The sequence below is a fragment of the Lathyrus oleraceus genome, chromosome 4, assembly GCF_024323335.1.
Source record: "Lathyrus oleraceus cultivar Zhongwan6 chromosome 4, CAAS_Psat_ZW6_1.0, whole genome shotgun sequence".
NCBI classification, from domain to species: Eukaryota; Viridiplantae; Streptophyta; class Magnoliopsida; order Fabales; family Fabaceae; genus Lathyrus; species Lathyrus oleraceus.
The window spans coordinates 85,730,773-85,802,861 of NC_066582.1; the positions used below are offsets into that span (position 1 = coordinate 85,730,773).

At 36.8% G+C, this 72,089-nt stretch overlaps 3 protein-coding genes across 3 annotated transcripts; 1 reads left to right on the forward strand and 2 right to left on the reverse strand.

Moving 5' to 3' along the window:
* Positions 1–5,405: 5,405 nt before the first annotated feature.
* LOC127073562 (eukaryotic translation initiation factor 3 subunit C) lies at positions 5,406–10,765 on the reverse strand. Its single transcript, XM_051014737.1, has 4 exons — positions 10,601–10,765; positions 10,450–10,505; positions 8,537–10,342; positions 5,406–6,579 (listed from the first exon to the last, which is right to left on the reverse strand). The coding sequence occupies exons 2-4, from the start codon at positions 10,471–10,473 to the stop codon at positions 5,602–5,604; spliced, it is 2,808 nt and encodes a 935-aa protein (XP_050870694.1). The 5' UTR covers positions 10,474–10,505; positions 10,601–10,765; the 3' UTR covers positions 5,406–5,601.
* A 21,732-nt stretch (positions 10,766–32,497) lies between these two features.
* LOC127136128 (uncharacterized mitochondrial protein AtMg00810-like) lies at positions 32,498–35,779 on the reverse strand. The gene is made up of 2 exons (XM_051062725.1): positions 34,945–35,779; positions 32,498–32,751 (listed from the first exon to the last, which is right to left on the reverse strand). Exons 1-2 carry the CDS (start codon positions 35,777–35,779, stop codon positions 32,498–32,500), a joined length of 1,089 nt encoding a protein of 362 aa, XP_050918682.1.
* A 13,317-nt stretch (positions 35,780–49,096) lies between these two features.
* LOC127073564 (probable sugar phosphate/phosphate translocator At5g25400) lies at positions 49,097–50,614 on the forward strand. Its single transcript, XM_051014738.1, has one exon. The coding sequence runs from the start codon at positions 49,317–49,319 to the stop codon at positions 50,352–50,354; it is 1,038 nt and encodes a 345-aa protein (XP_050870695.1). The 5' UTR covers positions 49,097–49,316; the 3' UTR covers positions 50,355–50,614.
* The last annotated feature ends 21,475 nt before the right edge of the window (positions 50,615–72,089 follow it).

The following is a 72,089-nucleotide window of genomic DNA, read 5'->3' on the forward strand; positions in this document are numbered from 1 at the left end:
AAGAAATTGCTCCTCCATCTAGTGTAAATATCCATCCAGTTGTAGATTTATAATCTCCAACGTTAGATATCCAACTCGCATCAATATATCCTTCTAGTTTGGTGGGGAACTTACCATAATGAAGGCCAAGGTTTTTGGTTTTCAGTAGATAGCCAAAAATCCTCGTTATTGCCTTCCAGTGTTCATTACTTGGCTTACTAGCAAATCTACTCATTTTACTAACTGCAAATGATATATCAAGCCTGGTACATTGCATTAAGTACATAAGACACCTTATTGCACTTGCATATTCCAATTGAGCTACTTCTCTTCCATCGTTCTTTTGAAGTTTGACAACATGATCAAATTGAGTGGTTACTTCCTTAAATTTTAGGTGTTTGAACTTATCAAGCATTTTCTCAATATAGTGTGTTTGACTAAGTTCATAACCCCCACTATTTCGCTTAACTTTGATCCCTATAATTGTGTAAAACAAGTCCAAGATCTTTCATTTTGAAAGTGGAAGTTAGAAACCTCTTTGTCTCTAGAATTCCATTCAAATCGTTGCTAATTATTAGCATGTCATCAACATAGAGGCAAAGAAATATCATTGTGGTTTTGCACACTTTTGTGTATAAACACTTGTCACAATAATTAGGAATAAATCCATTTGAAAGTATCATGGAATCAAATTTTTGATGTCATTGTTTTGGTGCTTGTTTTAAGCCATATAAGGATTTGACAAGCTTGCACACCTTTAGTTCATTTCCAGGAAGCACGTAGCCTTCTGGTTGTTCCATGTAGATTTCCTCATCAATATATCCATTTAGGAATGTTGTTTTAACATCCATCTGATGAACTATAAGGTCATTTAAAGAGGCTAAGGCAAACAACAATCTAATTGTGGTTGTCCTTGCTACTGGTGCATATGTGTCAAAGTAATTTATACCTTACTTTTGTCTAAATCCTTTTGTCATTAATCTGGCCTTATAAGTGTTTAAGGTACCATCAATATGATATTTCTTTTTAAACACCCACTTGCATCCAATGGCCATTGATCCCTTTGGTAAGTCAACAAGTTCCCAAGTGTGGTTTAAAACAATTGAATCCATTTCATCTTGGATAGAGTCCTTCCAAAAAGAGGAGTCCCTTGAAGTTATTGCTTTCTTGTAAGTTTTAGGATCATCTCCTAATTGAAGAATGATCGGAATACTTTGCACGAAATTCTTGCAATTTCCTTCAATTAGATAAAAGGAAATAAATTGAGGATCAATTTCGTCTGGTCCTAGATTCTTTGTTTTTCGGACTCTTTTGCTTATCCTAGGCTCGGGTTGTGACTCAATGGTTTGAGAGGTGCCTTCAGGTTGTATTTCTACATTCTAAGATGAATCTTTTCCACAAGATTCTTTAGTTGCGACCGACTCTGATTCTTTATCCTTGGTGATAAGATTTTCAAAGAATTCTACATCCCGGGATTCTACAATTACATTAGCCTCTAGATTTAAGAGTTTATATGCTTTACTATTTTGTGCATATCCTACAAAATCACATCTTATCCCTCGAGGACCCAACTTGGTTCTTTTAGGATCCATGTTTTTGTAGTAAGCCACACACACCCACACTTTAAAGTAACCGATATTTGATGTCTTCCTTTCCATGTCTCATATGGAGAAATACCGGTTTTCTTTAAGGGAATTCTATTGATTATATGGCAAACGGATAATAAGGCCTCACCCCATAAATTGAGGGGCAGTTCAGAATGCATCAATATGGCATTCATCATCTCTTGATATGTTCGATTCTTTCTTCCGTTCATGCCATCTTGTTGCGGTGCGAGGTTCCGAATATTCATGTATTATGTCATGTTCTTCACAAAATGCATCGAATTCAGTAGAAAAGTAGTCATTGCCCCTATCACTCCTAAGGACTTTAATACTTCTACTTAATTGATTTTCCACTTCTGCTTTATAAATCTTAAAGGCATTAAAAGCATCATCTTTATGCTTTAAGAGATATACATGTGTTATCTAGAAGAATCGTCGATGAATGTAATAAAATATCTATTTCCCCCACGGGTTAACATGCCATTGAATTCGCACAAATCTGAGTGTACAAGATCAAGTAGATTTGTATTTCTTTCAACACTTTTGAAAGTTTTCTTAATCATCTTTGATTTGACACATAATTCACATTTTTTGAAATCCTTTATATTACATGAAATTAATCCAGATTTAATTAGTCTTTTCATAGAACTAATACCGGAATGTGCTAGTCTATTATGCCATAGAGAAACAGATTCAAGCATGTAAGCGGAAGTAGAAATTTCATTGATAATATTGTTGGCAGTACATAGTTTGATCATTCCTTCAGCAGAATATCCTTTTCCAAGAAATACACCATTACGGGTCAATATAAGTTTGTCTGATTCATAAACATATTTAATACCCAGTTTTCCCAATAAGTCCCCACTAACAAGATTCCTATTCATGTCCAGGACATGAAGCACATTGACGAGAGTGACTTTCTTTCCCGAGGTGAAGTTGAGTTCGACTGATCTGGTTCCAACAACTTTAGATCGTACTTCATTTTCCATCTGCACTTTTTATCCATCATTTTTCTCAGAATAGGTTTTGAAAGCAGCCTTGTCATACGAGACATGCACCGTAGCGCATGTATCATACCACCAACCTTGAACTTTGCCTTTGATTGCCATAATTTCGCTCACTGTAGCAATTATGTCATCATTTGCATGGACTGCATTGATCTCGTTTTTTGACTTGTTGTGTCTGCAATCTCTAGCATAGTGTCCAGGTTTTCCACAAACAAAACATCCTCTTTTCAGACCCTTATGACCGCCAGAATTCTTGAACTTGTTATGTTCCTTTTTTGGTCCAAGATGACTCTTTATGCCATCATGTTTCTTCTTTCCTTTGGTGGTCATAGCATTGGCTTTAGAAAGACCCGTAGATTCTGATTTCTCCCTCTCCTTCGATTCCTCCTCGATTCGAAGATGTTTCTAGATTTTCTCCAAAGAGAAGTCCTTAGAACCGTACAACAATTTCTTTTTGTAGCCTTTCCACGAAGGTGGCAATTTTGCAATGATTGTACCGACTTGAAAGGTCTCAAGGATGTATATTTTCACCGTTTTTATTTTATTCACGAGGACTTGCAACTCATGCACTTGGGGAAGAATGGGCTTGCAGTCTATAAATTTAAAAATATATATTTAGAAATTAAAAACTTCTTCGTACCTTCCTCTTCGGCCTTGAACTTGAATTCGAGCGCTTTCCAGATTTCTGTTGCAGATGGATTATCCATATAGAGGTCGTAGAGATGATCAGAAGGTGTATTCAGAATATGTCCACGACATAACAGTTCGTCATCCTTACGTTTCTTGCGCTCTTTCTTGACTTCTTCAGATTCATTTTTTGATGGTTCAGGAATTGGTGCTAAGTCAGGATCTAAGACATAGTGACCTTTAGGGAAATCAGTAGGAATGTCATCTTGTTTTCCATCTGGTGTAGTTGGTTCCATCAAAGCGATCCAACTTGACAAGATCCTGATTCATAACCTTGATGCTTGAAACTGCAGGGTCGGAAGCCATTGTGTAAATACTTTCAAGACTGTTAGAAATTTCGAGAAAATTAAATGGATTCAGGTTAAATCGTGAACAAAGTCACTTTCCTTAAAAGTATTTCAAGCATTCTTTTTGATGTCTTAGAGTCGGAAAACAAGAATACCCAAGATAATTTAGCCTTTTGGTCGAGTCTGCACAAGACAGATGAAGAACTCGAATGCAAGGAAGTGTGTTTGGAATGTTTAAGAGGGTGTGCAGATTTTTTAGTGAGTTATTTTCGAATTCAGAATCATGTATTTATAGGTCATGCATGTGTTGTTTCATAAGTTTGTATCTCTTGATGAAACAACACTTTTTCACCATATGTTGCAATGGTTCACCTATGATCATACAATGCACCACTTCATGAAGTGTTGTATATTTTGAATTCGAAATTCAAACTTAAGCAACGACCAAAATCCTGGAAGTGCTCAAGTGTCGCCTATAAGCCGCCACTAGCGCCTTCACGCCCTCGGACCCGATCCCGGAGCCGCCACTAGGTTTCCATATGTATAGTTAGACTATACAATCTTATAATTATCATGATAATAGGGAACCAAAGGCGGGACTTTTTGAGTGATGAAGGAAAAACACACGAGCCATGATACAGGGAAAGACCAAATATCGTCCTGCATGAAATCTTGTTCGACAATATGAGAATGAATGGTCTATAAAGGGGGAAAGGCTGAATAGACCAATCCCCTTTAACCATTTTTTAAATAAAAAAATCTCAAGTAAAATAAGAGTTCAAAATGCAGAAGTAAACGTGATAAGCGGAAACAAAATAGAGTTGATGGACTCAAGAATAATGAGATTCATCGTCTTCGTAATACGTATGATTCAATCAAAATTGAAACCAACCGAGATAGACGAAGTTGCCTTAACAAGCAATTAATCTAAGTATAGAGTTAATACAATCTTAATCAGAGTATAGAATGGTCGATGAATTAGATATATTGCAGATCTAAATTTATACAATGAAACACACACTGAGTAAGATCTAAATCTAGATGAATTATAATGAAAAACAAATGCAAAAAACATATTATATGATTCAGAGTACTTTTTTTTAGAATATGGAGCCATATCATTCTATTTAAATTTTTGAGGTGAATTTCCTGAAGTAAATATGCATATTAAAGATTAGAAGTTGAAGAATAATGTATTACCTAAATTGAAGATTCACACTTTTGTTTAAATAAACTAAATGCTAGAGATAGCAATTCCATTAATCCATTCGATCCATCCCCTCATAATTAGTAATTTTAAAATTAAAATTATTTTTCAAACCCATTAATAAATTAATCTTTATAAATATATTATAGAAAAACAACTATCTATATCATTCTAATTGTTTGCACTTATCTCTAATATTAAAAATGTGATTGGATTAAAAAAATCTTATATAAATATTGCTCTCAATGTATATTTATATATTTATGTACAATTATGCTAGAGTACAAAATAATTTTAATATGGGCGGACACAGATTTTTAGCTAGTTATCAACATAAAGATCAAGCTGAGGAGCCTCTCGAGAAAGGTTCAACAAAACCGTCCAATGTGACCAATTCTTGTCGGAAGATCTGACAGCTTCAAACCTTCTTCGAATAAGGTACTATGATGAAAAGATGATTAAATCTCCTCATTAACCATGTTGACTTTGGTTTGTTAAACCTTAGACAAAATATAAATGAGGGCTGGGAATGGAATGGAGCGCATGTCATAGTACATGAAACCCCAACAATGCTTATAATAAGAAACATAAAACCCCAATAATGCTTATAAAAAGAAACATAAAACACCAACAATGGTTATAAAAAGAAACATAAAACCCCCAAGAAATATCTCATTGGAACTTTAGATGAAATGCATCAAAAAATAAAACAGGACAATAATGAAAACAATAATGCTTTTAGTGCTATAGTCAATTTATCAAAACTGACATGCATGAGCAAATTTAAGATGCAGAAAACTTGTATCACATGCCATCTCTAGTAAACTTCTTTAAGCACGAACTCCCTTAAGGCTAACCATTCGAGTAGATACATCGCCCTGGGATCCCCTCAGTCCTGAACCCCCTTGAGTAGCCCTCCCTGAACTCTGATAACCACCACCTGTTCCACGACCCGTTCGATCCCTTGAATAGCCACTCCTAGCTGTTTGACCATATGCCAATGGCCTTCCACCAGCATTACCATACCCTGCACGTCCACTCCCTTGCCGTGGCTGAGAATGGGACAAGTCTTGCCACCTACCACCTGACCCTGTTCCACTGCCGCCTCCAGTAGCAGCAGCAGCATAGTCCTGGCCATCCCTCCGTCTTGGGGGCAGATCCAATCCACCACCTATCCTTGCCTCTGTGGCTCTCTCATTACTCTCTGCAAGAATAGATAATTTATCTGTCAACTGAAATGCCAATGCTTGCAGCCTAGAGTGCTCAACATTTTGGAAAACAATGCACCCAGTTGGCTGGTCCCAGCTTGCATGAAGCTCCTCATTGATCATCATCCTACTCACAATGCTATGAGTGCGAGGAACAGAGAGGTCAAAAAAATTTGTGACTTGATCCACACTCAAAGACTCATAGGATGAAGAGAAGGTTAGGAGATATGTCCTAAGGGCCTCCTCCTTGATTTTGTCCTTCAGCATTTCAAGTACAGCTTCTCGATTTTTCACAAATTTCCATACATCGAGAGAGGTAATAATGTCAAAAGCCTTATTGAAGTCTCCTTTAATAAGAACCCTTGTGGCAGCCATAATGTGATCTCTGACACTCTCGGGAGGACCAGTGAACGTTTGTTTATCACTGATCTCAAGCAAGCGGCGGAAATTCTTACTGATGACCCTATGCTTGGCATCATGAACATTGGCTGCCATATTGGGAACCTCCAGCAGCATAGCAGATATAAGATGCACTGCTTCCAGGAGCTCAAGATTTATGTGCATATGATATGGCATCTGTCTTCTTCTTTCCAACCTTTCCTGAAGGAACAATAGAGAGTAAAATGTATTCTCACAATTCCAAAACAAATGAAAGAAAATGATCACAATATAAATATGTATCAGAGGAAGGGAAGACTATATAAGTTTGTCTGAAAGAAATTATAGTAATTTAGCAATATATGGCAAAGGCCAATGCATAGTAACATGTTAGGGACCTTTCTTTCTGATATATATGGAAAGAATTGCCAAAACTGGGAGGAAATGAAAAAACAAGAGAACGATCATAACAAGAATAAAGATTGACCAAAATTGAGAAATGAAGGATTCTTTGAATAGGAGGGCTCAAGGGAGGCTACCCCAAAGGAGCATTCTCCTTTCACGCTAGAGCATTCTCCTTTCACTAAATTTAATTATTCAAAGCTAACTTCCCCTCTACAGTCGAGAGTTATTTAAAGACTTTCTAAAAATAACCACCTAACAAACTTATCATCTTACTAACTTCTAATTAACATAACTCCAATCCTAACAAACTCCACTTTATTCTAAGTCCTAACATATCATCAGCTTTAATAAAATTATATATTTCTACTTTTAAGCTAACTTACAGAAAAAAATAACATGCACGCATGGGCACTCTCACAACAACCAATTCTCTAATTGGCAATGAGTTGATTCAATAGAGTCGACCTCAAACATTTGAAAAACCAAACATATTTCACAACTGATAGACCCACAAGCCACAAATGAGACCAAGAAAGAAAAATCCTACCATACTTTCCCAGTATATTCAAACTTATTTGTAAGTTCTGAACTTCTTGCACCGAGAAATCACATGGCCTAAACTGATAGCTCTCTACACCCAGCAACATTTTAAAATACATTGGAAATTTTATTATGCCTCAAAACTGAATTTATCTTTTCTACATTAATTTATTTATGTGAGATTAAAATGAATAATTTTGGACTATTAAATAAAAAACAAGCAAGCATGTAAGCATAGCAGCTTGAAGATTAAAAACCCAACAAAAGGATTCTCAATCTGTCTCTTCTCCTGAGTATCAGTATGGCAAAGGGATGGATTAGAGAAATGCTGGCCTAGTTCCTTTTGCTCAACAAAATATCACTCAGGATTCTTGACATGGATGAAGTCTTTATCAGAAAAAGGTCTACCTCTTCGGTGTTGCTTGCTTATAGCTCCTAAGAACTACATGTCCCTATATATAAACTTTTTTGACCAATGCATAAGAATTAACAAAAAGTACTTTTCATATTAATTTTGTCACCAATGTACATTCTCTTTCCAAAGTTATCCCTCACTTATTAAGAGAAATGGTATTCCTTTTGCTCAACAAAATGTCACTCAGGATTCTTGACATGGATGAAGTCTTTATTAGAAAGAGGTCTACCTCTTCGGTGTTGCTTGCTTATAGCTCCTAAGAACTACATGTCCCTATATATAAACTTTTTTGACCAAGCATAAGAATTAACAAAAAGTACTTTTTATATTAATTTTGTCACCAATGTACATTCTCTTTCCAAAGTTATCCCTCACTTATTAAGAGAAATGGTAGATCTCATAATTCTCTCCATTTAATTAGGGATGTTTTTGTGATGGGGGAGGGGTATACTGCATCTTGTAATTTAGAAAGATCTAAAAAAATGGGACAACAAAATTTTACAAAATGGTCTTACATATACAAATGGAGGTATCTACGTATCGAATGAAAAATAGAGGGCCGCCAAACAATGCATGTACTATAATATGTAAATATATGTCCACCAAACAAATGACAGGTAGCGTATAATACCTTGCTGCGGTCATGACAGCTAGGGTGAGTGACAAACAAATACGGAATCTTGGTATTTTGAGATGCTTTTCATTAAACCATAATATATGGTAAGCAGTAAGCACATACATAGACATGACCATAATAAAAACTGCATTTCCTACACCATGTCATTAAACAACCATTTGGGAAGAGGGATCTGTAAGTACCTGTTCTGCAGTCTTCTCATGATAACGACTTTGTGACACACCTTGTGCAAGCAACTCTTTCACCCTTCCACCTGAATAAAGTTCAGATAGACAGCCATGCGCTTCAGAAATCAATCCAACCCGAAAAGCACATAGACCTAACTGTGACATAGCCCTGTTAAAAAGTATCTGTGTTGAAATGTCCATGTGCTGAACATTTTCTTGCAAATGACTCATAAGCAGCAGATCACGAGCTATTGAGAATTCATTAAGAAGAGCGTGGTGATATATATCACAAAGCATTGCCCGTGCTTTAGTGCGCTCATCACCATGTTTGTATATATGTGAAACTAAAACATCCATCAGAGTCCTGCTATTCTCCGGGAAGGTGGGTTTCCGAGCCACAAGCTCTGGAGTAACAACAAATGCAGTAGGAATTCTTGTATCCTCAAACCCTTTTGACTCCTCGCTCGCCTCCCCTTCATTCTCTCCATCTTCGGTCAGATCAGCCAATTTTCTCATGGCATCATAAACCTCTTGTGGTTTGTAGTAAATGAGTTCAACCCTCCTCAAGGCTACCTTAGAAGATGCTTTGAAATCCCCACTACTTTCAAGATATTCCTGGACATTTTGAGCAAGAACCAAAAACAAGGGCTCATCCTTGAGTCTCGCAGCATACTCCCCTGTATGAGGATCTATGCACTGCAAGCTCTTGAAAAACTCGGTATCTATTTTTTCTAAGAAAGCAACTAAGTTACCCCAAACCCTAATTGGTCCATTATAGTCAGTCCCTTTCTGAGTTTCATTTTCATCTGGCTCTACCGAATCATCAACCTTTATGTTTGGAAACTGAACTAGAATATCAAGGATGAGCAGCATATTCTGAACACACTTTTTCCACACAGTTATTGGCATATGGCCACTGAGGCCAGGATTAACATCAAACTGAGCAGAAACCACACTGAAAAGAATCTCAAGCTTCTGCGCAGGTGTTTTAGCCACTTTTGTTAAGAAGGTAAGCTGCTCAACCTGTTCAAACCTCCCAGTTCCCTTCCTGCCCCTAGCCGCCACAATCTCCTTGAACTTCTTGTTAACGATATCCCATGTGACCTCCCTTGGATCTTTCATGAGCTGTCTATCCAAAAGTCTATCTTTCTTACTAAGCTTCTGGTCCCAAGGTCCTTCACCAGCATCTTCCTTTCCATCCTCGTATTCAACTTCCGAATCCGATTTAAGTTCCCGCTTACGAAGCTGTTCCGGCTCAATAATCTCACCATCACTTTCATCTTCCTCCTCGCTCTCCTCCTCCTCCTCCTTTTCCTCCTCACTCTCAGGACTCTCCCTACACTTATTAATCAACTCCTCATATTGCTTATTATTCTTCTTCAACTTCTGCTTCATCGAGTTCAAAGCTTTGGCATTACTACTACTCATCTTCTTCTTAGCATCCTTATTCGCCAAAGCCTGAGCCAAGAAATCTTCCAACATGACAAGAGCCTTAACATAAAGACTAGGAATCTTATCAGTCTCCGCCACACGCATAACTTTCTCGAGCTGTTTATTAATCTTGTCAAAACTCTCTTGCAAACTCACCCAATCATTAATCTTCATTGCATTCTTCATCTGGTCAACAGTTGAAGCCATCTCTTCAAATCGTTTATCTTTTGCCGATCTAACAACACGCTTTTGGCCATCAGAGTCATCACTGTCACTAGCATTACCCTGAAGGTAGTAATTGGTTTTAGTCGGATCAGGGCCAGATTCACCTGCTACTTCATCAACCTCCTCATCATAATCACTCTCTTCATCTTCAGAATCACTACCAGCCTATGATTCATAAACAAAGACAACAAGAAAAACAATAACAATAATAATATTAATAATTTATTCAATAAAATGGTAGAAATGATCCAGAATTGCGAAATGTTGAATACCTGGGTCCAGAATCTCGAAGCCATTTTCGTCAATAGTTGCAAGTGGTGTTAAAGGTCTTGAATGAAAATAACAAAATCAAATCACGGTTCAATTAATATCACGTATTTATAACAATAAGATCAAAAAATGAGATTTAGGATATTGGCGTACCGTTTGGGAAGCTAGGGTTTCGTCGCGAGAATCTCTTGTCGGGAAGTTTGTAATAGCACCGGAGGAAGAACAAAATCGACAGTGTTAGAACTCTGGCAAAACATTGATAGAGCTAACTTGGGCCATTTCAATTCTCAATTAACTTAATGGGCCAAACCTAACTAAACACAGTGATAAATGAGTTTTTACGTCTTTTATTTTTTATTACTTTTAATTGGATATTTCATTTAATTTATTACATTTCACTATACAAAAAAAAATGTATACTATAACTAAATATTTTTTATAAATAAGACTAGAATGAGTTTTTCTGTAGTGTAGTGTATGATATTGCTTCTATTGTAGTTAAGTTATTTGTATTACAAGACTTAATTAATTTTTTAATTAAAAGTTTAAATAATATTATAAATATTATAATAAATTATAAACAGAATAGTTTAAATAAAACTCATAATTGAAACAAATTACAACAAAACTAAGTATACATTTTATATATAGATATATATTATTAGTATTTGCCCTAAATAAAATACTATTAAAAATTAAAGATTGAAGTTATAGATGAATTGAATCGTCCTTTTATAGATGTTGACTCGCGCGAAGCTCAAGTCTGATTCGAAATGTATTTATTTGATTGGAACTAGCATAAAAGGATATAAAGTACAAATGCTTTTATAATATTGACATTATTGGTTTTTTTACAAAAATAACCCAGTTTTTCAAGGAAATTTCCAAAATACCTCTGGTTTCAAAAGAAATCCCAAAATACCCCACTTTTAGGAGGAGTCTCCAATTGAATTGGCGACTCCTCTTAAAACTTGAATGGAGGCTCCAATTAGATTGGCTAGGGCAGGTGCCCTAGCCAATCCAATTGGCGCCTATGTGTAGGTTTTAAGAGGAGTCGCCAATTCAATTGGAGACTCCTCCTAAAATGCATTTTTTGTCTTATAAATAGATGCGTTGTGTGACCAATTGTTCCACATCTCATATAATCATTTGGCTATCATGTTTGGTGTTCGTCGCTGATACGGAAAGGTGATTTATGCGAGAGACAAACCTCAAATGCTGATGCTGTTTTGGAACATCACCACGTTCGATCAACTGAAGAGGGAGTTGGTTCGTTGGTTAGATGGGAAAATACCAGAAGAGGAAAAAATCAGAAGTATTGAGAGACTTGACAGTATCTTTGGTTGGGTGCGAATGAAGACTGATAAGGATGCTAGGGAAATGATGTTCGGTCGAGACGACATCAATTTGATTGTTGTAATCAGTTAGAAATATTTATGTTTTCAGATGTTTTGTACTGATGTTTGTTGTGAACCTCGTTGTAACAAGAACTTAATGATATATAATGATTGAATGTTACAGAAATACAATGTTACAAAAAGCTTAAGACCTAGATGATGCTCCTCGATTGGGACAGTTGTTCTTGTTGTGTCCTGGTTGACGATAGATACTACATAATCTTATCATTTTATCTGTGAAATCCATCTCTGTTATGATACGTGTGCTGTTTGGCCTTCCTTTCTTCTTTCTACGCATCTCGTCATTGTGCCAAACAATATCTCCTTCATATGGAGGCCAGTAATCCTCCATTGGTAGTACTGAGAAGCTTTGAGTATATACATTCATGATGGTGTTGGCCTTGTACACATCAGATAAATGGTTGTAAGCGTCTTGACGAGTATAAGCGCATGCTGCTATGACATGGGAGCAAGGTATGCGGAAGGCCTGGAATTTTCCACAATCGCACCAACTTCTGTTTAGTCTAACTGCGTAGGCTAAATTTGGTCTCCCCTCGTTGTTGCCCATTGTTTCTTGGACGCTGAAATTTTGTCTATGACGGTCAAAGACTGTTACAGCGTGTGTGCTAGCTTTGATGCTCTCCTCTTTCATGACCTTCATGCAACACTCACTGAATACTTGCCCGGACATTAACACTGCACTCCATCTTTCACCTCTGGTTGCGAACATAGAAGCCAACCTATAATAGGTTGATCTTACCAAGGCGGTTATCGGCAGATTTCGAATTCCTTTGAAAACCTCGTTCAGGCATTCCACAATGTTTGTCGTCATGTGGCCCCATCGACAACCTCTGTCAAATGCCCTTGTCCACTGCTCTACTGGTATGTTATTTATCCATCTCCCTGCGTCTTCATTAGACAGTCTAATTTCATCACGATAATATTGAAATGATGGTTGAGTTAAAGCATACCCAGCATTCACCACCTTCTTGCGAAGATTCTTATCTTTTATAGCACGCATGAAGTTTTGTGCAATGTGTCTGATACAGTAGACATGTGTAGAAGGAGGATCATGGCATCCGTTGTCATGGTTGTTGTAGGCACTCTCAATGGCAGCATGTCTATCAGAAATCAAACAGAGATTGGCTTGTGGAGCCACATGCGTTCTGAGATGTCGAAGAAAGAAACCCCATCCACCAGCCGTTTCACCTTCAATAAGAGCAAAGGCAATGGGAAAGACATTGTTGTTGCCGTCTTGTGCAACCGCCATGAGCAAAGTACCCTTGTATTTTCCGTATAACCAAGTGCCATCAATTTGAATAATAGGTTTGCAGAATGCGAAACCTTTGATGCACGGGTCAAATGCCCAAAAGAAACGGTGAAATATTCTATTACCTGTAGCACAGGTTCCGTCTGGCATCATTGTTGGAACTGTCTCCATAATTGCCATAGTTCCTGGGACATATGTTTTTAGTGCCCATAAAAACCGTGGCAATTCCTTGAATGAATCCTCCCAGTTGCTGAAAACCTGTTCAACAGCCTTTGTCCTTGCAATTCAGGCTTTCTTGTAAGATGGAGTATAATTATATGTTGTTCTGATATGGGATATAATTATACTCACCTTCACTGATGGGTCTTTATTAACCAACGGCAGAATGTCTTGACATATCAAAGCTGCGCTTAATTTACGGTGATCTTGTTCAACGTTAGTTGCAATGCAACTGTGCGGTGGGTCTATTGAAGCGATCTCCCAAGAGTCATTTTTCTTCTTGTAAGACGCAGCCAAACGAAACTTACAAAGCATGTTACGACATTCGATAACATACCTTCTAGAATCAGTGCGTTTCACTGTAAAGTCAGCAGAGTTGTTCATGTGGAATTTTTTGATTGCCAGAACACATTTTTCTTTGATACGAAACATGTCTCCCACCTTTAATCCGCCTTCTAATCTTGGATACAGATTATAGAAAACACTGTTGGATGTTTCATCGTCGTGAAGATCCATATTTGTCATATGTTGAGGCGGATTGTAGACATGACTAGGAGGTATTGGTGGTGGTTGATCATCATCTTCATCGTCGTTGTTCAGCATGTGATCAACCTGTATCTCGGTCTCCTCTTCTTCTTCATCAACAACGTCCACTTTTGCTTCTGCTTCTGGGTTGATTTCATCTGACCATTGTGGATCATCTTCACCAGCTTCATCCTGATCGGTTAGTTGAGACTGTTGAGATGGTATACATGGTTGAAGAGTAATGTACAACTCGATACAGTTGCAGCCTGAATGTTCATGACTAACAAACATGTATTCAACATCTTCATCGTCTCGTACCTTAAGGGGGAAATACTTGCATTGACCATTCTCAAAAAATATTGGATTTTGATATGTGATCTTTGACACAATACCTGATCCTATAAAAGATTGTATTCTTTTTTTCAAATGCAAGAAGGTTGCATTTCTCTTGATCGTGATTCTAATGGTATCAGTGTTTCGAAAACAAAAACCATGTAGCTCAGACTCGGATGTTTCACCGTTATAATGAACGCTGACACTGTATAATGATGAAGATGACATTGTGCATATGAAAACTATTTTCTTACTATAGACGAATGTGAGTGAAGTGTCTTGGATATTGATAGTAAGACACTTAAATAGATGAGTGAAGTGTCTCACATGCTAGCTAGTTCGGAGTGACGTGTCGGACATGCAAGATAGTCTGAGATGACGTGTCTGACATGCAAGCTAGTATAAGATGATGTGTCAGACATGCAAAATAGTCTGAGATGATGTGTCAACCATGCAAGCTATCAAGAAGTGACTTGTTCAGCATGCAGGAGACAAGACAGCCACGTGTCAGACATGCAGACACACACTCCAAATGGATTGGCGCCTCCACTTATTCCTTGTACATGGTCGCCAATTCAAGTGGAGACACCATGCATTCAGACCTCGAAACCAAGCATTCAGACCTAGGTCTTGCATGCATGTCCCTATGGAGGCGCCAATTTGAATGGCGACCCCTCTTAAAGGTTGTATGTAACACCCTTTTTTCTATCCCAAAATACTTAACATATAATCAGAGTAAATAAGCACGCATATAAACGAAAGGGCGTCACATCGACGTTTTCAAAAACTAAAAGCTTTCAAAAACCAACATCGTTCATCATCAATATACAATACACCTGGTCATTTAAAATAACATATTTCACTTATCATGAATATTCAAGAATATGCGTTCGCGGCGGAAAATAATGAATACTCATGTATTTCATAAAATGATCCATGTCCCATACCATGATCATCTCTCAATAATCTCCTAAATTATAGCTAAAACCATATCCAGAATATTTGGCACTATGGCCTCTCAAACCGCAAATTTCAAATAAACATGTTCACAAGTAATAACATAATACGTATCCAAATTAGATATGAGTTCAATACTATCAATCTACCCCGTGTTACATTACCAGAGCATTGACTCACTACTTAATCTCTAAAACAAAGCACCGGAACTCTCCAGCTAATCTCGAGTGAGTTACCGTCCACTTACTTCCGCAATACTACTCTGGAGTATCTGCACGATGCCATGTAAAGCAACATTCAAACAGAGGGGTGAGAATTCAAATCATTATGAAGAAGTATAATAAAGCACAATGATTAAATCGACAATGAACGGAATTCATCACACCTTGTATAACCATGTCAATAATATTAACCAACATTTATTTCACATGTTTCAAGCACACATAAAAACTCAGGGAGTATAATATTACAATCCAATGCTATATTCCCAATTATACACATAACTACAATTATCACATAATCACATATTTTGCCAAATTATGTATCCAAACATCACCAAATTCAATTACTATATCTCATACACACCTCACAATCACATCAATGCAAACATTCAATTATCACATAACTCTAATGTGACTCAATGCAAGACATGTGACTCTATGCATGTGGTACCGCAATGTGAACCCAACGTTTCACCGCTTTCCGATTCAATATCTAGAATCCAAGCCACGCTTCCAATCCGGACAAGATCAAATCCACTACGTCTATTTCCAATTAAGGATCAACGTCTGCTACGCCTATTTCCATTCAAGGATCAACGTCTAATACTATGTGAACCCACAGTTTCACCGCTTCCACCATGAAATCGACCATGCCACGAATGAATGTACAAATACCAACACATATGCAATTAAGATCATCTCTACCATCTTAACATTCCACATATCACCATAATTCAACTCTATGAATTATCCACCAATGGTACATATACACATTCATAACAATATATCATTCACAAATATAGGCTAATTATCAACTACGCACACTTAGATTGCATTTCAAAATGAATACAACTTTTAAAATCTCAATTTTTTTTTATTTTTTTTTCAACAGTGTTAACCGGTTAACGCTCTGAGGGTAACCGGTTAACACAAAACAGAATCACTTTTGGGCAGGTTTTTAGCAAGTAACCGGTTAACGCTCCTAGGGTAACCGGTTAACATAAAACAAAATCAATTTCCTGCGGGATTTTTAAGCAAGTAACCGGTTAACGCTCTCAGAGTAACCGGTTAACGCTCTCAGAGTAACCGGTTAACATAAAACAGAATCAATTTCTTGCGCAAATTTTTAAGCAAGTAACCGGTTAACGCTCTCAGGGTAACCGGTTAACATAAAACAGAATGCAGAATTTTCTGCGTTTTTCATCGTTGGAGGCCTTTCGGACCTCCGATTTCGATTCCGTAAAAAGCCAAACGTTCAGAAAATTATAATTCATACAATACTCTAAGTATATAACATTAATTTGCAATTTTAACACAATCAAATCACCACAAATCAAGAATACTCATCAAAACCTAACAATTCCAAAACCATGAAATTTAGGGATTTCAACGTAAACATATTCCTACCCATTGGCCCAATCATACTAACCCATAATAATAAGGATTCTCCCCCTTACCTCTTCAATTTTCTGGAAACCTTAGCTTCTCTCTTGTTCTTCCCCTCTTCTCCTTACTTTTCCTCTTTTCTTTCTCTGTTGCTGTCAAATGATTAAATGAATCCTATTTCTCACTCTCCTCACCTCTTATATCCTAGTATTATATTTGGGCTTAAAGAATTATACCTCTAATTTAATTATTAGGCCCAATAATACCTAGTATTTGTAAGACCCCAATTTTGTCCCTAAGATCCCTCAGGGCATCATATCATATCATTCATTGCCTCAAGGATCATTGCGCATCTTTGCTTCCCTCCTAGTGGGTAGGTTACCTTGTGAGTGTGGTTCTTGATCACCAAGCATGTATTGCATTTGTATATCATTGCTTTTCATTTGTTTACTAACCAAAAGTACAAAAATATTGTCATCTAACCTTGTTACTTGCAGCTGAAGCAATCATCAGTCAAACAGTCAAATCATTCATTGAGCAATGGATGGTGGCCATTCTTGAAGAATTTGGACACCATGATCATTCATCAAGAGTTCATATGAGTTGTGATATCATTTGGAGTCAAGATCTCAAGAGAAAGAGGCTTGAAATTCATCAAAGCATGGCTCAGTCAACCAAAACCCTAGCAAAGTCAACTGTAGTCAATTGTGCATTTAATCAGGATTTGGAAGGTGTGAGATGGTTGGAAAGGTCTCATTCATGTTCATACAAGCTTCAATTAACATTTCAAACATCCACAGTGAAGGATTTGAGGTCAGACAAAAAGTTTCCCAAAATAGTAATGACCTGTAATTTTCAGCTGCCAAAAATGGAAAGTCATTCTCCTCAAAATTACATGTCCAAGCAAGCTTCAAATCGAAATTTTGTCCAACATGAAAGTTGAAGATCTTGATCTTACCTTTCCAAAAAGTCCAAGAACACTCATTTCCCATTTATGGTTGGCAAGTTATGATCAAATCATTTTCAGAAAAAATTGAAATTCAAAGTGCCATAACTTTTGAATGGAAAGGCCAAATTGGTCGATTCTTTTTTGAGCAAACCACATTTGATGTGTACTATTCAAATCCATCAGCACATTTTATTAAAAACCTTCACATAAAAAGGTCATTTTTCAAGTGAACCAATTAAATTTTGGTGGGAAAAAAGGTGATTTTCAAAAATACATGGGATTTTCACTCCAAGCCAATTCAATTCACTTATAAACATGATTTGTGACTTGCTTCAAAGGAGAATTTACTGTTCCATTGGCTACAAGTGCAAAAGGGCAATTTGGCCAAAATGCATAACATGTGCAACTTGCTAATCACTTCCAATTTGTGCTAATCATGATTAAGGCATTGGATTAACAGGACTATATAGTCCTAATCATAACAGAAATTCCAGATCCACATTCACATTTTCAGATCAAATCACAAAATTCTCAAATTCTCTCAATTCTCTCAAATTCTCTTCACACTTTTTTCACCTTTTGGATCGAATTTCTTGATTCTTTCTGCTTCTTGTTGTACTGATCTTCATCTGCAGGTGGATTGGAAGAACTGTTTGAAGTTAGCACTGGAAGAATCTTGAAGAAATCCAACTGTTGCAACCTTGAGCTCGCATGGCAGTTTGAGAATTCACCATTATCCAAGCGTTTCTGAGCTGAACAACCACCTCCATACACCTCCTGCATCACTCTAGGCGATCTGTTTTCACCATTGAAGTCCTGAAACGCTCGATTTCATCACTGCATCATCAAGAAGGTAAAAATTCAAAACCTCTAATTCATGAAATTGACATGTGGCTTAGGTAGAGCGTGCAACATAGAGTATTCTGAAATTCGAATCGTGCTAAATCATTGAGTATTCATAGAGAAATCTTGATTTGAAGTTTGGACATCAAAACTTTCTTGGATCGAATCTTTTTCTGTGTTGGATGTTAGATGAAATTGAATTGATATTGTTGATGTACGTTGCACGCTGATTCGATCCATATATAGTTTGTGCATTTCCATGAAGATTTGGTCATGAGCATGATTTCTGTTCAAGAACACGATGAACACTCCAATTTTCCTTTCCAAAACGCGTATTTGATCCATTTTGCCTGGCCTGCGTTTGAATTCGCTGTTTCCCGCGCCTGTTGGCCACTCACGCGTTGCCAAGTCACTTAATGAAACTCAGCGTTTCATTAAGTGATCTCCATATTTACAAAATTGCCATCCGCGCCAATTAATTCATTTTAGGTTTTAAATATTTATTTCATTTCATCAATTAACTTCAAAAATTCACAAATGATTCATCCTTGATCCAAATTGAGTGAGGATTTTTGCATTCATCTCCAATTTCTCTCTAGTTTTTTTTAGGTATGATAATAAAAGTTGTGCCTGATTGATTTTTAATTTTGTCTAGAGACTTTGATCAAGTATGCTTTGTGTATATGTTTTGCCATTTCATTCATAAAATAATGATTCCTTATCCAAAATGCATGAAATTTTATATGCATGATTTAGACTCTTTCCTGGTGATTTTGGTATATGGTTTGCTAATTTTGCATTTCTGGATTAGGAGATATGATGTGATCTTTATGAGTGTGACAATGTGTGTCACACTAGGTTATGTCCACTTCTTGAATTTTGTTTCCATGCTTATTGAATGCCATTTGCTCTGGATTTTTGCTTGTGTTTACTCCTGTATGTCTAGTTTGAACATGATTTTTTGTAGGATTTGTTGATGCATTTCCTATTTGATTGGGATTTTATTTTTCTGTTTAGTCATTTTTGGACTTTTTCGTGAGTGATCATCTTACATGACTTGTGAAATTCTCATGCCTTATCATATGAAACTGAAATTTTGTGGATTGAGTCTTGACATGCTTAACTTCATTTTGGCTTTAGAGTGACTCATTTATCTTATGTCATTTCTGTTTTACACTTGCCTAAAGTTGATACATCATTTGTAGCCTTGTATTGGTTCATTTTTGCTTACCATGATTTAGTGAATTTAATTCCCATACTTCCTCTGGTTCAAATAGCATGAAATTTGATATGCTGCTCATTGAATGTGTCTTGTTTAAGCTTGAATTTTCTGGGAATTTATTGAGCTATTTTGATATTGGTTTGATTGTGATCATTCTGTTTGCTCCAATGTGATTCCAAAATGCATAGTTTGACATGTTTTGTGTATAAAATGGATTTGGTGCATAGTTTTGATGCTAGACCAATTGGATTCTATTCTTGTTTGATAAATCTTGATTTTGATCAATTTTCACTTGCTGTTTTGAATTTTTCACCTCCTTTTGACCCTAGGCTTGTCCTAGTGGTCTTACTTCTCACATTTGAGTTGTTTTTTCAGGTTAAAGAAGCATTTGCTTCAAGGAGTTTAATTTAAGTTGATTGATTTTGGTTTAATTGATTATCATGAACTAACTTGGTTTGTCTTGTAGGATGCTAACTCATTTGCTTTGAGTTTGTGCTTTGCACATGTGATTGATTGTGTTGTCTGTTGGTTCATAACTTGTCTGTTTTGACTTTGTGATTGGTATACTGATTATATTTGCTTTGCTTAAGCATTGAGGTAGACTCTCCTGTCTCCATGTAGTCTGGAAGACCTGGCTCGTTATTTAGCCAGGCAACTGTCTAAAGTCCTCCTTAAGAGGCGATGTTTGTGATTGTTTAACTTTGTCCCCAAGCAGGTAAAGACCTCATGTGAGGCGATTGGTAGACAAAAGAGATATGTAGCCTATCTCCTAATATTCTGTGAGTCTCTCGCCTTGCTCACACCACATGTGTTGATGCATAGTGAGTAAAAACCCAAGATCTATCGAGTCTAACTTGTGGAGAGAGTTCCATCTTTCTGAACTCCCACACCTTCTGATATTCAATGCTCTCCCTGACGAGGGATAAGAGTGATGAGGCACACCCCTCATATTCTTTCATCTGCTTCACCTTGGCTCTCAATGTCCAGGTTAAGAGCGCCCTTTACCCTATTCCAGTTGACTTTTAAGTCTAACCCTTTGATTGAGCCTAATTGTTTGGTTATAGTGTGTGTTAAATGACTTTATTTGATTGCTTGTTGCATTTGTACATGTTTGCTTGCTTGCCCTTGTGCACTTATCATCATTGATTGTTCATTATTGCATGATCATCATTGCATATCTTTGTGATCCATGTTTGAGTTTACCCATTGAGGACAATTGTAAGACCATGTTCTTTGGCCATTGTTCCTAGGATTTGGAAGGGATAGAGTGTAAGACCATTTCACTTGGTCACTCATGTCCATTGCTTAGTGCTTGTTTGTTTGTTGTATGTGAGGATGCGAGTGTAAGTCCATGTTGTTGGCATTTGTATTCCTATGATCATCCTTTGGAGGTTGGTATAAGTCCAGATAGATTGGCATCTGACATCCAAGTTTTATTTTACCTTAGGAGATTGGTGTAAATCCATTTATTGGTATCCGATATCCGCTTTTGCTTTGTGAGATTGGTATAAGACCATTGATGGCATCCGGTATCATTGTTTTATTTTAGGAGGTTGGTGTAAACCCATTTATTGGTATCCGACATCCGCTTTTGTTTTGTGAGATTGGTATAAGACCATTGATGGCATCCGGTATCACCTTGCTTTTTCTTTTTTTTTGCTTACTTGCTTTGTTGCCTATTCCTAAGGACACACTTGAATCATCTTCTATATGATTTCAAGAGGTGAACCTTTCTAAGAAGTTTTACATTCCATCATCCATACCCTCTTTGTCCTAAACCTTTTCACACTTTGCTTTCAAAGAAAACATTTGACTTGTTGTGCAAACATCGTCATGTCTTTTCAAATTAGAAACTTGGACCTTAAGTCCTTGATTTTTCATACTTCACTTTTCATAACACTTCTTTGAATCAATCTTAATCATACCTTGACCATATTTTATGAATAATCCTAATCAATTAACTTCACCCATTCAATTGTTTTGGCTTTGTCCATTGTTAATATGTTTTCATGCATTAACCTTAGGTTTTAATTACCACAGTGGTTGATGTAAATCTTACCTTATCCTTAGTGAGTTGATTGTAAGTCTTCCATACTTATTATAGGGTTAACCCCTCACTAGTATGTTGAAGTCGTCCTCGCATGGTGGATTGTTGATGTTGGTTGAGTTTTCTCCCATTGGTAATGAAAAACCTTAATGCTTGTGTTTTAAAATTGAACTCACTAATTTTTGGAAATCTTTTAGCCGAACTACGGCGTTTTGATCCTTACCTTTGAGGGAAGGTACGTAGACAACGGGTTCATCCGTTCGAACACAAAAATAACTAACTTGTACATTCTTTTCTCATCATCCCATTCATGTTTGCACAATATGTCAAAACAAATAAACATTTTTTATACAACAAGTGTGAAAAGGGCTCCCTAGGAGTACCTAGGACGTGATGGGTGCCTAACACCTTCCCATTGCGTAATTTACCCCTTACCCAGATTCTCTGATCTTTTTCATTAGTTTTCTACGTGTAAAACTTCTTAGGTTTTTGTTCGCTTTTTAACCAGTCCTTAGGATAAATAAAAGTGCGGTGGCGACTCGATTCATTGTATACTTTGCTTATGGTTTAATCAATAAATCATATAGCGACGAATACACCGCTACAGTATTATAATATCTCTATTTAATTCAAATAAATTAAACCAATTAATTAACACACCAAATCAATTAATATAATCAATTATTATACTACCTAACAACCAATTAATTACTTAACACTCCAAATAAATAAAATAAAATATAATAATGATAATATAAGAAATAATTACTAAAATTGGGTTGTTACAACTCTCCCCCACTTAAAAGATTTTCGGCCTCGAAAATTTACCTCAAACGAACAACTCTGGATACGATTCCTGCATCTTATCCTCGAGTTACCAAGTAATATTGCCATTGGCGGCTCCGCCCCATATCACTTTCACCAAAGCAATCTCCTTACCACGAAGCTTCTTCACTTCTCGATCTTTAATTCGCATAGGTGATGTATCAACCGTCAAATTATCCCGCACTTGAACATCATCTAATGGAACAACATGCGATGGATCTGCAATGTACCTCCTCAATTGAGACACATGGAACACATCATGAAGATTAGAAAGTGAAGGTGGTAATGCAATCCGATATGCCACTTCACCTACCCTCTCGGAAATTTGATAAGGACCAATGAAACGCGGCGTCAACTTACGCGACTTCAAAGCTCTACCAACACCCGTTATTGGCGTAACTCGAAGAAACACATGCTCATCTTTCTCAAACTCAAGAGTTTTCCTCCTCTTATCATGATAACTCTTTTGACAACTCTGAGAAGCCTTCATCTTCTCTTGAATCATCTTAATCTTATTCGTAGTCTCTTGAATCAACTCGGGTCCAACCACAGCACTTTCTCCCGATTCGTACCAACACAAAGGAGTTCTACACCTTCTACCATAAAGAGCCTCAAAAGGTGCCATTCCAATACTCGAATGGAAACTATTGTTATATGTAAACTCGATCAAAGGCAAGAAACTATCCCAATTTCCTCCTTGTTCCAAAACACAAGACCTCAAAAGATCTTCAAGTGACTGAATAGTTCTCTCCGTTTGACCATCAGTTTGCGGATGACATGCCGAACTCAAACGCAACTTCGTACCCAAAGCACTTTGCAAACCTTCCCAAAATCTCGAAGTGAACCTCGGATCTCTATCCGAAACAATGCTCGACGGAATACCATGCAAACACACAATCCTTTCGATGTACAACTTAGCAAGTCTCTCCATCGAATAATCCATCCTCATCGGAATAAAATGAGCACATTTTGTCAACCTGTCCACAACGACCCAAATCGCCTCACAATTACTCGATGTTCTCGGCAAACCCGAAACAAAATCCATAGAGATACTATCCCACTTCCACTCGGGAATAGATAACGGTTGCATCAAACCATACGGCTTTTGATGTTCAATCTTTGACTTTTGACAAGTCAAACATGAATACACAAATTCCTCTACATCCTTCTTCATACCTTGCCACCAAAACATCTTTCTCAAGTCTTGATACATTTTAGTAGCACCAGGATGAATACTCAAACCACTTCTATGCCCTTCCTCGAGAATCCTCTTTCTCAAATCCGCAACATCCGGAACACAAACTCGATCACGACACCTCATGATACCATTCTCATCAATCCTAAAGTCACCACCTTTGCCTTGATTAATCAATGTCATAACATCGACTAATTTCAAATCTGACTTCTGACCTTCTCTAATCTCGTCAAGAATGTCACACGTAAGCTTCAACATACCAAGTTTAACACATGAAGACGTCGCTTCACAAGCCAAACTCAAATCTCTAAATTGTTCCAACAATTCAAATTCTCGAATCATCAACATAGACATGTGCAATGCCTTCCTACTCAATGCATCGACTACAACATTCGCCTTTCCAGGATGATAATTCAAACCAAAATCATAATCTTTCAAGAATTCCAACCATCTCCTTTGCCTCATATTCAATTCCTTTTGATCGAACAAGTACTTCAAAGTCTTGTGATTACTAAACACATCAAATCGCGATCCAAACAAGTAATGTCTCCAAAGCTTCAACACAAACACAACGGCGGCCAACTCTACATCATGCGTCGGATAATTCCTCTCATGAACTTTAAGTTGCCTTGAAGCATAAGCTACCACTTGCCCTTTTTGCATTAAAACACCTCCCAAACCCAACAAAGAAGCATCACAATACACAACGAAAGGTTCTAACGAATCCGGTAAAATCAAAATAGGAGCCGTAGTCAATCTTCTCTTAAGCTCTTGAAAATTCGCTTCGCACTGCGAAGTCCAAATGAAAGCTTGACCTTTCCTAGTCAACTGCGTCAATGGTAACGACAACTTAGAAAATCCTTCAATGAACTTCCTATAATAACCAGCCAAACCAAGGAAGCTTCTAATCTCAGCAACAAACTTAGGAGCTTCCCATTGAGATACAACTTCAATCTTCGTAGGATCCACAGAAATACCACCACTCGAAATCACATGCCCAAGAAAACTTACTTCACTCAACCAAAACTCACATTTAGAGAGTTTAGCAAACTACTTCCTCTCTTTCAACACCGATAACGCAACCTTCAAATGCTCGGCATGATCCTCTTCACTCTTAGAATAAATCAATATATCGTCGATGAACACAACAACAAACTTATCCAGATAATCATAAAAAATTCTATTCATATACTCCATAAATACACCAAGTGCATTAGTCACACCAAAAGGCATCACGGAGTACTCGTAGTGACCATACCTTGTCCGAAAAGCAGTCTTTTGAATATCCTCTACCTTTACACGAATCTGATGATACCCAAACCTCAAATCAATTTTGCTAAACACACAAGCTCCAACCAGCTGATCCATCAGATCGTCAATCCTCGGAAGTGGATACTTGTTCTTATTTGTCACTTTATTCAGTTGTCTATAATCAACACATAATCTCATAGAACCTTCTTTCTTCTTGACCAACAGAACAGGTGCACCCCACGGCGACACACTAGGACGAATAAACCTCTTCTCAAGCAAGTCTTCAAGTTGACTCTTCAACTCTTTTAACTCAGAAGCATACATTCGATAGGGAGCCATCGATACAGGACTAGTTACAAGAACTAAATCAATCGAAAACTCAACCTCACGTTCCGACGGTAAATCACTTATATCTTCCGGAAATACCTCCGCAAACTCACAAACTATTGGCAATTCTTCAATCGTCCTCTTCTCACGAATATCCAAGGTTGCCAACAGCATAAACAACTCGGCACCGTCTTGCACCGATTCATCAACTTGCTTAGCAAACACAAACCAATCTTCCTTAGCACCAACCTCAGGAAAAATAATTGTCTTCTCGAAACAGTTGATATACACCCTATTTAATTCTAACCAATTCATACCCAAAATCACATCAAGTTGCTCTAAAGGAAGACAAACTAAATCAATTCCAAAATCCCTACCAAAGATACTCAACGGACAATTCAGACACGCATAAGAAGTAGAAACAGAACCCATAGCAGGTGTATCAATAACCATACTTCTACGCATATCAGATAATATAAGATTCAATCTCTTAGCACAATCCAAAGAAATGAAAGAATGTGTTGCACCGGTATCAATAATGGCAGTCAAAGGTGTACCATTAATAAAGCACATACCTTGGATTAGCCTATCATCGGTAGTGGCCTCCGCACCAGACAATGCAAACACCTTTCCCTTCGCTTGCTCCTTCTTTGGCTTATCACTTTTGGTACTAATGTGACCTTTCTCACCATAATTGTAACAAGTCACACTCGAACCAACTCCACACTGGTTTGCTCTGTGACCACTCTTGCCACACTTGAAACACGTCACAGAATCCTTACTACAATCAATAGCACGATGACCTTCAACGCCACATTTGAAACACTTGAGTGGAGTAGAAGATCCTCCCCCACTTAGCTTCTTGCCAGAACCAGATTGTCTCCTCTTGTCATCATACGGTTTCCCACGATCCTGGTTTTTCCCATTCAAACTCTTGTAGAAAGAAGCACTTTCCCTACTATCCTCATCATAAATCCGACTCTTGTTAACCAACTCTGCAAAACGAGTAATCTGTTGGTAACCAATGGCCTTCTTGATATCATGTCTCAAGCCATTCACAAACTTCAAACATTTAGATCTCTCAGCATTAGCAGTATTGTAATGAGGACAATACTTGATAAGCTCCTGAAATCTAGCAGCATATTCCGCAACGGTACCATTTCCTTGCTTCAATTCAAGGAACTCCACCTCTTTCTTCCCACGACAATCTTCTGGAAAATAGTTCTCCAAGAAGACATCACGGAAAAGAGCCCAAGTAACCTCAATGTTGTCTCCTTCAAACCTCTGAAGAGTGTTACTCCACCAATCTTCAGCTTCCTTCTCAAGCATATGAGTACCAAACTGCACTTTCTGAGCATCAGTACAGTTCATGACTCTGAAGATCTTCTCAATTGCCTTCAGCCAAGCTTGAGCTTTATCAGGTTCATGCTCACCCTCGAAGACAGGAGGATTGTTCCGCTGGAATCTCCCCAAAGCACGGAACTCATCATCATCTCCATTTCGGTTACCAGCATTCGCTTGAGGGATCTGACCAATGGAGTCAGCCAACATCCTCAGCGCCTCAGCAATGGCATCATCATTCCTGCCTGCAACCATCGTCCTGAACAACCCGAACAACCAGACAAACAGTATCGATCGTGTCAGATACACAAATCAAATACAACGGGATTGGAAAACATTAACGACTATTGACCAACTGGTCGACCATGCTCTTATACCACTAATGTAACACCCCTTTTTCTACCCCAAAATACTTAACATATAATCAGAGTAAATAAGCACGCATATAAACGAAAGGGCGTCACATCGACGTTTTCAAAAACTAAAAGCTTTCAAAAACCAACATCGTTCATCATCAATATACAATACACCTGGTCATTTAAAATAACACAATTCACTTATCATGAATATTCAAGAATATGCGTTCGCAGCGCAAAATATTGAATACTCATGTATTTCATAAAATGATCCATGTCCCATACCATGATAATCTCTCAATAATCTCCTCAATTATAGCTAAAACCATATCCAGAATATTTGGCACTATGGCCTCTCAAACCGCAATTTTCAAATAAACATGTTCACAAGTAATAACATAATACGTATCCAAATCAGATATGAGTTCAATACTACCAATCTACCCCCGTGTTACATGACCAGAGCATTGACTCACAACTTAGTCTCTAAAACAAAGCACCGGAACTCTCCAGCTAATCTCGAGTGAGTTACCGTTCACTTACTTCCGCAATACTACTCTGGAGTAGCTGCACGATGCCATGTAAAGCAACATTCAAACAGAAGGATGAGAATTCAAATCATTATGAGGAAGTATAATAAAGCACAATGATTAAATCAACAATGAACGGAATTCATCACACCTTGTATAACCATGTCAATAATATTAACCAACATTTATTTCACATGTTTCAAGCACACATAAAAACTCAGGGAGTATAATATTACAATCCAATGTTATATTCCCAATTATACACATAACTACAATTATCACATAATCACATATTTTGCCAAATTATGTATCCAAACATCACCAAATTCAATTACTATATCTCATACACACCTCACAATCACATCAATGCAAACATTCAATTATCACATAACTCTAATGTGACTCAATGCAAGACATGTGACTCTATGCATGTGGTACCGCAATGTGAACCCAACGTTTCACCGCTTTCCGATTCAATATCTAGAATCCAAGCCACGCTTCCAATCCGGACAAGATCAAAGCCACTACGTCTATTTCCAATTAAGGATCAACGTCTGCTACGCCTATTTCCATTCAAGGATCAACGTCTAATACTATGTGAACCCACAGTTTCACCGCTTCCACCATGAAGCCGACCATGCCACGAATGAATGTACAAATACCAACACATATGCAATTAAGATCATCTCTACCATCTTAACATTCCACATATCACCATAATTCAACTCTATGAATTATCCATCAATGGTACATATACACATTCATAACAATATATCATTCATAAATATAGGCTAATTATCAACTACGCACACTTAGATTGCATTTCAAAATGAATACAACTTTTAAAATCTCAATTTTTTTTCATTTTTTTCTCAACAGTTTTAATCGGTTAATGCTCTGAGGGTAACCGGTTAACACAAAACACAATCACTTATGGGCAGGTTTTTAGCAAGTAACCGGTTAACGCTCCTAGGGTAATCGGTTAACATAAAACAAAATCAATTTCCTGCGCAGATTTTTAAGCAAGTAACCGGTTAACGCTCTCAGGGTAACCGATTAACATAAAACAGAATCAATTTCCTGCACATATTTTTAAGCAAGTAACCGGTTAACGCTCTCAGGGTAACCGGTTAACACAAAACAAAATGCAGAATTTTCTGCATTTTTCATCGTTGGAGACCTTTCGGACCTCCGATTTCGATTCCGTAAAAAGCCAAACGTTCAAAAAATTATAATTCATACAATACTCTAAGTATATAACATTAATTTGCAATTTTAACACAATCAAATCACCACAAATTAAGAATACTCATCAAAACCTAACAATTCCAAAACCATGAAATTTAGGGATTTCAACGTAAACATATTCCTACCCATTGGCCCAATCACACTAACCCATAATAATAAGGATTCTCCCTCTTACCTCTTCAATTTTCTGGAAACCTTAGCTTCTCTCTTGTTCTTCCCCTCTTCTCCTTACTTTTCCTCTTTTCTTTCTCTGTTGTCGTCAAATGATCAAATGAATCCTACTTCTCACTCTCCCCACCTCTTATATCCTAGTATTATATTTGGGCTTAAAGAATGATACCTCTAATTTAATTATTAGACCCAATAATACCTAGTATTATAATATCTCTATTTAATTCAAATAAATTAAACCAATTAATTAACACACCAAATCAATTAATATAATCAATTATTATACTACCTAACAACCAATTAATTACTTAACACTCCAAATAAATAAAATAAAATATAATAATAATAATAATATAAGAAATAATTACTAAAATTGGGTTGTTACATTGTACATGGTCGCCAATTCATGTGGAGACACCATGCAAGCACAACTTTTCATGCTCCCATCCATTTGCCTATAAATACATCCACTCCATCAACACTTCTTCCACACCATCACTCTCACTACTTCCTCTACAATACTTCTTTTACAATTTCATCTTCAACAACATCTTCTAGTTTCATCTACACCAACCCCCCAACAAAATGTATTTACTCACAATGGGCGAAGCACATAGAGGAACGGTTGCAAACATCGCAACATATGTAAGTTTTTTCTTTTGTTAACTTTTTATCTTTCATCTTCACCAACCCCATTTTATTTTGACATACCAACTTAGTCAAGTGTTTTATTCTTTCTTTTATAGGATGTATTAAGGTTTCGAACTCGGGTCCACGAATATGTCCATATGGACCCGATGATTCAACCTTATGTTGAACTCGCCGGTTTTGGTCATATTAGCAAGATTTTGTCTTGGTCTATAGATAACAAATTCATTCTAGCCTTATGCGAAAGATGGAGACCAGAGACACACACATTTTGGTTCCCAACCGGTGAGTGTACCGTGACGTTAGAAGACGTCTACATGCTTTTAGGACTATCAATTGAAGGCAAGGTTGTTAATGGTAAGACCAACTATGCAAATTCAATTTGCATGGAGCTCTTAGACATTGATTTGTTAGATGATAATGCTATAGGTCAAGGTATACTACTCTCACGCCTAAAGTCATATTATAATAGTTTATACTTAGATGAGCATTCTACCGAAGATGCTCGAATAATAAAAACTAGGTGTTACATTATGTTGTTAATAGGATCCTTTTTATTTCCCGAAGTTAGTGGTTCTAGCATGCATATTATGTACTTACCTCTACTTAGACATATAGATAGAATAGGAAGTTACAGTTGGGGATCTGCTTGTCTAGCCTATCTCTATAGCTCGTTGTGCAAAAACTCCCACAAAGACACATCTACATTTTCTGGATGTGCTGTTTTGCTACAAGCATGGGGTTGGTCAAGACTACTGTCTCTAGCACCGGTTAATAACAACCCTTTCACTTTTCCATATGCACAAAAGTAAGTTGTTTAAATTGCTATATCTTTACTTACTTCCTTAAAGTTTATTACCTCAAACTAATTTTTTTTTAACTTTTTGGTGTAGATGGTCGGCACGTGGTATGAGTTACAACAGATATCCGAGACACTGTATTACTCAGTATCGTAACCTATTGGATCACCTTCGACCGACAAACGTAAGCAAAATAACTTAATTATTTCGTTATATTTTGTTAACTTTTTCTACATTAATCATAATCCTATCTTCTTTAACATTTCAGTTCATTTGGCGTTCATACCTTAATTTGGATCATGACCATGAGGTCAACGCTGAAGACGCAACCGTATGGACAACATGCACACCGATAATATGGTTCATAACTATGGAGATGCACAACACCGATCGTGTGAAGCTGCAATTCGGTATGGTCCAGAATATCCCAGATCCCCAAGCTAGCCTAGGAGAATGGCATCTACGTAAAGTTAACGACCAATGGAACTTCAACCCATGGCAAAACTTCGCAAGACCGGAGTGTCGCAAGTGGAAGCACCGTCATGACCATGTCTTAACTGACGCAATCATGCCAACTGAGGTAAAACCAAGTCGTACTTATATGGCTTGGTACAGATTGGTTGGTTTTCAGTTTATCGCCGAAGATATGTACCTATACGACCCACGCCAGGCAAGTTACACATAAGAAGGATCAACATCTAACCCCCAACAACATTCTCAACCCGGTTACTCACAACCCCATATTCGTCAAACTTTCCGTTCCATAAACACACAAACATACAACCAAAACATGCCATTCACCCAACCCTAATACCAAGAGCATACCCCATACCACCACCAACAAATTGACCATCAACCTGAGACCCAACATCGCTTCGCACCCACACCATCACCCTACCAAAGTCGCCTTAGCCAAAACACCAACCGCCCCTCCTCCTACCGTAGCCAAGAAGCCCAAACATCATAAAACCAAAACATCCAACAATCCTATCTCTACCAAACACCCCAACAACCTTTCCAACCTTTCCTCGACGCATCATTCACACCCATGTCTCCCTTCAACCGTCCCGATCGCCTATCCATGAGTCAACCACATCCCAACTTCTCTAGCATGGGTCATGAGCTCAACTACAGCGATACACCATCAATGCATACTGAAGACTATGTTGACTTGTCTGAATACCTCAACGGACCTTCTCCTGTAGTTGGTAGTGACACTCCTGGCCCCTCAGATGATCAAACACCAGTGCAGAATCGTCAACATGGGTTAGGGCCAAGGGTTAGGGTAGCTAGAGGATGTGGGACCAGAGGTCGGTTAGGTGATCCTGGTCATCACCATTAGGTTTCTTTGTGTAAACTCCAAACTTTATTAATATCAAGTCGTATTATATCAAATTTATCTTTCACTTATACCATAAAACACAAAAAAAATGCATTTTAGGAGGAGTCTCCAGTTGAATTGGCGACTCCTCTTAAAACCTACACATAGGCGCCAACTGGATTGGCTAGGGCACCTGCCCTAGCCAATCCAATTGGCGCCTCCATTCAAGTTTTAAGAGGATTCTCCAATTCAATTGGCGACTCCTCCTAAAAGTGGGGTATTTTGGGATTTTTTTGAAACTAGGGGTATTTTGGGAATTTCCTTGAAAAAGTGGGTTATTTGGGTAAAAAAACCGACATTATTTACGTCACACATTTCGAAAAAATTGTATACAATGTTTGATGTTTAATCAATACATAGAGTATCTTTATCAATTATCATCATCTTGAATCCTCCTCTTGAAGTAACTCTTGAAATTTCCACTTATAATTGAGTGTGTGAAAAAATCGACAAAGTAATAAAAACTCCAAGATTCTTAAGTGATTGGTCTTGACTCTTGCTAATTGTCATTGCAAAATAAACACTTAATGGAATTTGTAAGGAATTCTAACATCGGTTGGTGTCAAGGACAATCGAGGTATAAAGATCTTATCTCTGATACTAATTCCTTAGATAACCTTTCCTTCAACAACGTATTCTCCCATCTTGGTGATTATCGGTCGAGTTCCATTGGACAATCCTAAAGACTGATCAATATTTCTTAATAACATTACTAGTACCCCGAATTTAAATTTTAACTTGTGCTTTGGAAGTCCATAATTATTAATTGTGTCCATAAGTCTAGTGTGAATGTCATCGGCTATAACAATCTCTAAATTGGATAAATACAAACTATCATAACTTAAATATATTTTTTCTTCACCTAGAAATAAATCCAACACATAATCATTAATCATATCAACATTGGATTTTTTTAGCCAATATAGCCCTACTTTTGAAAAGATATGCATCGTTAATATTATCTAAAATAAAAGGATGTGTGCTTTCAACAATTGCGCCATGGGGATTGTTATCTTTTGTGATAAGCAAGTCGTGTGGGATATCAAGTGTAATATCAATGTCATTAGAATCTTCGATTGAACCATCACCAATACCCAAAACTCAATTAAAAAACCGCTTTAACTCACCAATATTTTAATTTGGTTTACCATTTAGAAGTCTCATGGTAAATGTAAGAAATTCTCATGAATCCCATAAGTATGATGAATTGATTGTGGCGTGCACATCTTTCTGTCTAGTTTCTTTTGGTATAACGGGTATATGAAATTAAGTAAACCAACTTTGATGTATCAATAATTCAAAATTCATCTGATGATTATCAATTTTGTAATAAAATCTAACCATATTCATGTCAAATTCCATGTAATATGTTTTATACTTCATTTTTCAAAGAATTAATATGAAGATTATCATCAGATGTTGGTAATGATTCCAAAGGTCCTGAAAAAGTAAAAAATATATATTGAGATAGTACATTAAATTTTGAATCACAATATGCAATTAGATAAAATTGTTATGAAATGGAACCTCTAAGATATTGAAATGCAATAGTGGCTTCAACATTTACGATAGACATGATGAATAATAAAATAGCAAAGAATGAAATATAGAGGATGCTTTGTATACTTATAAAGAATAGATAGTAAACTTCTAATATGATATTGATGTCTATTATAAGGAAAATTAAAGATACAATAAATACCCTTAGTAGTTTCTATAGATAGAAATTGTGCCATGAACACTGCAATGCACATAACTTTTTAATGTTCATAATAATATGCAACTAATGTGTTAATCTTGTTAAATGTGTTCGGTAATAAAGACGATTCAATTAATGAAGTCATAGAAAAATTGAAAATACACCAACATTCATTACAATACACTTAGTTTCCAACAAAATTTAATAACGACATGGAAAATAGGGTCAAAGTAAAATAAACATATTCATTTTTGACTGCCTCAGGTACACCTAGTTTGATGATCGTAGCAACACGATTTCTATCAAGCTTTACATAACTTATATTATCTCGATAATAGAAAAAATGAGATAAATGAATAGTTATTTTCAAAGACAACTTAATGAACAACACAGAAAAAGAGGTTCCATTTGTTATACTTTATAGTTTCAACACCATAGTGGCCAGCAAGTCATATACAACAAAAAAATCGATATATAACCCCGTTTCATTTAAAAGGGATGTTTTATATGTCATAAGTTATAGGGTTTATATGAGATTTCATGAAAATTTCCAAAATATATGTATTGTAAAATCGTACAGTCGCATGGTAAATGTCAAAAGAGTATGCGTTATTTGTGTGTTGGACAATTGTATTATATAACATATTCACATAGTCTAAAAAATAAACAATGATATGAAAAAAGAATAGTTCTTATGTATTACTTCGACAAATGTGTAAATTACATTAAGAAAAATAAACAATACTTCGGAAGCAAAGAACAATATATAAACGAAATATAACCAAACTAAAGAATCTTATTTGTGATGTTCTTCCAAGTGAAATAAACATATTCACTATTGTCTGCCTCGGGTACACCTAGTTTGATATTCGTACCAACACTAAGACATTGAGATTTACATAATAATTTTCAGTTTTCACAAATTATAAAGTTCATATATGCCTCGCTAAGAAATTCATACATGTAATCCATTGATTCCATCAATCATCAACCAACACCAACTTTGTAGTAGTATTTGGTAAATTCATTTCACCAAATCCCTCATACGATAACATCTGTGTAAGAAAATGGAATTTGTGTCCTTCTCATTGATCTAAATAGGATATATATACATCAATGTGTAACATTTGGTCAACTATATAGTTATGATACAACATAATTACAGGAAACTAATTATGACTAATTATAACAATATATTATATTCTATCACACCCCCGCAGTCGAAGCGGGAGGTTCACAGGCGCTTAGACTAGTCCGAAAATCATCAAAGAGAATGCGAGGAAGTCCTTTGATGAATATGTATGCGATCTGATGTCTTAAGGGAACATGAAGGATGCGAGCCTGACCACGAGCTACCTTTTTCCCGAACAAAATGAATGTACATCTTAATATGCTTAGTGCGTTGATGCTGCACAGGATTACCAGATAAATAGATGACACTAACATTGTCACAATACATCAAAGTGGCATGAGGAATAGGAAAATTAAGTTCCATGAGAAGATTGTGAATCCAACACGATTCGGAGACAACATTGGCAACCCCCATATATTCGGCTTCAGCATTGGAACAGGAGAGAGTTGGCTGCCTTTTGGAAGACCAAGAAATAAGGTTGTCACCTAGAAAAACACAATAACCAGATGTAGAACGTCTGGTGTCAGGACATCCACCCCAATCAGCCTCAGTGTAGGAGATAAGCTTTATAATGGGAGATGGAGATAAGTGTAGTCCAAAATGTAAGGTGCCATGAACATAACACAAGATGCGCTTAAGAGCAATCATGTGTTTCGTGCAAGGGGCATGCATGTGAAGACAAACTTGTTGAACAACATATGATATATGAGGTTGAGTGAAGGTGAGATACTGTAGGGCCCCTGGAAGACTCCGATAAAAGAAGGGATCCTCATAAGAAGTGTCGGAGGAGGTGCTAAGTTTCTGCTTGGTGTCAACTGGAGTGGTTGATAGTTTACAAGACGCCTTGCCAACACGTTCAATGATCTCTGAAGCATAAGTGCTTTGACTGAGAAATATGCCATCAGGATGACGAGATACTGCAATACCCATAAAGTAAATCAGAGGGCCCAAATCCTTCATTGTAAACTCAGATGCTAAGAGTGACATAATTGATTGGCGGAGGACCTGAGTGGAGGTGATGAGGATGATTTCGTCTACATACAACATAACGTAGGCCATGTCTAAACCTTGTCGATATATGAAGAGGGAGTGGTCTGATGTGTTATGGAGAAAGCCAAGAGGAAAGATTATAGGTCATTTTGTGCCATTACCATTGAACAAGTGATTTTCCTCAACTTCTAAAATGCATAACTCCTTCTTGCCAAATACAAATTAGGTCAAATTTAATACCAAATTTAAGAGGTTTGAAAGAGATACAATGTTTATGAAGGAACTTTTTCCATTTGAATCCCATAGCAAAAGTTATTCAAGGTGGAAGAAGTGAACATTTGCCTTGGTACTTGGAAAGTTTTCAAATATGTTTGATTTTCCAAACTTCCACCTCAAAATTCATCATGATCCAAGCTTCAAATGGAAAAGTGTTCAACATGAAAGTTGTTCCTCTTGATCTCTCCTTTCCAGAAAGTTCAAGATCATATCATTTAGACAAGAATTGGAGGACTTGCGCATGGGTTCCTTTCAAAGGTTCATTTGGATGAAATTCACATTCACATTTCAATCTCCATTGCATGATCACATGACATGATTTCAGCATTGCACATGAAGGATTTTGGACCTGATAGCATTATTTGATGGGCCTATGACACGCCGATGCAAGCATGCAAGTGAATTGCTATTTTTGGTCAGTTTTGGAAGTGTGTGGAAATCAAATGCATTGCCTATAAATAAGACCCTCATGGCTCAGAAATAAGGATACCTTGCCCAAGCTTTGAACATGCAATCCAAACCCTTACCATTAGAGGATAATCTTAAAGGTTTTCATTTGAAAATTGAGTTTCAAATCTCCTTCTATTTTGAGATTGAAACTCTAAGAGTCTAATCTTTTACTTTATCCAATTCAACTCTTGCAAGCTTCTGAAGTCAAGCCAAGGCCAATTGGAAGCAAGATCAAGCAAGTTTGAAGCTCACTTGAAGGTGATTTTCCAGAATTTTCATCTCTTCGATTCTCTTTCAATTTTTCACCATTCTTTGTGATTTTTGGTTGGCTGAAGTCTTACCAATATAGGCAACAAGATTGAGTTGCTTTGAGGTCAAATCAAAGAAACTCGGTTCACGATCCTCAAAATTCAAATCCATGTATCTTTTTATATACTTGGAATTGGAGAAAATTGAGGCTAAATTCGTGATCCTGAGCATTTTCTCTTTGAAATAGTGTCCTTGTTTTTCATTTTTCATTAAGATGAAGTTGGACCAGTCCGGTGGAGGTCACCAGAGAAGATGACCGGAGCCCTAGCTCCGGTGGTGTGTTGTCACGCTTCTTGGCCATCTGATCATGTTTAAATGTTATAATCTGGACTGTTGCATTTGATTACCATGCGTACAACAAGTTGACTAAAGTCCACCATGGAACACGCGCGTGGGACCATCAGATATGCCAGCTCAATTAATGAGGGAGATCTGATGACCCTTGTTTTTTTTTTTTTTATTTTAATTTCTCATTTTTATGTTTATTCCTTTTATTTTGTTTAATTCATATTAATTTCATTTTTAATCCAAAGAATATGAGACTTTCACCAAAAATATTTAAATATTTTTCTCTTTTATATTCTAAATTAAAATTATTTTTTGGATTAATTTTGATATTTTTCATGAATTAAATGTTTTTTTTACATATTTTTAATTATTTAAAAATACTTCTGATTTTTTAAAAATCATGAAATTTTTTGTCTAAGGTCCCTTGACCTTGTTTGACCTAGGATAAATCTCTTGGCCATTTATTTGGTGTTTTGAAGAGATTTTAGGTTTTGACCAAATTAAAATGTATTTTAATTCATTTTTAAATTGATTAAATGTGTAAAAATTATGTTGAGTCATTTTTATAGTCTTGTGATGTTTGACTATTTGTTTGGGCCTTGGTCAAAGTTGATTTGACTTTTTGTTAGATCAAAACCATTGGATTTAGGGGATTGATGAAATATAAATTTCATCTCCCAAAATGAATGAATGGTTTTGATTTGATAAAATCCTCCCTTGGTCAATTTGTGTTTCTATATTCCCATCCCTCTTCATATTTATTCCCATTCTTTCTCATTCTCTCATTTGACCAATGAAATCTCTAATATCTTAAGGCTAGTTGGTTCATCAATGACCTTGTGTCAGATGAACCAATACAAGTATGAATGAGATTGGTCCATCCCTCTTGATCTTTTCTTTTAGTGTGTGGTATGTTTTAGGAGTTTGATTCTTCATACCAAATCTCTAACATGCATTAACACCTAAATTTTTATTGCCCGATCTTAGATAGTTGTGAATTCTACATAAGTCTAATTACGATTGCTTAACATAGAGCTAAATTTGACCCTAAAAGCATAGCATTCTAGTAAGTGAGATTGTAAGTCTCCCATTCTTCATGGTATTATGTGGAAACTTTACCCTTTTTCCTTTCATGAGAGCTAGTGGCATACTTGTTGAATTATCAAAGTTGAAACCCTTCTCATGGAAGATGTCTTGGTTTAAGGATTCATACTTGTGAATGGATGGTTGAGTGTTCTCCAAAGAATGACTTAATCAATTAAAAAATTACCACTAACACTTGACTAACCTTTGACTAACTCTTGTTAATATTGCTTTACTTTCAAGTCATCTACTTTATGTAATTTAAATTTCAGTCATTTATCATTCATTGCCATTTACATTTCATTTAAATTGTTAATGTTTATGTCATTTTCCCTTTGCTCATTTGAGCCATATCTTATGATTGTACATATTTGTTTGTGCATTTTGATTTTGTTTGTGGTTTTAGGACCTTAAAATACTTAATAACAACAAAAAACCTAAAAAATATTTGGTGGACTGTTGATCTTGATCTGAACTATTGGACTTAGGATTAGGCAACATTCCCTGTGCAAAAGGACTTGACCAATGCCAACATTTTGAAACCAAGTTATGTTGAACTGAGCCTTCATCTGATGCAAGCCTGGGATCTTGTTTGAAATCATCTGCTACCCTATCTTTGTGCTAATTATTATTTTGATATGATCCGTCGCATGTAGTCCAAATAGATGATGTACAGGTGAGAGATAACCTGACTGTTGAAACATCACCTATGAGGATTGAGGATCGAGAGTTGAAGCAGTTGCGGGGTAAAGAGATTGCCTTGGTGAAGGTAGTTTGGGGAGGACCAGCAGGTGGCAATGTGACTTGGGAACTGGAGAGTAAGATGAAGGAGTCTTACCCAGAGTTGTTCGCTTGAGGTATGTTTTCGAGGATGAAAACTCTTTTAGTGGGGGAGAGTTGTGACACCCCGATAATAATATGGTAATTATTTAAATTAAGTTAATAATATATTTATTAATTTAATTAGATAATTGGATTATTATTATTATTATTTTGGAATTATTGAATTATTATTTTATTGGGATAATAAAATAAATTGGAAAATATATAAGTGTGAAATAAAGAAAAAGAGCCCATTTGGTAAAGAAAAGGTTTTCACGTGAAACAGAGAAGCGATTGAGAAAGAGGAGAAAGGGCAAAGAGGCAGAGCAAGAGGAAGAAGATTGGAGAAGAGAAGAGCTTGGAGCTTAGAGATTGCCGGATTAACTCAGGTAAGGGGGGTTTATCGTCGTTTAATGGGTATTATGGGTTAGCATGTAATGGGTAGTGATAAACCGTTGAATTGACCCTAATTGGGATTGGAAATGCTGAAAATTTCGTTGGATAAACTGTGTTAAAAACTGTAATTGAATCCGTAACTGTGTGAGTCGTGTTTTCCCGAACGTATAGCTTTTTACGGAATTGGAATCGGAGGTCCGGAAGTCCTCCAACGGCGGAAAATGCGGAGAATTCTGCATTCTGCTTTGTGTTAGCGCAGGAACTGCTATTTGGTCTGCGTTAACCGGTTAACCCAGGGTGTTAACCGGTTAACACTGTTACGAATTGAGAATTAGTGCTGTTTTGCCTGCGTTAACCGGTTAACCCAGGGCGTTAACCGGTTAACACTGATAAGTTTTGGGCAGTAAGCGTGTTTTGCCTGCGTTAACCGGTTAACCCAGGGCGTTAACCGGTTAACACTGTTGCAGAGTGGAAAAATTGTTAATTTAAATGTTGTGTGCCTAATTGGTGGTTGCCTATATCAGTGTGTGATATGGTAGGGATTATTTCCCGCTGTTCTGAGCAGTATAGGTATTAGTAGAGTGTGCTAATACTGTGTTCATTTATTTGAGATGATATGATGTTTTGACAAATGTGTTGATGATGTATGATGATATGCATAACGTTGCGAATGTATATAGTATGCATGTATTTATGAATGGGCTGTTGTATGGCTTAGAGTGTGAGCATGTGTCCATTGTGGATTGTTGTTGATGTTGCATTGCTAAATGATTAGCATGCATAGCATAGCCTTGGTGTAACAGCCCAAACTGCTTTCAGGATTATCGACTAACCCCACAAACCAACACGGGTCTTTTCGGCATGTTTTGTCCTCACTCACACACTTTCCGGGAAACTTCCCAGAAGGTCACCCATCCCAATACTACTCCAAGTCAAGCACGCTTAACTATGGAGTTCTTATCTATTGGGCTACCGAAAAGAAGATGCATCTTGTTGGTATAGGTAGTACCAATTAATCCTTATAAGCCTTCACTCAACCATGCAGTCCCATACCTGCATAGCCTCAGGATCCCTCTCATTCCGATGTGAATTCGGTTTTTCCCCTAGAAGCTGCTAGGAGTGTCTCATTGTCATGCCTCATGCATAAACAACCACTCCCTCGCCCTCGGGTGTCACATGTAACCACTCTTCGGCCTCTCCGACCTCAGGTGTTACATGCCCACCAACTTCCGCTTGGTTCGTCCCCGAACCACATCGTACTGGGAGAGGTTTGGCTCTGATACCATTTGTAACAGCCCAAACTGCTTTCAGGATTATCGACTAACCCCACAAACCAACACGGGTCTTTTCGGCATGTTTTGTCCTCACTCACACACTTTCCGGGAAACTTCCCAGAAGGTCACCCATCCCAATACTACTCCAAGTCAAGCACGCTTAACTATGGAGTTCTTATCTATTGGGCTACCGAAAAGAAGATGCATCTTGTTGGTATAGGTAGTACCAATTAATCCTTATAAGCCTTCACTCAACCATGCAGTCCCATACCTGCATAGCCTCAGGATCCCTCTCATTCCGATGTGAATTCGGTTTTTCCCCTAGAAGCTGCTAGGAGTGTCTCATTGTCATGCCTCATGCATAAACAACCACTCCCTCGCCCTCGGGTGTCACATGTAACCACTCTTCGGCCTCTCCGACCTCAGGTGTTACACTTGGGGCTGTAGCTAATTCCCATGGTGAGGAATTAGTGAGTGAATTATTGTAGATTGTTGTTGATGTCTGCATGCTAGATGATTAGTGTGCATAGCATAGCCTTTGGGGCTGTAGCTAATTCCCATGGTGAGGAATTAGTGAGTGAGTCACTAGGTCTCAAATGAGTGGGACTAGTGAGCTTAGTATCCGTATCTGGATTTGATCGGTGAGCTTGAACTATATGTTCAAGAATAGTCGGTACCGCATGTGTGGAGTCTCATTGCATAACGTATGTATGGCGTATAATATGAATGGATGTATTCCAATATTATACGTGTGGTTGTGTTGACATTGAGTATGAGTATGATTGAGTTGATATTGCCGTTGCTGACTGTGTAATCTGATTTGGGTGATGAAATGTGTTATTTACTTAGCATGACATGATAATTTATAATGCTTATTATATCGATTGAGGAACTCACCCTTACAACTATTTTTCAGGTAACGAGCAATGAGCTGAGTAGAAGTTAATGCTTGGAGTCTAGTGTAGTCTCCTTAGTGGGTCGTGCTCTGATAGATGTAACATCGGGATGGGAGGTTTTAACTTGTTTTAAATGTTTTAATGTTGGTTGTGAACCATTTTACACGTAATGTTTTACATGATTGATGAGATTTATATCCGCTGCGTTTTATGCAAATGCTTATGTTTTGAATTTAATAAAAGAGCATGACCGTTATATTGGTGAATGGTGTGAAGTAATTGTGTGACACCCTTGATTGCATATTACTCTGATTGACACATTGTTATTTTAATTAAATATTTAGGGTATTTTAGAAGGGTGTTACATTAGTGGTATCAGAGCATAGTCGGTCGAGTCGAGTCGTAATTATTCTGTTTCCCCTGTACGGGATAGGTGTTGTGTAACCCTATCAGTACTTATTGTTTTAGCTTGTTGGGTTTTCAGAATAGAGATGGCTGGAAGAGGTAGAGATGATGCTGCGATTGCTGAGGCTCTGGGCATGCTAGCTGGAGTACTTGGAGGGAACCCGAATGTTGTGGGAATGGGAGCTGCTCGTCAACTGAGTGAGTTCCAGAAGAACAATCCTCCAATGTTCAAGGGAGCATACGATCCAGATGGCGCTCAGAAGTGGTTGAAGGAGATCGAGAGGATCTTCCGAGTAACTGAGTGTGCCGATAACCAGAAGGTCAGGTTCGGTACGCATATGCTGTCAGAGGAAGCTGATGATTGGTGGGTTGCTACCCGCACTGAGTTGGAAACTGCTGGGAATGCTGAAATCACTTGGGCTATGTTCAGAGAGAGATTCCTGAGGTTGAGGAAGGAAAGGATTTGTTTCTATCAGCGAGACAAGTGGATGAGGCAGTAGCAGATGGGGCAGAGTTGTTTATGCTGTTAGCGACTTTGGAGGCTAAAGATAAACTGGTGATTTGCGATCTAGCCGTGGTGTGTGATTTTCCTGATGTGTTTCCTGAAGAAGTGAATGAATTGCCACCAGAGCGTGAAGTTGAGTTCACGATTGATTTGGTACCTGGTACTAGACCGATATCGATGGCTCCGTACCGTATGTCTGCTGTTGAGTTAACTGAATTGAAGAGTCAGTTGGAAGATCTGTTGGATAAGAAATTTATTCGTCCGAGTGTGTCACCGTGGGGTGCACCAGTGTTATTGGTTAAGAAGGAAAGAAGGTACTATGAGGTTGTGTGTGGACTACAGGCAACTGAATAAAGTGACGATCAAGAATCGGTATCCTTTGCCGAGGATTGATGATTTGATGGATCAATTGGTTGGTGCGAGTGTGTTCAGCAAGATAGATTTGAGATCAGGATATCATCAGATACGTGTGAAAACTGAGGATATTCAGAAGACTGCTTTCAGAACAAGGTATGGACATTATGAGTATTCTGTAATGCCTTTTGGTGTGACTAATGCGCCTGGAGTATTCATGGAGTATATGAATAGGATTTTCCATCCGTACCTAGACAAGTTTGTTGTGGTGTTTATTGATGACATTTTGGTGTATTCGAAATCTGAAGAAGAGCATGCTGAGCATTTGAGAATGGTTTTAAAAGTTCTACGAGAAAAGAAGTTATTTGCTAAACTGTCAAAGTGTGAATTTTGGTTAGAAGAGGTTAGTTTTCTTGGTCATGTGATTTCAAGAGGTGGTGTTGCTGTTGATCCTTCTAAGATAGAAGCGGTGTCTAAGTGGGAAGCTCCGAAGTCTGTTGCTGAGATTCGCAGTTTCCTGGGATTGGCTGGTTACTATAGGAAATTCATTGAGGGATTTTCTAAGTTGGCGTTACCGTTGACGATGTTGACTAGAAAGGGGCAAGCATTTGTTTGGGACTCAAAGTGTGAAGAAGGTTTCCAAGAGTTAAAGAGAAGGTTAACTACTGCTCCTATTCTGATATTACCGAGTTCGTCGGAATTTGAGGTTTTCAGTGACCATAAAAGTTTAAAGTATTTGTTTGATCAGAAAGAGCTGAATATGAGACAGAGGAGATGGTTAGAGTTTCTGAAGGATTATGACTTTGGTTTGAATTACCATCCGGGTAAAGCAAACGTAGTGGCTGATGCATTGAGTCGGAAATCATTGCATATGTCTATGTTAATGATTAAGGAATTGGATTTAATTGAGCAGTTTAGAGACTTGAGTTTGGTGTGTGAGAGTACTCACAATAGTGTTAAATTGGGAATGTTGAAGTTAACGAGTGGTATTCTGGATGAGATCAGAGAGGGTCAGAAATCCGATGTGCTTTTGGTTGATAAGTTGACTCTAGTGAATCAAGGTCAAGGTGGTGAATTCAGAGTTGATGAGAATGGCATTTTGAAATTTGGTAATCGGGTGTGTATTCCGGATGTTACCGAACTTAAGAAGAGTATTCTTGAAGAAGGACATCGTAGTGGCTTAAGTATTCATCCTGGAGCTACGAAGATGTATCATGATTTGAAAAAGTTATTTTGGTGGCCGGGAATGAAGAAAGAAATTGCGAGTTTTGTTTATTCCTGTTTGACTTGTCAGAAGTCAAAGATTGAGCATCAGAAGCCGTCTGGGCTAATGCAACCGTTGGCTATTCCAGAGTGGAAGTGGGATAGTATTAGTATGGATTTTGTTTCTGGTTTACTGAGGACAAGTAAGAATTGTGAAGCTATTTGGGTGATTGTTGACAGATTGACAAAGTCGGCTCATTTCATTCCGATCAGAATGGATTATCCGTTAGAGAGATTAGCCGAGTTGTATATTGAGAAGATTGTAAGTTTGCATGGTATTCCGTCTAGTATTGTTTCGGACAGAGATCCTAGATTTACATCGAAGTTCTGGGAAGGTTTGCAGAGGGCTTTGGGAACTAAGCTGAGATTGAGTTCTGCATATCATCTGCAGACTGATGGTCAGACTGAGAGGACGATTCAGTCACTAGAGGATCTTTTGAGGGCTTGTGTTTTGGAAAAAGGAGGTGCTTGGGATTGTTATTTACCTTTGATTGAGTTTACCTACAACAATAGTTTTCATTCGAGTATTGGTATGGCACCGTTTGAAGCTTTGTATGGTAGGAGATGTCGGACACCTTTATGTTGGTATGAGTCCGGTGAGAGTGCTGTGGTTGGACCAGAGATTGTTCAACAGACTACGGAAAAGACTAAGATGATTCAGGAGAAGATGAGAATTGCTCAGAGTCGTCAGAAGAGTTATCATGATAAGAGGAGGAAGTCACTTGAGTTTCAAGAGGGAGATCATGTGTTTCTTCGTGTTACTCCGATAACTGGTGTTGGGCGAGCTTTGAAGTCGAAAAAGTTGACACCTCGATTTATTGGTCCTTATCAGATTTTGGAGAGGATAGGAGAGGTAGCCTATCGTATCGCTTTACCGCCGTCGCTTGCGAATTTGCATGAGGTTTTTCATGTGTCTCAGCTGAGGAGGTACATTCATGATCCGTCGCATGTAGTCCAAATAGATGATGTACAGGTGAGAGATAACCTGACTGTTGAAACATCACCTATGAGGATTGAGGATCGAGAGTTGAAGCAGTTGCGGGGTAAAGAGATTGCCTTGGTGAAGGTAGTTTGGGGAGGACCAGCAGGTGGCAATGTGACTTGGGAACTGGAGAGTAAGATGAAGGAGTCTTACCCAGAGTTGTTCGCTTGAGGTATATTTTCGAGGATGAAAACTCTTTTAGTGGGGGAGAGTTGTGACACCCCGATAATAATATGGTAATTATTTAAATTAAGTTAATAATATATTTATTAATTTAATTAGATAATTGGATTATTATTATTATTATTTTGGAATTATTGAATTATTATTTTATTGGGATAATAAAATAAATTGGAAAATATATAAGTGTGAAATAAAGAAAAAGAGCCCATTTGGTAAAGAAAAGGTTTTCACGTGAAACAGAGAAGCGATTGAGAAAGAGGAGAAAGGGCAAAGAGGCAGAGCAAGAGGAAGAAGATTGGAGAAGAGAAGAGCTTGGAGCTTAGAGATTGCCGGATTAACTCAGGTAAGGGGGGTTTATCGTCGTTTAATGGGTATTATGGGTTAGCATGTAATGGGTAGTGATAAACCGTTGAATTGACCCTAATTGGGATTGGAAATGCTGAAAATTTCGTTGGATAAACTGTGTTAAAAACTGTAATTGAATCCGTAACTGTGTGAGTCGTGTTTTCCCGAACGTATAGCTTTTTACGGAATTGGAATCGGAGGTCCGGAAGTCCTCCAACGGCGGAAAATGCGGAGAATTCTGCATTCTGCTTTGTGTTAGCGCAGGAACTGCTATTTGGTCTGCGTTAACCGGTTAACCCAGGGTGTTAACCGGTTAACACTGTTACGAATTGAGAATTAGTGCTGTTTTGCCTGCGTTAACCGGTTAACCCAGGGCGTTAACCGGTTAACACTGATAAGTTTTGGGCAGTAAGCGTGTTTTGCCTGCGTTAACCGGTTAACCCAGGGCGTTAACCGGTTAACACTGTTGCAGAGTGGAAAAATTGTTAATTTAAATGTTGTGTGCCTAATTGGTGGTTGCCTATATCAGTGTGTGATATGGTAGGGATTATTTCCCGCTGTTCTGAGCAGTATAGGTATTAGTAGAGTGTGCTAATACTGTGTTCATTTATTTGAGATGATATGATGTTTTGACAAATGTGTTGATGATGTATGATGATATGCATAACGTTGCGAATGTATATAGTATGCATGTATTTATGAATGGGCTGTTGTATGGCTTAGAGTGTGAGCATGTGTCCATTGTGGATTGTTGTTGATGTTGCATTGCTAAATGATTAGCATGCATAGCATAGCCTTGGGGCTGTAGCTAATTCCCATGGTGAGGAATTAGTGAGTGAATTATTGTAGATTGTTGTTGATGTCTGCATGCTAGATGATTAGTGTGCATAACATAGCCTTTGGGGCTGTAGCTAATTCCCATGGTGAGGAATTAGTGAGTGAGTCACTAGGTCTCAAATGAGTGGGACTAGTGAGCTTAGTAGCCGTATCTGGATTTGATCGGTGAGCTTGAACTATATGTTCAAGAATAGTCGGTACCGCATGTGTGGAGTCTCATTGCATAACGTATGTATGTCGTATAATATGAATGGATGTATTCCAATATTATACGTGTGGTTGTGTTGACATTGAGTATGAGTATGATTGAGTTGATATTGCCGTTGCTGACTGTGTAATCTGATTTGGGTGATGAAATGTGTTATTTACTTAGCATGACATGATAATTTATAATGCTTATTATATCGATTGAGGAACTCACCCTTACAACTATTTTTCAGGTAACGAGCAATGAGCTGAGTAGAAGTTAATGCTTGGAGTCTAGTGTAGTCTCCTTAGTAGGTCGTGCTCTGATAGATGTAACATCGGGATGGGAGGTTTTAACTTGTTTTAAATGTTTTAATGTTGGTTGTGAACCATTTTACACGTAATGTTTTACATGATTGATGAGATTTATATCCGCTGCGTTTTATGCAAATGCTTATGTTTTGAATTTAATAAAAGAGCATGACCGTTATATTGGTGAATGGTGTGAAGTAATTGTGTGACACCCTTGATTGCATATTACTCTGATTGACACATTGTTATTTTAATTAAATATTTGGGCTAACACCTCCCCTTTATGTAACCACCCCCTTACCTGTAATCTCTGGCATTTTATTAGTTTTGATTTGAAAACTTCTCATCTTTGGGTTTTGTTCGTACTTTTCCCTTTTCCTTTGGAAACAATAAAAGCGCGGTGGCGACTCTGGTTTTATTGACGTCAAGCTTATCCATAGCTTGATGGTCATGAATTTACTGCTACACAACTATGTTCATATCAATTGTTTCGACAAGACAATGTCATTTTCAGAGTTTGATGCAAGTGACGAGTTGTTCGTGTCGGCCAAGCAGGTGGATGAGTTCGTGAAGGACGATGTTATAGTGTTTATGATATTAGCTTCCATGAAGGCAAAAAGTAAATCTGTGATTGGCGAGTTACCAGTGGCGTGTGATTTTCCATAGGTGTTTCTAGATGATATTAGTGTTTTACCGCCAGAGCACAAAGTTAAGTTTACTATAGACTTAGTACTTGGTACTAGTCTAGTGTCAATGGATTCTTATAAAATGTTTACTTATAAGTTGAGTGAATTGAAAAAGCAACTGAAAGATATGCTTGAGAAGAAGTTTGTTCATCAGAGTAATTGTTGATGTGATGATGAGAACACAAGAGATAATAAATGGCGAAGAACAAGAGAATTGAGAAAAGAAGAGGAAAATATGATGTGTACATTGTATGAATTGAGTGCACTTTTTAGGGTTGGATATTGAGGTAGTGAAACGATATAATGAAAAAATAATAATCATTGTGTCCAATAATGACTCTTCATTTCCTAATATATTAATTTTTTTATATATAAAAAAACATGTAAAATTATATAATCATATATTATATAATGTATTGTATAATCTATTATATATAAAATTTGAATAATATGGTCGGGGTGGGGGAATCCACGGGGAGGATGATACTTTCCCGATCCCCGTCACGAAGTATCGTCGGGGGAACTTTTCCCTCTATTCCCATCCCCGCGTGGAAAAAATCCTCAACTTCGGATTCCCAAGTAGATAATCCCCACAAAGATCTTCATTAACTAATACAAATTGACATCCTTAGGCATGACAACAGAGCGGGACGAGATTAATTTAAGTATTACTAGCCCTGTCTCGCCTCTTAGAATCAGTCTCGTCCCCCGCTCCCAAACTCAGTCGGGGATAACAATTAGTCCTCTGCCCTCACCTCCAATGAAAATTCTAACCCTTCATCTATTTTTTAACGAATTTATTTTATGTGCTTGAAAAAAGAATGGATGCGATTTCATTTAGTGGAAGGGAATTCATTCCTATCCAAAATTTTCACAACCGTAAATGCTCAAATTGAAAGTGTCACACAAATTTCTTTTTTTAAATTTCTACTTCATGTGTCCCAAATAATAAGATGTTTTGGATCTTTCACGCAAATTAAAAAATATAATTATTATAGAAAAGAGAAATTATATATACTTTATAATATTATCATTTATTTATTAGAGATTAAAGAAAAATTTAAAGAATTTAAGTAAGAAATAGTAATAAATAATAGAGGATATGTTAGAAAAAAATCATTAATACTATATTGAAATTGTAAAATGACTTATAATTTGAGACAATTCCTTTTTTAATAAATTTATAATTTGAGACCGAGAGAACATCTGATTAACTTTGTAATTTTTTTTATAAAAAAAGTTATATTTAAAATTAAAATTTTGATATTAATAATTGAAATATAAAGTTATGAACTGTAATAGAAAAGTGTAATTAAAGGCAAATTAAAACTATTAATATTCATATAGAAAATAGAAATATACCATATTTACATGATTCAAAACCTAATTTAACTTGTTAGGCTTATCATTAAGCGTACAAATTTGACTATTCAATACAAGAATTTGTTATGCATTTCCTAATCTAGCTGTTGGGTATGAAACAAAAAAAGCCCATTAATTTAAAGAGCCCAAAAAGTCATTGGTTTGGCAAGTGTCACAATTTAAAACTACACGTCACTCTCTCACTCAAACTAAGAAACTAGATCTGAAAGTAATACAAATTCGCATCTCTAATTCCCATTATTCTCTTATTCCTCAAAAGCTCAATTTCACCAATCACATGAAACCCGACCCGATTCAATTCCACTGAATTCCGATCAATTCCTCCAGATCCGTCGTCTTCTTCCGATTAGGGTTAGGGTTGACCAGAAAAAATGGCAGTCTCCGATGGCGTCGTCAAGAAAGTGATCCTCTCCTACACCTATGTAGCGATATGGATCTTCCTCAGCTTCACTGTTATCGTTTACAACAAGTACATCTTGGATAAGAAGATGTACAATTGGTCCTACCCGATCTCGTTAACCATGATTCACATGGCTTTCTGTTCCTCACTGGCGTATCTTCTCGTTCGTGTCTTCAAGCTCGTTGAACCTGTTTCGATGTCGCGCGATCTGTATCTGAAATCCGTTGTTCCGATTGGTGCACTTTACTCGCTTTCGCTTTGGTTTTCGAATTCCGCTTATATTTATCTCTCTGTTTCGTTTATTCAAATGCTTAAAGCGCTTATGCCTGTTGCTGTTTATTCGATTGGTGTTTTGTTTAAGAAAGAGGGTTTTAAGAATGAAACTATGGCTAATATGATTTCTATTTCACTTGGTGTTGCTGTTGCTGCTTATGGTGAAGCTAAGTTTGATACTTGGGGTGTTACGTTGCAGCTTATGGCTGTTGCTTTTGAAGCTACTCGTTTGGTTTTGATTCAGATTTTGCTTAACTCTAAGGGGATTTCATTGAATCCGATTACCTCGCTTTATTACATTGCTCCTTGTTGTTTGGTGTTTTTGTCTGTTCCTTGGCTGATTGTTGAGTATCCTTCTTTGAGGGATAACTCTAGTTTCCATTTGGATTTTGCGGTTTTCGGGACCAATTCGCTTTGTGCTTTTGCTTTGAATCTTGCTGTGTTTTTGCTGGTTGGAAAGACTTCTGCTTTGACTATGAATGTTGCTGGGGTTGTTAAGGATTGGCTGTTGATTGCGTTTTCTTGGTCTGTGATTAAGGACACTGTTACACCGATTAATTTGATTGGTTATGGGTTGGCGTTTTTGGGGGTTGCGTATTATAATCATTCCAAGTTGCAGGCACTTAAGGCTTCGGAGACTCAGAAGAAGGCTCAGCAGAATGATGAAGAGGCTGGAAGGTTGTTGGAACAGAGAGACGGGGAAGGGACTGGAAGGAAGATCGACAGCCAGAACTGATTCAACATGTCTATCTCATTTTTGGATGCGAAATTTGCTTTTGGGTATATGTGGTGGTGTATTGTACTACTATTAGGTAATTATTTTATTATCATTCGGATTATCATCAGTATTATTATGTTATTTTACTTCTGTTTATTTCATTCAGCTTATTTTATTCATATTTTAGTTGTGTATTGGGTCTGAGATTGATCTTTGTCTTATATATGCTTATTCAGTGTTTCATATTAATGGTCAGTTAATGAATTTAGTTTCCTTGATGCTCTGAAAAGTTGTTATTGAATTGCAGTTTTACTTTGTGAAGTTGCATTTGTTCTCTATTTGGTATGGATTGTTAATTTGTGTTAATACTTAATTTTCAAGTATGATTTCATTTGGTAATATTGGTTATTGATTGAGTTATCTAATATTCTATAAACCTAGATCAATTGCAGATACAAGATTATAGTAAATTAAACACCTTTGCATTCAAGTGATAGGTCTAAATTGTGCCTCTGCATTCAGCTGATATTATTGAGTGATTTGATCAATAGATTTTGGTGAATGAGAAAAAACTGTCCTCTTTTTAGTGCAAAACTGCAGAAATAAACATGATAAAAGTAGCATAATAATGACAAAAAGAATAAGCAGATATACAATTTTAGACATTCTTTGACCATAAGCATTCAAATACTAATTAACTACTACTCGAGATGTGTGATTGTGAAAAATTTCGAGAGGGGCTTTAGTTATTGTTTCAGCTAACACGTATAATGTGATAAGATGCTCAATTTGAAACTAAATTTTTCTCTCAACAAAAAGTGCTTTCAGCTAAGAAAATTCTGTTTGTTAGGAGAGAAATTATCTGACAATGTCACAATCAGAGTTATCGATAGCAACCGAAAGAGGAGCGGTTACCCTCTAATATGGAGGAGCGGGCGGCCGCTATTTGATGTTTAGTGGGTAGCGGGATTAGGTTTTAACCATTTTGAACGTAAAGACTCAGATTTACCCTTAATAAATCGACGATTGAACTTGAAGACTCATATTTACCCTTAATTAATCGACGTCGAGGAGTTCTGGAGATTTTTTTCAATTTGCCCTAACTCAAAACACAAAATAGAGGATTCAATCTTCTTCTCACACGATTTCCCTTCGGTTGCAGTTTTCAAAGTTTTCTTCTCACGATCTACTTCCCACCCAATGCCGCCTCCTGCTCGTTTCTCAGCCGCCTTCGTCTGCTTTGTTTCTAAGGGTCGCGGGTTGCTATGTCTTCTTCTCAAATTTGTTTTTTAATTCTCTGTTCTTATTTTTTTTTATATTTCTTTTCTTTTCTCTTATTTTTTATTTCTTTTCTTTTACTCTGTTTTTTCAGTCTTCTTTTCTAGGCATATCGTTCCGCAATATGGGATTTGATAATTCCCACGCCCCGAACTCACAATATTACTAGGCATATCTACTAAGTGTAAATCATAGATTAAGTGGTATAATTTTTATATTTTATTATTTGCTTTTTTTTGGTTGAGAAAGATATTGATCAACGAAATACACGGTTTCTTGTTTCATCAACTATTTTATGTGCATTTATGAATCTGCTGTGCTTTGCTCGTTCAAATTTAGTGGACTTGTGTGAGTTTGATAAAAGCATAATTTTAGCTATCTTTCTAGTGATTGCCAAGTTGTAGTAGCAATTCACGTGACAGCATTCACCTCAACTCATTGGTTGGTAGTGATTGCAGCCAATTCACGCATCATTGTGTTTATCATGATATTATGTTGCTTTTCTGAGTATGCGTTGTATAGGATGCTCTGAAATTTGCTATTCTCTTTAATTGAACGAAGTGAATTTCAATATCACTGTTTCATGAAATTAATTCAAAATAGGATCTTATCATCCAGGAGTAAGCATTAGTGATCCTGTATCAAAGTTAAATTAATTTATATAGAAATATAGGTGTCATGTTGGACTACACCTTTTAAGAAGTTTCGAAATCGACAAGACTTTAATTAAAGTGGTGGGTGGAGACGTCTCACAATAAATGAAAAACTAAGTAGGTAGATGATTTTTATTCTTCATTTCCCTCTACTCAATTGCTTCCTTTGGTCTTGAGTAGTTCATTTTTTCCAAAGCATATTTCCATTTTTGGTCTTGAGTAGTTCATTTTTTCCAAAGCATATTTCCATTTTTGGTCTTGAGTAGTTCATTTTTTCCAAAGCATATTTCCATTTTTGGTCTTGAGTAGTTCATTTTTTCCAAAGCATATTTCCATTTTATCAATTTTTGTTTTAATTTCTGAAAATTGGAAAATGTCACATATTTTTCTTTTTATAAGGTGAGTTTTAGAAAGTATCTTATGAACCTAAAATCATGTTATGGATATATTATTAAAAAACATGAATGACTAAGATTTATTATAGGCAACTTGCAACAAAGTCGCATGTATTAAAATTATATATACTAGCATCTAAACGGATTCTCGTGAACACACGCGTCAAAAATATAAATGATTTTTTAATTAATTTAAATTTAAATTTAAATTATTTGTGTAATAAACTTGGTGAATAAATTCATTTAAAAAAGAAAAAATATTGCATTAGAAATTATCTTTATTTCAGTTTTTTTAAAATTTGAAATATTGTGAAGTCAATCATTTATGGAGTAATTTTGGTAGAAAAAATTAAGAAATTATTTAAGGGATAATTCGAGAAAGTCATAAGTTTATGTTAGATTAGATCATACTCAAATTTAACAAAACTTTGCTTGCTCAACGTATGTATTATATGACCCCTATTTATATGTTTTAAATGCTTAACAAAATAAAAGATATTGTTTTTTCCTAAAAAGCTTCAAAACAAATCAAATATGGGAATGCTAGGGCACAAGATAAAAACTAAAAAAGAAATGTTTGCTTGGAAATTGTATATTGATTTTAATAAAAGTATAAAATTAAATTTTTAATTGCTTTTTCCAATATAAATTTTCTATAAATGAGTTAATTAAATTTTATATTTCAAGACTTAATTAAATTTTATATTTCAAAATTTTAAAAAAGTTAAAATTTAAAAGAAATTACAGTAAATATTATTATTAATATTGTCTTTTAAAATTCTTTTGTTAATAAATCTGTGCATCCAAACATGGAAGATATATTTTTCAATCTGATAAAATATATTTTAATTTTTGAACAATTTAAAATTATTATTGATTTGATATTTCATAAATATAAAATTGTAAACATTAAATTACAAAATTAAACATACCCTTAAAATATGATTTTAACAAATATGTACAGATTTAATGAAAACACCATGGATTCAAATGATTAAAATTAATAAAACACAATTTTATGTTGTTGAATACACGGGGACTGCAATTCGTTGATCTTCATTGCGGCTAAAATAACTTGAACTATTGAGTTGATGCTTAAATTACAACTCCAATGTATCTATAGCTTCATTATCTATTATTAAATGTTAAAAGTGATTTCTTTTAATAATTCAATGGTCGTAACAAATTAACACATGGCTAACTGAGTACAGTAAGATCAAAAGTATTTTCAAATTATAGAAAAAATGAAATCTTTGAAGGTGTAACCAGTTAACACATGAGATTAATCAGTTATTATTGAAAGTGTTATTATTTTTATTTCAGTTGTAACCGGTTACAGGATTGGTGTAATCAATTACTGTTGTCTCAGATTTTCGACACCTAACATTAAATTAAAAGAATGTGATAAGAATCCTGTAATGATAGTTTTGGTGAAAAATCGAAATGGTTAGTTATGACAATGAAGATCTCGGCGAACTTGAGTTGTCGAAAATGAGCACTAATTGTGATCGAAATCATAGTCATACAAAGACCAGGGAGTTTGGGACTGAGTGAAATTCAGAGTTTCCAAGATGTACTATATGCAGGAGGTATATAGGGATAAGATCAAAGAGTTATTGAAGGACACATGGAAGCTTGTCGAAGACGAATGTTGCATGGATAAGAAGACGTGACATATTCTACTTAGTCGATCGTTGTAGACGGTTAACTTAGGATTAGTATATAAGTAGCATTCACTTTGAGTTTTGAAGATCCGCAATTGTACACAAGTTCTGCAAAGCTCAGTATCCGTGTGTTATGAAAAAAGAGTAAAAAATGTATGTATGCGTTCCACTTTTTATAAATTAAAGTTTATTTTCAAGTCATTTATTGCATTGAATTTAGTTATGACAATGAAGATCTCGGCGAACTTGAGTTGTCGAAAATGAGCACTAATTGTGATCGAAATCATAGTCATACAAAGACCAGGGAGTTTTGGGACTGAGTGAAATTCAGAGTTTCCAAGATGTACTATATGCAGGAGGTATATAGGGATAAGATCAAAGAGTTATTGAAGGACACATGGAAGCTTGTCGAAGACGAATGTTGCATGGATAAGAAGACGTGACATATTCTACTTAGTCGATCGTTGTAGACGGTTAACTTAGGATTAGTATATAAGTAGCATTCACTTTGAGTTTTGAAGATCCGCAATTGTACACAAGTTCTGCAAAGCTCAGTATCCGTGTGTTATGAAAAAAGAGTAAAAAATGTATGTATGCGTTCCACTTTTTATAAATTAAAGTTTATTTTCAAGTCATTTATTGCATTGAATTTAGTTTCAGTCCCTCTTTAAGTTTCCTAGCATTTCGATTTTACAATCATTATTCTAAAATCTTACATTTCGACTTTGATGTCAAACTTATTTAAAACTTATGATTCACACAAATATGTCCCGAGATCTTTTCAAGTTTAATCCCTTAAGTAAAACGAAACTTGTTTTTATTTACAAAATTTCACAGTAAACAAATTGGTACGCCTAGTGGGGCCATTTTTGTGTGAAGTTATATTTTTTGTTTTTGTTTTTTTTTTAAATTTATTTTTAAAGTTCTTCATTTAAGAAACTTTTAATTATTGAGTGTGCATGATATTGATGAGTGGTAGGATAACCAAAAAAGAAATCAGAAACCCAACGAGGAGATATGTTTGGAGAATGGTTAATCCCAGGAACACCAACATTCCAATAACCCAGGGGCAGGCATGGTCACTGCAAGTTCGATTGAACCAATTCCCTTTGTTGCTAGCACGACGGTCATACCGTCAACCACAATTGTGCCGTCAACCAAGGTTGTACCGTTAATGGCCCAAGAAGGGGTGGGATTTTTCCTTTCAATAACACAGAGTCACCCAGTGACTCTTAGATCGATTATAGCAACATATTTTATGCCTTTTGCAACAAGTTTCACAATGCCTATGCTTGGGCGAGAACAACCATATGGTATTGCCAACATTAATGATGGCTAACTTACATACTAACCCTTCAACATTTGCTGACAATTATGCGAATGCATATTCACCATTATTGATGTCGGGATCGACTATAGGTACCTTGGTCTGACCATGCAACCCCAAGTGGGGATGTGATTTGGTTCCCAAGTAATCCCAACATTCACTACGATATTTGTTATGGCGATGAGACAACAGATGGACGAAAGTAACCATGATATGATTAACACACTTACTCAACAAATGGGTATTATATTCAACCCATTAATTCAAAACATGAATCCGAGTTACCGACATTTGGAAATACAAATGAATTGAATCACTGACTTCTTTGGCGCCCTTTCAACACAAATTCGACCTATTATGCAACCTCAATTGGCCAGGACAATTCGAAACGAGGGAATAGTCCTTGAGGAAAACACAGTAAACTAGGGGAAACAATTTGTGCCCCACATAGTCGAACAAGAGAGGCCTGGAAAGGTCGAACGAACACCAGTTTTGGTAGTTAATCGAGATCAGGACGCCGACCAAGTGGTTTGTCAAGTTCGACAAGAAAATATGTTAGGAGAAAACAATCTTGCATCCGTAGTTGAAAGAATAAAGGCGCATAATGGTGTGAACATATGCCTACAGAGGCTGAATTATACATCTCCCTTGCCGGAACATGTTTTACAAACAGAACTCCCAAGGGGATAGAAGCTACCTAAGTTCACAAAATTGGCTGGTGGTACTAATGAGTCCATAATCGAACATATTGCTCGATATTTGACTAAAGCGGGGGACATAACGAATAATGAGAACTTAAGGATGATATACTTTTGTAGTCCCCTTAGAAAGAATGCCTTTACATGGTTTACAATCCTCCCTGGACATTCTATAAATGATTGGACTCATTTAGAAAGGTTGTTCCATGAACAATTCTATATGGGGTAATCTAAGTTCAGTCTGAAAGAGTTGTCAAGTGTGAAGTGAAAGTTCGCTGAAACAATCGAAGACTACCTTAATAGATTCTTACTATTGAAAACAAGGTGTTTTACCTAGGTACCTGAACACGAATTAGTCGAAATGGCCGCTAGAGGATTACATTATTCGATTAGAAAGAAGTCAGATACATAGTATCTAAGGGACATGGCCCAGTTGGCAGATAGAGTTTGACAAGTTGAACGCTTGAAGGCTGAAAAAGCCAGGACCCCTTATGTGTGTAAACTTCTTACACCAGTGAATGGGAAGAACCCGTCTGAACCTGAAAAGAGTGATAAGTTCCCCAATAAAATATATACTTTTGATGTGACCAAATGTGATAATATTTTAGATTTATTGGTTGCAGGTGGCCAAATTTTAGTGCCACATGGCGTAAAAGTTCCACCAATAGAACAAAGAAAGAAGATAGGGTTTTGTAAATATCACAATTTTTTGGGGCATACAACTTCACAGGGTTTTCTTTTCAGGGATCTTGTGCAAAGTGCTTTGAACGATGGAAGTTTGAAGTTCACTAAGGGAAAGCCGCACATGATGATAGACTTTGACCCATTGTAGGTCGAGGAAGCTAGTTACGTTGAACCAGTGGAGGTCAACATGGTCGAGATCACTGAGGATTTCGAGGATTGTGACATGGGAGTCGAATACGAAGTTGTCGAAGGCAGTGAAAACCAAATAGAGGATGTCTACCCCTAGGCTGGAGAAGGTTTGCTCGATTGCCTTCACTCACATAAAACTGAGTTAGAAAGTAATGATATGCACTAGGTGCAATGCTATGTTCGACAAGAGGGATGCAAGGAAGGTGGAAAGTGTCCAGTAGGCAAAGCAAAAGAGAAAATTGGGAGAAGAGGTGACCTCAGTACCACTTTAACAAAAGGAGAGTTCCCCAGAGGAACTAGCAGTTTCTAACCCATCATAGGGGCAAGCCTGGCACCTGCGTGCGATCATCCAATGTTCCCCAAAGGAAATGGGTGAGACCTACTGACAAAGAGAAATCTGGCCCACAAAGGGGGAGAAATTTCGAGTCGAATAGGGAATATTCACTGATAAATCGGGAGAAGTTCCAAGTATCAGAAAACCCTCTTATGGTCCCAACAACTATAAGGGGAAGAATCTGATGTCAATACGCAGTGGATAAGATTTCATAGAAAAAAGAAGGCTGAGAAGAAAGTTGTTGAATCAAGCACAAAAAAACCATGTCAAAGTAGAGTGGGTGATCAAACCAAGAAGCCAGTTGGAAGATAATTGTTTTCCCCTAAACAAGTCAAGTCAAAGGGAAAAGTGAAGGAGGAATTACCATCTAAGGAAGATGAGTTAGTAACAAATAATTTTGATTCGGGGTCGGAAGACGATTTTGATGTGCTATACAACATGGTGTCGGTGCTTCCAATGGAGTATGATTATGTCACGAAAGTTTCTAAACCAACAGATTGTGAGGGGGAGGAAATGGAAACATACAAACCTGTGTGCTATTTTGTAATGAACAATGGTTGCATCAAAGAACAAAATGTGTTCTTTGAAAGACCTGATAAAGGAATGAAGAATCACCTGAAGCCTCTTTTTATAAGGGCGAAGGTTGAAGACACTACAGTGAATAAAATTCTAGTGGATGTTGTTAATCTTATGCCCAATTTTTTGCTGAGAAAAATAGGAAAATAGGACACTGATTTTATGCCACATAATATGATGCTATCGAAATATGAAGGAAAAACATGGCAGACAATGGACGTTATCCAAGTCAATATGACGGTTGGGTCGATAACCCGACCTACTATTTTCATGGTTATCACATCGAAAGCGAGCTATACTATGCTCCTTGGTCGGGAGTGGATACATGACATGTGGGTTGTACCTTTGTCACTTCATCAGATGATAGAGATTTGGAGAACAGCGGAATTGTGGAGAATGTGGAAGCAGATCAAGGGTATTACATGGCAGAAGTAAATCATGTTGATAGAAGGAATTTCGACAAGAATCTAGCTAATATAATACCTTGCACCCCAGCAGGGTTTTCATACATACTTTTAGAAGAGGAATTTTACTCTCTTAAACTCCACTCAATCCATGGATTCATGTGGGACAGGGAAATTATGGGTGAAAGAAGTTATGGCACCATCCGACCAACTGGCTGGGTTGACGAATTCAACGACGATGTTTGTGTTCGACGCGTTAAAGAGAATTTTGGCTTATGTAGTTGAACATAGATTAAAAGCGGCCTTAGAGGCCGAGGTACCGCACATGGCCGTCGAAGCCAAAGAATTAGAGGTATACGACATGGGGCAGAGAATCAACATTGAGCCAAAATTACTCGAAAAGCCGTAACTAGCAGGCATAGAAAATGATGACTTAAAAAGCTAGAGGCTCGACTGCGTTTCTGATGATGAGCCTTTGGGCTTCAAAAAGGATCCTGTCATATCAGCAACAAAGATGCAACCCCAGGATCCATTGGAAGAAGTCGAGGCGATGTGAGCAATAGAAGGCCGGCATATATCACCGCCAATATTGACCCAAGTTTAAAGTTAGCGGTAATTAAATTACTACAAGAATTTAAAGCTTGTTTTTCTTGGGACTATACCAAAATTCCAGGTTTGAGCAGAGGTTTGGTGGGGATAAAGCTGCCCATAAAGCCTGGGAAGAAGCCGGTCAAGCAGATGCCTAGACGGTTTGTGCTGGAGGTTATGTTCAAAATAAAAGAGGAGATCGAAATAGTCCTAAAGATTAAGTTCATAAGGAAGACAAGGTATGTCGAATGGCTTGCAAATATTGTCCCAATGATCAAGAAAAATGGAACATTGAGGGTTTGCATCGACTTTCGAGATCTGAATGCAACAATCCCAAAAGACGAATATTCAATGCCAGTCGTCGAAATGTTGGTCGACTCAGCAACGGGGTTCGAATATCTTAGTATGCTTGATGGTTATTTTGGTTATAACCGAATTTTTATTGCATACGATGTGTCGAATACAGATTTTGATGTCCAAGAGCCTTAGACACCTATGAATGGGGGGTGGTGCCATTTGTCTTGAAGAATGTTGGGGAGAATTACTAGATGGTGATGAATTCTATATTTCATGATTATATCAAAATGTTTATGCAAATATATATTGATTATATAGTGATTAAGTATGCGTCAGGAAATGGTCATCTCGACCACATTCGACAATCATTCGAAAGAATGAGGAAGTACGAACTAAAAATGAATTCTCTAAAGTGTGAGTGTGCATGTTGGATATTTCCTTGGTTTCATGGTCCATAAGAAGGGCATTAAGATTAACCAGAACAAGACTAAGGCCATCATGGAAACTCGACCTCCTTCGACCAAGAAAGAACTCCAATCTTTATTGGGGAAGATAAATTTTTTGAGGAGGTTTATCTCAAACCTGAGTTGCAAGGTTCGAGCTTTCTCGCCACTACTTAGCCTAAAAAGGAAGAGTTCAAATGGCAGCCAAATCATTAAAGGGGTTTTGATGAAATAAAGGAGTACTTGATGAATCCTCCGATTTGTCCCCTCCTATTATAAATAAGTGCATGAGGTTGTATATTTATGCTTCAGATTCGACTATAGGAAGCATGTTAGCATAAGAGGATGATAATGGTATCGAAAGGGCTATTTATTACTTCAGTCGAGTCTTGAATGATGCAAAAACTAGGTATAGTCTTATAGAAAAGATGTTCCTTTGTTTGTATTTCTCATGTATGAAATTAAAACACTATATAAAACCAGTTAATGTGTATGTGTCTTCACATTTTGACATTATTAAACACATGTTATCTAAATCAATTTTGCATAGTCGAATTGGAAAATGGGCTCTTTCCCTGACAGAATATTCCCCAACATATGTGCCTTTAAAGGAAATGAAGGGACATGTGGTCATCGATTTCATCGTGGATCATGTGATAGTCGAGGCACCTCAAAATTATATGGATCCGAAACCTTGGGAGTTATACTTTGATGGATCTAGCCATAAAAATGGAACTGGTATTAAAATTTTGATGATTTCACTTTATAAGATTCTGACGAAGTTCAAATATAGAATTGATGGTTCTTGCCCAATAATGAGGCCGAGTATGAAGCATTAATAGCTGGTCTCGAAATCTTGTTAGATTTGGGGGGGGGGGGAGAGTTGAAGTTAGTGGAGAATATTATTAAGAAGATAACAAAGGAGTACATATGTATTAAGGAAAACTTAATCATGTACTTTGTTATAGCCAACCGACTAATCAAGTGTTTCGACTTTGTGGACATTCAACATGTTCCTCGACTTGAAAATCAAAAGGTGAATGAGTTCGCACAAATTGCCTTAGGGTACAAGGCGTCAAAGGAAAATTTATAATATTTGATTGAAGTACGAGGAAGAGTGAAATCAACAAGTTTGTCTCCTTCAGGTCTATTAATGATGAAGTTAGGGGCGACCGATCTTGAAAACTTTGAGGTCTTTGCCATTGAAAATTTGATTGTTACTGACTGACGAAAACCAATAGTCAATTACTTAAAGAATTGACATGATCAACTGATCGAAAAGTTAAGTATAGATCTTAAGCTATGTTATCATATGGAAAAATTGTTCAAGAAGACGCCTGAAGGAATTTGCTCAAATGCCTTAGTGAAGGTGAAATGTATCTAGCAGTATTGAACATTCATAGTGGGGCATGTGGTGCCTATTAGGTAGGACATAAAATGAGGTGGTTATTGTTTCGACAAGGCGTTTATTAGAACACCATGCTAAAATATTATGTTGAGTTTGCTAAGGGTTGTCAAGAGTGTCAAGTGCATTCAAGTATTCAGCATGTCCCTGCAAGTGAATTACATGCTATTGTGAAGCCATGACCATTCAGAGATTGTGCATTGTATTTGATTGGTAAAATTAGACCAACATCGTCTAAAAGATAGAAGTATATTTTGGTTGGTATTGATTATTTTGTTAAGTGCATAGGAGCAATTCCTTTAGTAAATGCTAACCAAGAAGCAATAGTAGAGCTCATTCAGAAACATATTGTTTATAGGTTCGGAATTCCTGGGACCATTACGACTGATCAAGGATCGGTATTCACTGGTCAAAAGATGCATGAATTTTCCTTTGAGATGGGAATTAAGTTGTTAATGTCTACGCCTTATTATGCCAAAGCCAATGGCCAGGTCGAGGAAGTCAATAAAGTCATTATTGGTTTGATTAAGACACATGTGGGGGAAAATCCAAAGAATTGACATAAAACCCTACACCAAGTCCTATGGGCATGTCGAACGTCTCCTAAAGAGATGATGAATACTACTCTCTTTCATTTGACTTATGGACATGAGGTTGTTTTACCTGTCGAAGTATATTTGCAGTCGACTTGAATTCAAAGGCATATAGAGATTCCATATGATCATTATTGGAATATGATGTTGGATGAAATGGTCGATTTGGATGAGGAAAGGTTAACAACACTGGATGTCTTGGTAAGGAAAAAAGAGCGGGTACGACACCCTCGATGGCCTCTTGATAAATAATCTCCCTAGTAGGCAATGATTTTTCCCACGCAAGTTCAGCCTTCTATTTTTCAAGATTGTTTATTTCTTTAGTAAGCTCAATGATCTGGGCACGGCATTTTGAGATCTCTTTATCAAGTGAAGTTTTCTTGTCTACATATTCTTGGAGTCGAGTTTCAAGCTTCTCAACCTCTTTTTCAGACGCAATGTTAGGTCACATGCTACAGTTATATCCTTTTTCGCTTTCTCAAGCCGAGTGATGTAGGTCTTCTTTAGGTTGATCTCTCGATAGACCTGGTCGAAGTAGGCTTCGAATTTGAATAAGAATTATATCATGGAGTTTGGGACTCATTGTTTGTTAAGCTCAGTCAGCCATTTGCGAATGTCGGTGCCATGTTGAGCACCCCCTCGATAGCAGTAAGAAGGTCGACTTAGAAAATGCTGGCTTTCAGTTGTTACATTAAGAGATTTACTGAACCTGCACCTGCGTCATCTAATGAAGCATCAAAAGAATGGGAGGACCTCCACCTAATTGAGAGTTTTTGGAGCTTTTGGAGTCTTCTCAAAGCTTCTACAAGGTTTTATCTTTTGATGGCCAAAATTTCATCTTGGCTCAAAGAAGTGTTGGATGATGAGTCATGAACAATATGATAGGCTTGATTTTCCTTGGTGGTGGCAGATTGACCTTGTTCTTATGTGGGAACACTCTCGTCACTTGGAATAGTTTGCTCCTGTTCCATTTTTCAGGGCTTTTGATTTTTGGGTCATTTTGAGTTAGATTATCTTGAATAGAAGCCATGGTGTCGTCCAATTCTTCATTCCGGTGAGAAGAAAGTTGGTCGAAATAAGCTTTTGCTTCAAGGTTTGGTTCAGTAACCAGTTGGTTTGTTTTCTCGATGGATAGGTGCAAGACTGGAATTAATGAAATCTGACCAATAGATATGAGAAAAAGTATCAGAAGGAGTCGAACGGGGAATACCTATTGGCTTGATATCCACGTTCTCATTCAACTTTGGCAATTCCTAGAAATAAAGGAATGATTAGCTGAGTTAAAGTCGAGAGATGAGCTTGTACAGTGTAAAGCAATACCTTGGGATTTTTTTCTTGTTGTTTGACTAGGAGAGTTTTTGGCTCGTCTTGCACTTGTTCATCAATAGACAAGTCTTATTTTCCTTTGCCTTTATTGGAGGGACCAACAGTCGAAGTCGTTGTTTCTTTTGGAGGAATAATTGTATGGGCAACGCCTTTTTTGCTAACATTGATTTGGAAAGAGTCTTAGGGTTAGGTCTCGAGAAGATTAGAGTTTGTTCATTGTCCTATGAGCTTTGGACTTCAGCTACATCCTCTATTGGTTTTGGAGTAGCATGTTCAAAAAATATTGTTTAGTTTTGCTGTCATCGAAGCCATCATAGGAGAAATCAAATACATACATGTGTTGAGGTAATCTTTTTGGATTTATTTTTCTTCTTGGTTTTTATGATTGTAGGGGAGTCGAGATCACGTTTCTGATTATGAATAAAAAGGCAGTGTTAGATCCGTTTCAAATATTAGGTAAATATGAAGAAAGGAAAACTTGCCTTTTCCTGTTGGGGTTCTTATTTCTTCTTATCTTTGCCAGCATCGAAAAGAGCCTTGAACATTTGTGTCACCCTTTGCTGCAGTTTCATCTACAATGGAAACATGCGAGAAGTCGAAGGTATTAATGAAAAGAATTTGAATGATTGAATATATACCTGTTTTCTTTTTTGGATTCTCTTATAAGCTAGAGAAGGCAGTCGACAACCTATTGCAGAAGTTTTTTTCTAGAGAAGTGGCATTGGAAGTAGTTCGTCTACCAGTTGTCGAATTCCACTATAAAAAAGAAGGATGGATGGAATTGGAAGGTAGTCAATTTAAGGACTTGCTGACGAGTGAACACCATACAGTCTCGGTATTCTGTTGGAGTAAGTTTCCTCTTTGACCAACATATATCATTCTCCCAAGAGTAGAGCGAGCTTGGTAGCATCTGGCTAAAACTTAATTATCTAGCCATTAGATCGGGTTGATAGCCAATGAAGCTAAAACAAGTAGTTCTAGTTTCAACTCAACTGGAAAGGAGTGTTAGAGTTAAAAAGAATGCCCAGATAGAGTTTGATATTGCAGCAGCTTAAGGGGTTACACCAGGAAACCTATTTCGAAACCAAGATGGACCAAAACACTTGTCCACAAAAGGAGCCATGGTCGAAACAAAGGTTTTATACTCAAGGAAAAGGTTGATGTATTTCATAAAGGTTATTTATGAAGGGTTGTCAAAGGGGGTAACTAAGGCAAGTATGGTGCCTTCAATGTTTCTGCAATTAGTTTCTTCCAGCAAAGCTTTCGACTCAGTTACATGCAACTTAGGTTCAAATGTAGCACTTAACCAGAGTTGTAAAAGACATAAAGGGCCGGAGATGAGATATGACTTGTTGGTTTCGAGAAGGTGTTTCAATTTATATGAAGAATTTCCAAGTGATTGATATAAATTGGCTAAAAGAATTTTGGCTACATAAATGTTTCGACCCTCATGAAGTTGAATTGCTAGAGGAACGTATTTCTTAGCTATTTGTAAAGAGCTTGAATAGAAAACATAATAGGAGAGCCAAAGGGTCAAAAAGGCGATATGATTTTGGTTGGAAACCTCTTCAATTCTCTTATCATGGTGATCAATGATATAATTTTTGAAGCTAGAGCATTCGAAGACGAATTTGTGGGTAGTTTCTATGGTAGGGGTGAAAGTTTCGCCAAGAGGGGAAAGTCATATGATGGGTGCTACGTAGAACAATGTCAATGTGAGCATTCCACAAGGAAATTGGAATGTATTGTTCGTTCCTTCCCAAAATAAAATCGACGCAAGAAGCATGGCTACGTTATACCTAGAGCCAATTCTAGAGATTTGAATCATGTCGAAGATGCTTAGGTCTTTCCACTATTTTTGTCTTTTGCTTTCGACTTTATTGAGCCAGGCAAAATACTTTTTGCTTTGAGTAGGAGGCGCAGATCGAAAGACATGCACATGAGTTTCGGTAAAGATAAATTGACAGAGCATTCTTCAAATGCAGAAGGCATGGTTACAGGGTAACATGGGAAGAAATTCTTTACCTTTATAGGTTGTAAGTTAGCTGACAAATACAGTCCTAAGAATGCTAACAGTTTTCCAGAAAGAATAAAGGGAATGAGTATCTATTTTTGCCAAATGGAGATTTTCTCTTTAATCATTGGCAGTTCAGGTACGAAATCCCTTCCTTCATCAACTTCTGATGGCAGGATCATGAAAGCCATATGATTCTTCCTAATATCAAATTTGTTGGTTGGAGTAGTTACTGCCATTGCTAAAGTTTGAAGCTTTTGGTCAAATAAAGGGTTTTTAGTGTGAGATGCTGAGAGCGAAAGCGAAGAAGATGAAGTAAAAATGAGAAGCGATTATTTATAGAGCCATTAATGGACACTTGGAAGACGCGTGGTAATGTGGATTGTTTCGTGTCTTGAGAAGTGGGAGAGTTGGTAAGAAGTGGATAAGTTGATGAAACATGCAAATCCATGATCTCCTAAAAACTAGGAGTAATTATGAAAATTTGAGAATCTTTTGAAAAATGACAATATGCATTAAAAGTGACAATGATGATAATGACGTCAGCGTAAGAATGTGAATAGTGTCGAAAAAATGTTCTAAAATGCCACCTTTCTCTTTTTAAAAATTGAAACATGGCATTTTGGGCGGAATTTGTTATCTCAGATTTTCGACACCAACATTAATTTACAGGAATGTGATAAGAATAGTGTAATAATAGTTTTGGTGAAAAGTCAAAATGGTTAGTTATGGCCATGAAGATCTCGACAAACATGAGTTGTCGAAAATGAGCACTAAGTATGGTCGAAATCTTAGTCAGACAAAGAACATGGAGTTTTAGGACTTAGTGAAATTCAGAGTTTCCAATATGTCCTCTATGAAATTTAATGAGGTATAGATGGATAAGATCAAAGAGTTATTGAAGGACACATAGAAGCCTGTAGAAGACGAAGGTTGCATAGAGACGAAGACGTGGCATATTTTGCTTAGTCGACTGTTGTAGACGGTTAACTTAGGATTAATATATAAGTAGCATTCACTTTGACTTTTGAAGGTCTGCAATTGTACACAAGTTCTGCAAAACTCAAAGTATTTGTATGTTGTGAGAAAAGAGTCAAGAATGTACGTATGCATTCCATTTTTTACAAATTAAAGTTTATTTTCAAATCATTTATTGCATTGAATTTAGTTTCTGTCACTCTTTAAGTTTCCTTGCATTTCGATTTTGCAATTTAATTACAGTCATTATTGCAAATCTTGCATTCCGACTTTGATGTCAAAGTTGTTTACAACTTATGATTCGCACAAATATGTCCTGAGATATTTTCGAGTTTAATCCCTTAAGTAAAATAAAACTTGTTTTTGTTTACTAAATTTCATAGTAAATAGTTACAGGCCCGCACTGTTTTTTTTTCTTTTTTCAGTTGTGTACTTGCATGTTTTAGGTCCCAATCATTTTGTAACACTTGTATAAATGCCTTGGAGACATTCTCATCTCATGCTAATAATGATATTCTTCTCACCGTCAATTATCTCTTTCTTTCTCTCTCTCTCTCTCTCTCAATTTTGCTTTTTCACTCTCCATATTCCAATATTCTCCATCATTGTTCACCAATATTGTGGTTCAAAGTTCCAACATTTGGCATCAAGAGCCTTATTCTGATCCACAAACAACTAATGTGCAACATGAATTCTGTCTCCAATAAAAGAATCCCTGCAAGCCTACATATCCTTGATGCGAAGAATTACGATAAATGGTGCATTCAAATGGAGGAAAAGGAGACAATGAACGATTTCACAATGAGAATCACTCTGTAAGACCCTAATTTTGACCCTAAGATCCCTCATGGCATCATATCATTGCACATTGCATTTGCCTCAAGGATCATATCATCTTGGCTCCTTTACCCTAGGGTTGGGACTTGTGTGAGTTGATTTGAGACCACCAAGCATGCTTGAATTGTATATTATTTCTTTTATTATTTTGATTACTAACCAAAAGCACAAAAATATGTCACTAACATCTTTTGTTTTGTAGCTTGAGCAATCATAAGATCCAAGGCTCCTAGGAGGCCCCTATGCTCAAAGAATGGCCAGGTGAAGTTGAAAGCAAGCATGACAATGGTTCACAAGGGTCTCAATCATCATATATGCCTCCCAAGTATCTCAATTTGTCAATTTGATCAAAGCAAACCAAAGGGCTTGAGGATTGTTTCCCAAGGAAACCCTAATTCATCTGTGCATTGACTGTGCATTGCTCATGAAGCAACCTCAACCCATGATCAAATACAATCAAGGGAAGTTCTTTCATTCATCATTTTATGCATATCTGATCTTATTTGAGTGTCCTCAATCATCAATTCATCAATATTTGAAGTTTGGACTTGAGAAGTTGATCAGTCAATTCATCTGACTATTTTGGAATCCACTGAGACCTAACTTTTAATATGTTTGTCAAATGTGTGAAATCAAGCCTCTCTATGATGAATGTTTTTGATGAAGACAAAACTCCAAGAAACAAGAAGACAAAGATGTTATTCTATGATAAAGCATCTTGATTCAAGAAGTTAAGCTTTTCACTTCAAGAAGGTATAATGAGAATACTTACCTTCACTAAAGTCTTAGATGCTCAAGTATTCATATGGCTATTGCATAACTTTTCATTGTGCATGGAAAATGACTTAGAATGATTTTTTGCATTTTCAAACTGGGTAAATCGATTTACCTATAAGGGAAATCGATTTACCACTGAAGCTTACATATGTTTTAAAAGCGAAATTTAAAATTTTCACTTAGGTAAGTCGATTTACCACTTAGGGAAATCGATTTACCACTGAAGCATTACATTTCCAGAAGCGAAATTTCAAGTTTTTTAACTAGGTAAATCGATTTACCTCTTAGGGAAATCGATTTACCACTGAAAGTTTTTGAAAAATTTTAAACGTTGCAACAGGGTAATCGATTTACCCATTATGTAAATCGATTTACCACTGTGCGTTTCTGAAAAATCAGTGGCTGTTCATACACCTCTTCATGCACCATTTCATGGAATCTTTTCATTTCATCTTTGACAATTGTTCATGATTTTTTCAGAACATTATCATGTTTCATTTGAGGTGTTATGTGCATATAAATACATGATCTTTCAAATTCAAATTTCACCTCTTCCAATCAATCTCTTAGAATTTTTTAGAATTCACACTTATTGTTTTAAATCTTCTTTCAAGATTTTTCTGCATATTTTCATATCATTCAAAACAGAAAATTCTTGAGCAATCTAATATTTTTGTGTGGTGAATTATTTTCATTGGAAGAGAAGATCAAGCAAATTGATATATCACTTTGTGTGATCATTTTACTACAAATTTTACATTCAATCCATTGTTGTAATCCATATCTTATTTTTAGAATTGTTGAAAAATAAGATTGTGTGTTTTGTAAACACCTTGCTGTCCAGGATTGTTGGAAGCAAGAGAGTTGAGTTTGAGAGGATTGTTCTCATATCAACTTAGTGAATCACAAGAGGTTGTTCTTGGTGATTGTGTCTGCCGTGTACAAGTCATAACAGATAGTAAATTCTCTTTCGTGTTGAAAGGGGAGTGGAGTACTCTCGATCTGTGAGGGGAACCACTATACATCACCGTGTCCTTTACCTTCCGCACTTTACCACTTTTCATCACTTAAGCATTTCAGAAAGTAAAAGTCATAAACCGTCAAAAATCCGGAAAATACTCTAAGTGCCTCATTCACCCCCCCTCTAAGGCACTCCTTAAACTTACAATTGACATCAGAGCAGGTTATAGGTAACATGTTCCTAAAAGATCCGCATGGCTTCCGCAAGCACGAATCCGATTTTCAAAGACGATGGAAGAATATTTTGATTTTTGGAAGATCCGTATGAAGGCACATCTAGAAGCCCAAGGAGAAGGCATATGGGAATCCGTTGAAAATGGTCCACATAATCCTACGAGTGTGGTCAATAACGTTGGTACTCCAAAGATAAAGAGTTCATACAATGAAGATGATAAGAAAAAAAATCTTAAATGAAAAGAAAGCAATAAACATTCTTCAAAGTGCTTTAAGCATGGATGAGTTCTTTCGCATATCTCAATGCAAGTCGGCAAAAGAAATATGGGACACCTTAGTGGAGACACATGAAGGCACCGCCAGAGTAAAGAGATCAAGGTTGAATACATTAAGTCAAGAATATGAGATGTTTAGAATGCTGCCCAGAGAATCCATCGTGGCGCTACAAAAGAGATTTATTCACTTAACAAACCACTTGATTGCTCTTGGAAAAACATTTACAAATGACGATCTCAATCTTAAAGTACTAAGATCATTGACTCGAGAATGGCAACTGAAAGTGACGGCTATCTCCGAAAAGAAAAGTCTTTCAACAATGACGTCCGCATCACTCTTTGGCAAACTTCAAGAACATGAGTTAGAACTTGGTAGGCTTGAGAAACATGAAAGCCAAGAAAAGAAATCTAAAGGGATTGCCTTGAAGGTAGACTCAAAAGAACATAAAGATGATGACGCATTGGAGGAAGATGAGAATTTTATGCTCTTTGTTAAAAGGCTCGGTAAGTTCTTTAACAAAAATGATAAATCCTTTAACACTAAAAAGAATAGACATTTCAGGAAAAAAGAGGCCATCACATCTACGTAAGATGTAACATGCTACGAATGTGGAAAGCAAGGCCACGTAAAGCCGGAATGTCCTAAAATTTCAAAGAAAGGAGGATTCAAGAGCAAGAAGGATTTAAAGAATAAAAAGGCTTATCTTGCATGGGGGGACAATGAAATTAGTTCTTCATCCGGATCGGATAGCGAGGAATGTGCAAACTTGGCGCTAATGGCTTCACATCATTCCGATGATGAAGAAGAGGTTTGTAATAATTTTTCTATTTTTGATGATGATGCACAAGATGCAGTTAATGAATTGTTAAATGAGTGCAAAATTCTTTATAAAACTATGTCATCTCAAAAGAAACAAATTTCTTCATTGGAAGAAAAGATTGAAGTTTTTGAAAATAAGAAACAAGAGATGATTAGTGAAAAGAAGAATTTTGTATGTCTAGAGTGTGAGTCTCTCTCATTCCAAATTGTCCAACTTAAAAGAGTCCTTGAAAGATATGAAAAAGGACAAATTGGTTTGGAAGGGGTTCTTAGCCAACAAAGGTACTCAAATGATAAAAGTGGACTTGGTTACTCCAAAATTTCTAAACCAAGTACAAGTAAAACTATCTTTGTAAGGCCTAAGGATCAACCTCCAAAAGAAAGAGTCAACACACCAAAAGTTGTGCATCAACATCCTAAAAAGAAAAAAGTTTATCAAGAAAAAGCCTTTTGTTCCTAGATATAAAAGCAATTTTGAACCAACCTGTTTTTATTGTGGTATTATTGGCCATACACCTAATGCTTGCTACATTATAAATTTTAGTGTAGTAAAAGGGCATTATGTTTGGGTTGATAAAGGTACTAATTATAAAGGACCCAAAGCAATTTGGGTACCTAACAAAACTTAACTTTGTTTTGTAGGTATGTTTGAAGGCCACAACAAATCTTTGGTATTTGGATAGTGGGTGCTCCAAGCATATGGCCGGTGATGTGCACAAATTTTCAGATCTAAAGCTTAAGGCCAAGGGTTATGTTACTTATGGAGATAACAACAAAGGAAGAATTCTTGGCATAGGCAAAGTAGGTGCACCAAATTTCATATCCATCGAAGATGTGCTATATGTCGAAGGACTAAAACACAATCTCTTAAGCATAAGCCAACTTTGTGACAAATGATTCAAAATAAGGTTCACAAAAGATGAATGCTTAATTGAAGACGAAATCACACAAGAGGTAATGCTTATAGGTAAGCGAATTAATAATATTTTCATGATTTCCCTTGACGATGTTTCTTTGAAGGTTAAGTGTCTTGTGGCAAATAACAACGACTCATGGGTATGGCATAAGAGATTTGCTCACATTCACATGGAACACTTGAATAAGTTAGTAAAACATGACCTTGTCATTGGATTGCCAAAGATAAAATTCATCAAAGATAGGCTTTGTGATGCATGTCAAAAGGGGAAGCAAACCAAGTCAACTTTCACATCCAAAAATGTGGTGTCCACTTCTAGGCCACTACAACTGTTACACATGGACTTATTTGGTCCATCAAGAACAAGAAGCTTCAGAGGTAACTTATATGCTTTAGTTATTGTTGATGATTATTCTAGATATACTTGGACTTTCTTTTTAGTGCAGAAAAGTGATGCATTCAAAGCATTCAAGAAGTATGCAAAGCGGATTCAAAATGAGAAATCATTAACAATTGCCTCTATAAGAAGCGATTATGGTGGAGAATTCCAGAATACCTCCTTTGAAGATTTTTGCGAAGATTAAGGAATATTTCACAACTTCTCGGCTCCAAGGACTCCACAACAAAATGGAGTAGTTGAAAGAAAGAATAGGTCATTGGTGGAACTTGCAAGAACAATGCTTAGCGACTCAAATCTTCCTAAGTATTTTTGGGCAGATGCAGTTAGCACGATATGTTTTGTAAGCAATAGAGTTAGCATAAGACCTATCCTAAAGAAGACTCCATATGAATTCTTCAAAGGAAGGAAACCCAACATCTCTTTCTTTCACATCTTTGGATGCAAGTGCTTTGTCCTAAACAATGACAAAGACAACCTTGGTAAGTTCGACGAAAAATCGGATGAAGGTATTTTTCTTGGTTATTCTTATACAAGTAAGGCATACAAAATTTATAATAAAAGAATTTTAAATATAGAAGAATCCATGCATGTTAAGTTTGACGAATCTAACCCCTCGAAAGAGGATATTGTTGTTTGTGATGATGATGATTTTGTAGAAATTCCTAAAGAAGATACTTCAAACAAGGCT

Bases quoted from the DNA above. Each gene is read 5' to 3' on its own strand.
- LOC127073562 (XM_051014737.1), bottom strand. From the start codon at position 10,473: ATGGCTTCGAGATTCTGGACCCAG. The intron at 10,343-10,449 runs GTATTCAACATT...TATGAATCATAG, and splicing joins CTTCGAGATTCTGGACCCAG to GCTGGTAGTGATTCTGAAGA. The intron at 6,580-8,536 runs GTACTTACAGAT...TTGTTCCTTCAG, and splicing joins ATGAGAAGACTGCAGAACAG to GAAAGGTTGGAAAGAAGAAG.
- LOC127136128 (XM_051062725.1), bottom strand. From the start codon at position 35,779: ATGGCCTACGTTATGTTGTATGTAGACGAAATCATCCTCATCACCTCC. The intron at 32,752-34,944 runs GTAGCTCGTGGT...ATTTATTTCTAG, and splicing joins TCATTTTGTTCGGGAAAAAG to GTGAAGAAAAAATATATTTA.
- LOC127073564 (XM_051014738.1), top strand. From the start codon at position 49,317: ATGGCAGTCTCCGATGGCGTCGTCAAGAAAGTGATCCTCTCCTACACC.